Source organism: Salvelinus namaycush, chromosome 21 (genome assembly GCF_016432855.1).
Source record: "Salvelinus namaycush isolate Seneca chromosome 21, SaNama_1.0, whole genome shotgun sequence".
Taxonomy (NCBI): domain Eukaryota; kingdom Metazoa; phylum Chordata; class Actinopteri; order Salmoniformes; family Salmonidae; genus Salvelinus; species Salvelinus namaycush.
In genome coordinates, this window is record NC_052327.1 from 35,502,148 (window position 1) to 35,574,236 (window position 72,089).

At 44.5% G+C, this 72,089-nt stretch overlaps 2 protein-coding genes across 4 annotated transcripts; one reads left to right on the plus strand and one right to left on the minus strand.

The window, feature by feature from the left end:
- The first annotated feature begins 601 nt into the window (after positions 1–601).
- On the plus strand, positions 602–29,614 carry ankrd27 (ankyrin repeat domain 27 (VPS9 domain)). Of its 3 annotated transcripts, none has more exons than XM_039017628.1 (27): positions 602–727; positions 9,102–9,224; positions 10,078–10,188; positions 10,546–10,702; positions 10,837–10,991; positions 11,449–11,508; positions 11,624–11,677; positions 11,859–11,924; positions 12,032–12,108; positions 12,427–12,548; positions 13,295–13,373; positions 13,477–13,615; positions 13,873–13,965; positions 14,180–14,298; positions 14,477–14,559; positions 14,734–14,849; positions 15,061–15,153; positions 15,439–15,636; positions 17,407–17,463; positions 17,865–17,981; positions 18,229–18,393; positions 18,627–18,824; positions 18,939–19,058; positions 26,973–27,146; positions 27,237–27,330; positions 27,523–27,604; positions 27,873–29,614. In XM_039017628.1, exons 2-27 carry the CDS (start codon positions 9,123–9,125, stop codon positions 28,246–28,248), a joined length of 3,207 nt encoding a protein of 1,068 aa, XP_038873556.1. In that variant the 5' UTR covers positions 602–727; positions 9,102–9,122; the 3' UTR covers positions 28,249–29,614. The 3 variants fall into 3 exon arrangements, with proteins under 3 accessions (XP_038873556.1, XP_038873557.1, XP_038873558.1); XM_039017629.1 differs by having other exon boundaries at positions 18,630–18,824; XM_039017630.1 differs by lacking the exon at positions 17,407–17,463.
- A 3,473-nt stretch (positions 29,615–33,087) lies between these two features.
- On the minus strand, positions 33,088–35,151 carry irx5b (iroquois homeobox 5b). The gene is made up of 3 exons (XM_039016846.1): positions 34,912–35,151; positions 34,017–34,422; positions 33,088–33,785 (listed from the first exon to the last, which is right to left on the minus strand). Exons 1-3 carry the CDS (start codon positions 35,149–35,151, stop codon positions 33,088–33,090), a joined length of 1,344 nt encoding a protein of 447 aa, XP_038872774.1.
- Between the last annotated feature and the right edge of the window lie 36,938 nt (positions 35,152–72,089).

Genomic DNA, 72,089 nt, shown 5'->3' on the forward strand with positions numbered 1-72,089 from the left:
GATTTGAGCCAGGCCGCTGAACAATTTGTCCCGGAGTAGCAGGATTGGTTTGCGGTAAATCGGGGAACCTTCACCTGATTTGTTGACAAAACCGAACTCGCGTTTGTTTTCCTCATCAAATGAGGGATTACCGTTCTCCATGCAGCAGGATATGATGCTGGCATCACGATCGCGGATTTTTTTCTCTCAAAATAAGAGTCCCCTTACAAAGACATGCTGAACTTGGGTGTAGTAAAAGGTCAATAACACTTTATTTTTCACTGCCCCATGAAATTACAACAGACTACAGGTCTACAGACCCTACCGAGTATTCCAAACCCCACTTTTACATCAGCACAATATTTTTTTTCCTATAATCCCAATATTGTCAACATACCAGTCTTAACATTTTATTTTTCAGGAGTGGGCTTAATGTTTAAAAAAAATATATATATATATAAATTCCGTCTTGCATTTGCTTACAAACAATACATATCGACGTTGATTAAAATATATATTTTGAATGAGTTAACCATGCAATGGTTTGAAATATGGGCTTTAATTTGGAAGGGTTCCTCATTACGATAGTGACGTCACCTTTATTGCTGTTTGCAGAATAGTAGTAAATTATGGAGACTGGTGTTGGTGTTGACAGCCATCGGTGGATCAGATGGTGACTTCTGTTTACTGCAAGTCTTTTGAAGAAGTGCATTTTGCAATGCGATTCCTCAGGGTTTAGCAAATAGAGGTAAGTTAATGGACATATTGTGTTTGTATGAATGTAACGTTAAATGCAAGCCGACGTCGTTGTTGCTGTGAGCTAGCTAGCTAACTACTGTAGCTAGATAGCTGAAAGATAAGCAGTGTGTTAGCCCTTGATCATGACTCAGTTCCATTACACATAAATCATTGGACGAAGGCGTCTTCTGTACGGGGGAGTTTTGTTAAAAGCCCTGATGCTCGGTCTGAACATGTACACGCATTGCTTGTGGTGCGGTTTTGGAAGCATAAGGACCTTATCTTTCATATCACCAATAAATAATTTTATGAAAACAAAAGGTTAAATTGATACACCTTTTATATGGTTAGTGTTGCCACACGGCCATATCGCAATGTTATGGGTTGTGTTTACGAAAGAGACCACCTGTGCTATCTAGCGTGCTCCTAACACCTGTGTAACGGAAGAAGGCCGCCAGAAACTTGTCACTGAAAAATGTCAGCTGCAACTGTGATAAACCCGTTAAAACAGTGTTTTATTTAGCATTTGTGAAGTTATTTTGATGTGATCTGAAAATATATATATATTTTTTAGAAAAGTATCACAATTGAGAATCTATTCACGTTTAGATGGAGTATACAAGCATGTCGTTACACACGCAATTACATCTACTAAATATGCGTATGTGACCAATAACACTTGATTTGATTTGTCTGTTTGGCTGCCAGTCTACCTTTGTAAATAACATACGTTAAATTAAGGAGTAACGGTAGGCTCTTTTAAGAGTGCATCTTGGGCTAGCTAACGTATTAATGTAGTTAATACAAAAATCTGGCACTGAAACCTCTACCCATGTAGCTTGTGCAGTCCACTTACTAAGTCTCTATTTGCAGGGAATGATAGATGTCCAATTGGCAGAACATTGCTTACATTGCTAGAGTAATTTGTGCTCCTTGATCTGGCCAGCTATTATTGATTTCAATGCTGTCTTGTGAGCATTGTCCCAGGCCATATTTTTGTCCACTCCCAAAGCAAGTATTTCTATGATATTGAACTTTGACTGTCTCTTACAGCCTGAAAATTGCAAACACATTACACCCCTTACCTGCAATATATCAAGTGTAATTTTGCAGTATATATATATATATATATATATATAACCTATTCCTGGAAGTTTTCAACCTGTGCACTATTGTACCCCCGATTGCGTTGTCCGTGGATTAGTTGGCACGGTATGCAAATTGTAGTGGGGTTAGGGTGTCGGGTAAGGTGGAGATGATATGATACTTAACTAGCCTCAAAGCATTTCATGATTACTGCCATGCTTTGTCACATATACCAGATAGGTACAGTGAAATAAAATGTTGTACAGGGTCAGCCATAGTAGTATGGCCACCCTGGAGTAAATTTGGGTTAAGTGCCTTGCTCAAGGGCACATCGACATATTTTTCACCGTGTTGACTCAGGTATTCAAATCTGCGACCTTTCAGTTACTGGCCCAATGCTCTAACCGCTAGGCTACCTGCCACCCTGAATGGAATATTGAATGGAGGTATGATCTGATTTTTCAAAAGGAGGGCAGAGGGACTTTTAGTCATCCCGGAAGGTAGAGTAGCAATGATCCAGAGTCTTTGATTCGCGTGTAGTACAGGAGATGTGTTGATAAAATTTCGATAGCATTTTCCTCATGTTTATTTTATTAAAGTCCCCAGCTACTATAAATGCAGCCTCGGGATATGCGTTTTCCAGTTTGCACAAAGTCCAGTGTAGCTTCTTGAGAGCCGTCGGGGTGTCGGCTTGTTGGGGAATATACATGGCAGTGACGATGACCGAATAAAATTATTTTGGGAGGTAATGCAGTCTGCATTTGATGGTGAGGTATTCCAGATCGGGAGAACCAAAGGACTTGAGTTCCTGTACGTTACCACAATCACAGCATCATGAAACATACCCCTCCACCTTTTCTATTCCGGAGAGTTTCTTCCTGTCTACGTGATGGATGGAGAACGCCGCTGGCTGAACGGAATGGTCAAACAAACCAGAGGTAACTAATTTCCGTTTTTTATAACTACAAGCTGGTAAGCTCTATTCCTGACCATGAGGTCAGTCATGCATCATACCGGCAAGCCTATGCAGTAATTGTCGGTATTGTGGTTCACATTCAAGACACCGTGGTTTTACAGAGCCTTTGATGAGCACATTTAAGACTGTCGTCCGTGAAATCTGATTTGTGGGGACATCAAATTGTATACAGTTTTGGCTTGTTATCCGTGGGATACTAAATTAGTGATAACTCTAAATTAGCCTAGTACATTAAATCAATTGCATTTATTTTTTTCTGTTGGACAAGCACATGATCATACGATGCAGTGTCCATTTCAGTTGACCTTGGGGCTGACACAACGTTTCAAATTTACTCCAGTAATCTATGATAGGCCTATGTTGTCGACGAATGTGCTTTCGCCTGGGTACACTTCTTTCCATGGAAACAACAGGATGGATGTTAGCTGTATTGGGGAATTAAAACCAGAGTCCAACTCTGCAAACATTGCCATGGCTTTGGCAGAGGAAATTATAGGCCTATTCATTTCAAGTGGATTTGAATCAGTAAGTTTTTAAAACCTTCTTGTTTGAATTGCAATCATTGTTACTGCTCATCTTGAAGGAGTCTATTGATCAGTGTGTTACAACATGGGACCTTCTATTGTAACATGTCGCCTGAGGTAGTGGACCAACCTAGTTATGTGCTCCACTTGGTATCATTTCCCTAGTATTTGATTGTTTAGGCTGGCCTATGTTTTGTCTCCAACATTTGTCATTTTTGGTAGCCAGGCATGGGATTGCCTCCAGTCTATTTGTAAAGTGTACTTGACTGTTCTCACAAGTGTCTTTCATTATAGATAAAACAGGTTGAAGGCACTTGTTATCAAGATAAGATCTGGCACGATAAGTCTAATCCAATAGACTACTAACCTAAAACAGGCCTTAAGAGAGGATGTTACTATTTTTTACTTTGTTTATTCTAGAGCTAGTCAAAACAAAGGCAAGAAAGTTAGACAAGTGTTGTCTTTCAGAAAAGTGTTAAGGGTGCCTCTTCAAATTAGGTGATACGCTTGTTCTTTACTGGCTAGAGGTCAGTCTGCTTTTAACAGAGAAGTACTATACGCTGACAACCGTTGAAATGAATGTACACTACATGACCAAGTATGTGGACACATGCTTGTCTAACATCTCATTCCTAAATTATGGGCATTAATATGGAGTTGGTCCCTCTGTTGCTGCTACTGTATAACAGCCTCCACTGCTCTGGGAAGGCTTTCCACTAGATGTTGGAACATTTGCTTTGGGGACTTGATTCCATTCAGCCACGAGCATTAGTGAGGTTGGGCACTTATGTTGGGCTATTAGGCCTGGCTCGCAGTTAGCGTTCCAATTCATCCTTAAGGTGTTTGATGGGGTTGAGGTCAGGGCTCTGTGTGGGCCAGTCAAGTTCTTCCACACCAATCTTGACAAACCATTTTATGTATGGACCTCGCTTTGTGCGCAAGGGAATTGTTATGCTGAAATGGTAAAGGTCCTTCACCAAAATGCCACAAAGTTGGAAGCACAGAATCGTATAGCATGTCAGTGTATGCTGTAGCGTTGACTTCCCTTCACTGGATGTAATGTGCCTAGCCTGAACCATGAAAAACCGCCGCAGACCATTGTTCCTCCTCCACCAAACTTTACAGTGGGCACTGCATTCTGGCAGGTAGCGTTCTCCTGGCATCCGCCAAACCCAGATTCGTCTATCGCACTGCCAGATGGTGAAGCGTGATTCATCACTCCTGAGAACACTTTTCCACTGCTCCAGAGTACAATGGCGGCAAGCTTTACACTACACCAGCTGACGCTTGGCGCTGCACATGGTGATCTGAGGCTTGTGTGCGGATGCTCGGCCATGGAAACCCATTTCATGAAGCTCCCAACGAACAGTTATTGTGCTGACATTGCTTCCAGAGACAGTTTGGAACTCAGTAGTGAGTGTTGGACAAATTATTTTTTTACGCGCTTCAGCACTCAGCGGTACGGTTCTGTGAGCTTGGGTGGCCTACCACTTCGCGGCTGAGCCGCTGTTGCTCCTAGATGTTTCCACTTCACAATAATTGCACTTACAGTTGACTGGGGAAGCTCTAATGGGAAAGATATTTGAGAAACTGACTTGTTGGAAAGGTGGCATCCTATGACAGTTCAGTGAGGCCATTCTACTGTAAATGTTTGTCTATGGAGATTATGGCTGTACTCGATTGTATACACCTGTCAGCAAAAGTGTGGCTGAAATAGCTGAATGCCGTCATTTTGAAGGGTTGTCCACATACTTTTGTATAAACAGTGCATTCGAAAAGTATTCAGATACCTTGACTTTTTCCACATTTTGTTACGTTACAGCCTTATGTTTTTTCCTTCATCAATCTACACACCATGCCCTATAATGATAAAGCAAAAAGTTAAATTTTTTATATTTTTTATATATATATTCTCTGCAGATCCTCTCAATCTCTGTCAGGTTGGATGGGAGAGCGTTGCTGCACAGCTATTTTCAGGTCTGCCCAGAGATGTTCCATTGGGTTCAAGTCTGGGCTCTGGCTGGGCCACTAAAGGACATTCAGAGACTTGTCCCGAAGCCACTCCTGCGTTGTCTTGGCTGTGTGGTTATGGTCGTTGTCCTGTTGGAAGGTGAACCTTCGCCCCAGTCTGAGGTCCTCAATCTTGTTTCTCATGGTCTGAGAGTCTTTTGGAAAACTCCAAGCGGGCTGTCGTGCCTTGTACTGAGTGGCTTCCATCTGGCCACTCTACCATAAAGGCCTGATTGGTGCTGCAGAGATGGTTGTCCTTCTGGGAGGTTCTCCCATCTCCACAGAAGAGCTCTGGAGCTCTGTCAGAGTGACCATCGGGTTCTTGGTCACTTCCCTGACCAAGGCTCTTCTCCCCTGATTGCTCAGTTTGGCCAGGCGGCCAGCTCTAGGAAGAGTCTAGGTGGTTCCAAACTTCTTCCATTTAAGAATGATGGAAGCCATTGTGTTCTTGGGGACCTTCAATGCTGCAGAAATATTTTGGTTCCCTTCCCCAGATCTGTGCCTCGACACAATCCTATCTCGGAGCGCTACGGACAATTTCTTCGACCTCATGGCTTGGTATTTGCTCTGACATGAACTGTCAACTTTGGGACCTTTTTTATATAGACAAGTACAATGCCTTGCAAAGGTATTCACCCCCCTTGGTGTTTTTTCCTATTTTGTTGCATTACAACCTGTAATTTTAAATGGATTTTTATTTGGATTTCATGTAATGGACATGCACAAAATAGTCCAAATTGGTGAAGTGAAATGAATAAAATGACTTGTTTAAAAAAATATAAAAAAGAAAAAATGGAAAAGTGGTATATGCATGTGTATTCACCCCCTTTGCTATGAAGCCCCTAAATAAGATCTGATGCAACCAATTACCTTTGTCACATAATTAGATTGCACACAGGTTGACTTTATTTAAGTGTCACATGATCTGTGTATATATACACCTGTTCTGAAAGTCCCCAGAGTCTGCAATAACACTAAGCAAGGCGCACCACCAAGCAAGCGGCACCATGAAGACCAAGGAGCTCTCCAAACAGGTCAGGGACAAAGTTTTGGAGAAGTACAGATCAGGGTTGGGTTATAAAAAAAAAAAATCAAACTTTGAACATCCCACAGAGCACCAATTTTTAAATCCATTATTAAAAAATGGAAAGAATATGGCACCACAACAAACCTGCCAGGAGAAGGCCGCCCAGAAAAACTCACGGACCAGGCAAGGAGGGCATTCATCAGAGAGGCAACAAAGAGACCAAAGATAACCCTGAATGAGCTGCAAAGCTCCAATCTCCGCTGTGGAGCCTCTGTCCATAGGACCACTTTAAGCCATACATGCCACAGAGCTGGGCTTTATGGAAGAGTGGCCAGAAAAAAGCCATTGCGTAAAGATAAAAAGAAGCAAACACGTTTGGTGTTGGCCAAAAGGCATGTGGGAGACACCCCAAACATATGGAAGAAGGTACTCTTATCAGATGAGACTAAAATTGAGCTTTTTGGCCATCAAGGAAAATGCTATGTCTGGCGCCAACTCAATACCTCATCACCCCGAGAACAACATCCCCACAGTGAAGCATGGTGGTGGTGGCAGCATCATGCTGTGGGGATGTTTTTCATTGGCAGGGACTGGGAAACTGGTCAGAATTGAAGGAATGATGGATGGTGCTAAATACAGGGAAGTTCTTGAGGGAAACCTGTTTCAGTCTTCGAGATATTTGAGACTGGGACGGAGGTTCACCTTCCAGCAGGACAATGACCCTAAGCATACTGCTAAAGCAACACTCGCGTGGTTTAAGGGGAAACATTTACATGTCTTGGAATGGCCTAGTCAAAGCCCAGACCTCAATCCAATTGAGAATCTGTGGTATGACTTAGATTGCTGTACACCAGCGGAACCCATCCAACTTGAAGGAGCTGGAGCAGTTTTGACTTTTTGAATGCACGGTATAGGGTATATAGTAGACAAAAGGACTTCCATCAGAAGATGTTTCAATGTAATGTTGATGTATAGTTTGACCAAACAGCATGAAAGGTCAGATGAAGGAAAATACTTTGTCCATTATCTTGAAGAAAACAGATCTGTCTTTATGCTTACGAGCCGTGCAGTTCACTCCCCACTGGTCACGAGTGTGAAGGAAGTTTTCCCCAAACCAGGGCGCTTCAGACCTTGCAGACAGGTCACACGGCACATTCTTCAGGGTTTCAGGCCATCAGGCAGCGTCTATCTGATAGCCTACCAGGCAGGGAGCACGCAGAGAGATGAGGGTGGAAGTTGATGGTGCTTCTGTCTTCACACTGAGCCTGAGCTACTGCTGATCTACTATGAAGCCTAGTCCGACTCCGAAAGAGGCTGGTTTAGGTTAAGATGAGTCCTCCCAGTCCCACTCTGCTACTGTGGTGTGGGACTGTCCCAGTCCCCCCCCATGGCGTTATCTTTCCTGCGATTCGTAAAGATGACGTTGAGCTCAGCATCTCAAGTCCTCTTTACTCGGCGCAGACAAGAGAATAGATCAGGTTACTCAATCAGACGATGAGACTTTAAATGGATTTCATATTCAGGTGTTCTCCATTTTGGGGATGATGCTCACATGATGTATTTATGATTTTCCAATGGAATGATTGGAGTTTTATATCAGAAGGAGACATAAAAGGGAAGATGTGATGCCACAGCATCATATGACCTGGCTAAATCTCATATTAAAAAAATAAATAGTTTCAACAGGAGATGAGGCTTCTGTCTGAACATTTGAGGCTTCGGGAACATTTTGTAAAGGCTCGGTGCAGTCAAATGTGATTTTGTATTGATTTCTACATTGAGGTTGGAATAATACTGTGAATTTGTGAAGATGCTGATGCCCTTTTAGTGTTAGAGCTGTTTGAAAATAGAGATTTCAGGCCAACGTTTTTGATGGGATGGAGTTTTGCCCTGCCTGGTGACATCACTTTAAATTAGTCAATAGACACAACCTCTCTGCCAATAATGACTTCAGTTTTCCCTCCCCACTCAGACCACTCCAAGACAGTCATAGATAAATTCTTGCTCGAGAAAGTGCTCTTGCTAAGAAGCAATTTATTTATTATAAAGTAAATTACTTAATTTTCACCCAGAAATGATTTGATATTGAGAGAGAGAATGCTGCATTGAGCCTTTAACAACCTGTTGGTTAGATCCTTCCTGCTGTGTGTCTCTGAGAGACTGACTGCTTTAATAAAGGTTGATGTTTCATGAAGTTCTTCTAAACATGTCATATACACATACAGAATCTCTGGCCCTGGAGATGCACTTATGTGGGGAACCAGCTTTTGTAATGTAATTTCTGAGAACGTTAACGAGCTCAGCTGAGAGGCAGCTGGCTAGGGAGAGGGAGGAGGAGAGCAACCCTGGAGACAGGAACAATATTCTTGTTGTTCCTGTTGTGGTTTCAGACGCTTCAGGAAAGAGGACACTCTCTGGACCTAGCTGCTTCTGTCTGTTTGTCCTCTTTGGCAAACCCTTAATCTCGTCCCCAGGCAAATTGCTACCGTAAATAGCCAACATATACTGCATGTTCAACAGAGATTTGGCTGGTGGGCTAAATCCCTAGCTAACCAGCCACTTTGCTCTTACCTAGGCTACTTCATGTCAACAACTCTAACATGTTCTCTGTCCAGCCTCGGCTGAGTCTTCGTCCTTATGGAGCAACATGAAAGCATTTTTTGTTGTTGTAATTGTCAGCCAGACAAAGTCACCTAATATGGAATACTTCCCTCCTACCATATATTTACTGTTAACTGTCCACCTCTTTTCCTCTCCCCAGGAGCCAGAGATCCAGATCCTTATGGCTGTGTATGATGAGAACCTCCTGAAGAACCCTTTTTACCTGGCACTGGAGAAGCAGAGACCCGACCTGTGCAGCAGAGTGGCAGAGCTACATGGCATTGTGAGTGGCTGTGGGGCCGTACTATAGTACTCAGCCCTTTTTTATATTGTGTATGTTACCAAGCTCAGCAGAATAAAACTATTGTGTTCAGGCTTGCATGATCTTATACAGTAAATATTCCAGCTATAATGCACTACTCCCCTCTGTCTGAAAATGCAGGATTTAAGAGAGTGACGTTTCTTCTTTGTGAGCTGTGTGTAGACTTGGACCATAATCACACAATGTAAAGGTTCAACATATTGAGCTAGGCCAGCGCGACTGTCCAGAAAATGCAGGACAATTTGGTACCACACTGGCTGAAGATTCTCTTTATGGCAAGTCAGCTGCAGGGCACGAGGGCATCCATTTATGCAGAGATAAGAAGAACATAAAGGAAAAGAGTCAATTTTTCATAGTTGAGGGAGGCCATGTTATTGCTTTGGAAAATCGTTTGTCTTGCCATTTGTAGAAAATGGCCACTTAGAAGGTTCTCAGCCTACTTGGTGGTTAGCAAAGGAATATATAGAGGATCATATCTGGACCATTACTATGACTCACCACTGTTAGTGTTCTGGGAAGTTCTCAAAGGAGAGCTCTGTCTAGTAACCACCTCCTACAGTGAGAGAAGGAGAGGGGGCGAGAGAACGCTCATGCAGACACTACTGTCATAGGTGTTGAATCGCGTGTGGGTGGTAGGCCGTACCAGAGAAATAAATGCTACTGGCTTAAATGTGAAGTAGCATTTTTACAGTCGGCTCAGGTGCTTTTTATTGTGGGTACTTTACCAATAAAACCTTTTGATGAATCCATTCTCAGTCAGTCACGAGAAGCATTGTTGATTACCCTTGTTGATGATGGTGTGGTTGTGCCCCAGGTTTTGGTGCCATGCTGTGGAAGCCTAACCCTTGGTGCATACACAGCAGCCCAGTTTGAAACCTACGTTCTACGTTTTACTGGAAAAGGGTATCAGACTGTAGATGGAAAGGTAAGATCCATCTGCCAACGCTACAGTTCCTGTTGTATCATTGGTGCAACTACACAAAATATCATGCAGTTTTATTTTCTCTATACCACAGGAGGTTAGTGGCACCTTAATTGGGGAGGACAGGCTTGTGGTAAAGGCTAGAGTGGAATGGTGTCAAATGCATTAAACACATGGTTTCCATGTGTTTCATTCCATTAGCTCTGTTCCAGCCATTACTATGAGCAGTGCTCCTCTCAGCAGCGTTCACTGCTATATACCCATTTAGTTGATTGTAAACAGCTGCTATAAAGCAGAACGTTCTTGGTTAAGACATCTTGGTCAACGATACTACCTGTGTGTTTTTGTCCTGTCTGATAGGAGCTGACCATCCAGGACAGCTTGGTGAGACTGGGCTTAGGGTTCCAGGCCCCAGCCAATGTGCCCATCCTGTTTGAGGAGACCTTCTACAATGAGAAGGAGCAGAGCTACAGTATCCTCTGTATCGCCAGGCCCATCGACACCGACCAAAGCCCAGGTAGTACTGCTTTCCTCCAAAGTGACAAAAGTTGATTAACTTAGTGTATGGTTTAGGCCATATTGAACCAGATACAAACACCTATAGCCACCATCTCACTCTCACCTTTCTTTTCTCCCTATTTTCTCTCACAGTGGAGGTGACGCCCAGCCCAGCCCCGTACTATCTGAAGAATGTGGAGGATGTCAGGGAGTTCCTGGGCTGCCATGTTGAGAAACTGGACAAGTTCATCAGCAGCTTTTGCCACTCATTTAAGGAGCAGGAAAAGAAGGGACTGCGACACCACATCGTAAGTACTTACCCTAAACAACACACCTATCTGGTCCCGTGTGGCTCAGTTGGTAGAGCATGGCGCTTGCAACGCCAGGGTTGTGGGTTCATTCCCCACGGGGGGACCAGGATGAATATGTATGAACTTTCCAATTTGTAAGTCGCTCTGGATAAGAGCGTCTGCTAAATGACTTAAATGTAAATGTAAATGTATCTGACGCTAGACTGCTTTCGACACCATGTAGAGTCTATGCGCCGACGAATTGAGGCTGTTCTGAGGGCAAAAGGGGTACAACTCAATATTAGGAAGGCGTTCATAATGTTTTGTACACTTGGTGTACAGTAACATGACACACTAATGTATAATATTTAATGGCTAAACTATAGTAATGTACACTAATGTATTGTATGCTATAGACGTATAATAAGATGTTATATGACTTCTGCTTTGACATGTAACTGTGCTCTCCCCTCAGGACTCTGTGAATTCTCTTTATACTAAATGTCTTCAGTGCCTGTTGAGAGACTCGCGCCTGGTGAGTAGCATGTTTTGCTACGGAAAGCAAAACCCATTTTCAAATTATTTTCTCCTGTTTCATGCTTATTGGACACTACTGAGAAGTAAAGCTGATTTGTTAAACCTCCTTTCAGAAATTGCTGGTCAAACAGGAGCTCCAGATGACTCTCCTCAAACAGGCGGTTGAGGTAGTTCTATCCTAGTCGCCATCCCTCACACTTACTTTCAAATTTGACATGTCTGCTGCTTCTTTGGGTGCTTTTTGGACTGTTTCTTCATTCTGGTCATCAGTGAAATTCTGTTGTGTGATGCTGTAATGATGAAATATATTTTTATGTAAAGTTGTCAGTAAATATTTTTCTCTTTTAGATGTATATACATCATGGTATCCATGATTTCATCTTTCATTTTGTGGGGACTCTTGAAGCCAGCCAGGTATGTAAATAAATACTATACAGTATTTGAAAATGCTGTCATTTATAGGCCCAGAATTCCCATGCAGTGAAGGTTAATATCTATGTTTATTATCACTGTTCCAACAGGATTCTGCCTTCAACAAAACCACCAGAGGCCTGCAGGACCTGCAGCAGAAAGACTTTGGGGTCAAATCTGAATTTAGGTTTTTTTTTTTCACGTGGTCTCTTTTAATTTCTGCTTTTTATGATTACAACTCAATAACGTGATGCACATCACATTATAAATCTGTGCTGGCCAGAAAACAAGTCTGCATACAACACAAACAAAAATGAACAGACACCATATTGATCTCCATAATGTCAAGCAGGTTTATAGCAGTAGATCCCTATCAGGTCATTTCACCACTATAACCTGTGCTGTTGTGTCTATAGACTATAGGAGTATGTTTGTCTTTCCACTCTTGTACAGTATCAATATTAAGTTATCCTGTTGTACTTCCGTGTTATGTCTCCTCCTACAGTATAAATATCCCTCGGGCCAAGAGGGAGCTGAGCCAGTTGAACCGCTGCACCTCTCCTCTACACAAACTGCTCTGCCTCAGGAAGGTGTCTCTCACAATCATGCAGTCCCCCAGCCACTCCGGTATGTGTCTGTCTGTTTTTTATGTCTGTCTCTGTCCATCCTACCTATGCCATTTCATGTCACATCGGCAGCAGTTTACACAGTGTTACAGACTTGTATGGAACCATCACAAATGGGACGGATTCCATTTTAAAGGCACATTTGCATTCCACTGTCAATGGGCTGATTGTTGTATCATCAAATAAAATGTTTGCTTTCATCCAGAAATACATAAAATGCATAAAAAGCTGATTTACCAATGTTTTATGTAGACATGACATTATTATAAGCAGCCTACAAGTCTTTCAAGGCTGGTCATTGTAACCCAGATCAGGATTTGTTGTCTGTTCTATTCACGCCCTCCCTGGTAATATAATAACTCGGTGTGTACACACAGTCCACAGAACAGAAACTGTAGGGGCCTAATGTGTATGTCCAGTTTGTTTTGCAAATCCAACCTTGTTGGTCACATAACAACCCGGCCCTGTCTCTGCAGAGTGCTGCAATCCGCTCCTAATTTCTGATGGCCAAACAGCCAATTTACCAATTTAAAGCCTAAATGAGGACAGAGGCAGAGTGTCTGAGAGGTTACACTGACTGTGTGGACACTTGCCTGTTTTGTAGGATGAAGCTGTTTTATGTCTTCATTTTGAAGAGCCATTTCTCCCTGCTGTATGCTCTAGTTGTAACATCACACAGTCACTGAAACTTAGATGCAACCACAGTCATTTAATAATTTCTTTCATTTCCCTTTTCTCCATATGCAGTTAGCTTAGAGGCTCTGTGTGCAGACGACCTTCTGTCTGTGATTCTGTACTTACTGGTGAAAACGGAAATCCCCAATTGGTGAGTAAGGCGTTATAACCTAGTAATAACTTGGACCTAGTAATTAAACAGTCATTAATTCATGACTAACATCCATGTTAAACTAACAAGCATGCTCTTACAGGATGGCCAACCTGAGCTACATCAAGAACTTCCATTTCTGTAATTCCACCAAGGAGGAGCTGAGCTACTGCCTGACGTCGTTCGAGGCCGCCGTGGAGTTCATCAGACAGGGAAACTTCGGCCTGAGCCAGGGACGCGTGGTGAGCACAGTGCAGTACACAGGGTGTCTCTTACATTACATTAGTCCTGGCCTGCTTGGCTTGGCTCAATATTGTGAAGAGGGCTTTATACACCACAAGCACATATGTTGTTGTAGCTGATATCCTATCCAAGCACATTGTTGACTTATATACGCCAACTTATCACTGCAATACCAGTGATAGCAGGCCAAAATAATATTGATAAAAACACTCCCCTGTGCAGAGTGAGTGACTATGGCTGTGTGTGAGGTTTGCAGGGCTTAGGTGACCTGAACGACAAAGTGCATTTCACCCAGAAGATAAACCTGCTCTCCCAGAACTCTGCTACCCCCATAGACTGTCTGTTTCAGGTGAGAACCCTGTCCCCTGACCTTTAGAAGGGGAGAAAGCTATACTCTGCATAACGTTATGCTTCATTCGTCAGATGGACACCTAATTTCATTCAGCATTTAATTTTAATATGAAAACATTTGATTAACTTTTTTTTTTTTTTTTTATCAATTGTGTGTGTTGATCCTTTTTATTTATCTTTGCTGATTGTGTGTGGATTGATGGATTCTGCAGCACATAGCCAATGGTAACGAGGTGGAGGTCCAGCGTGTGTTGAGTGAGAACCAGAGTGACGGGGTAAAGGGGTGCCACCCCCTCTGCTCCTGTGACCACTGTGAGCTCCGTCTCTCTGGGTGGGTACCGCTCCCACGCACACAACTCCTCTATCATAAAAAATGATATTCTCAGTAGGAAAAGTTATTTCTTTCACTACATCTTGTTATAATCATTTCCCCTTTCTGCCCATTTTAATGGCTTAAAATCATATAGGAACTGAAAATGTGATTATTCTTCAACTCTGTCTGCTTACAGGAGCCTGAATGACCCCTCCATCATAACTCCCTTCTCTCGAGACGACAGGGGATACACTCCACTTCACATCGCTGCTATCTGCGGTAAGAGATACCAACCTGTTTCAGAGGTACCTAAAGTTGTCCAGAAAACTGCCTCCAGGCCACACAACAGGGGATTCCTGGTCTGCCACATTCTGTACTGTTCATCCCTTTCCATCTGTCTCCCTCATTTCCCACTGTCTAAATCAAATAAAAAGCCTGTCTTTGCCATGGCAGGTCAGTCCCTGTTGATCGACCTGCTAGTGTCTAAGGGAGCTCTGGTGAATGCCACAGACTACCATGCCCTCTCACCCCTACACCTCTCCTGCCAGAAGGGCTACCAGCGAGTCACGGTGAGCCAGGACGCTAGCAGGACGGCTATAGCCGGGTCCCAGATCTGTTTGTGCTGCCTTGCCTACTTCTAAACAGATCTTGAACCAGGCTAGGAGAGCTACAATAAAGATACAAAAAGGATACTTCTATTACAAACTGTATATTGTCTCTGACATATTTATATTTTTCTCACATTCTGTTTGTCTCCATCTGTCTCTCTCTGTACTCCAGCTGCTGCTCTTGCACTATAAGGCTTACTCCGGTGCCCAGGATAACAATGGCAACACTCCTCTGCACCTGGCCTGTATGTACGGACACGAGGATGTACGTCAGTCTGGGGAGTCACTCTCCATTTAAAATCTGGATTTAAGTGCACAGTTTATTCCAACAGCCTTGACTCTGCCACTTTGTGTGGTAACCTGAGTGATAGAGCTGAAGAAATGTAACCAGTCACAGTACATGGGATAGCAGTCACAGTATCTGTATTGATACTGCCTTAAATAAGTATATGGATGATGATGACAGGTGATGACACCCTGCATTGACAGTCTTCTCTATGGTAGTTCAGAGGAGATTGTTCTCAGTCTAACAGTGTTATCCGTGTCTCAGTGTGTTAAAGCCCTGGTGTACTACGACCTGCACATGTGCCGTCTGAACATCCAGAATGACAAAGGCGACACCCCCCTGCACATCGCAGCCCGGTGGGGCTACGAGGGCATCATTGAGGTGCTGCTGCAGAACGAAGCCAGCACCACCATCTACAACAAGGTCAACGACTCTCCACTACAATGTGCCCTCAACTCTAAGGTGAGGAGTAGAGACCCCTGGTCACAGCTGACCCTGCCTCTGCCTGAAACACACTTCTTACATGGGTACTTTAACACTAGGAAAGCAGAGAGTGTCATATTGACCAAAATGTTTTTTTTAATTCTCTGCCATTTTAAAGTCAGGTCCTTTTCCTGAATAAGTCTATATAACACTTATTTGTGTTCTAAGCAATTTCAAGAGGATCTTATTTTTTTTTCCTGGCAGTCATCCAGCACAGCTGATAATGTTCCATCGAAACTACACTACATGACCAAAAGTAAATGGACACCTGCTTATCAAATCTCATTCCTAAATCATGTGCATTAATATGGAGTTGGTTCCCCCTTTGCTGCTATAACAGCCTCCACCCTTCTGTGGAGATTGGAAATTGTTTAAGGTGAAAAGTTTAAGGTGTTCGGATCACAAAGAAGAACATTCGTGACACGCTGTAAAAAATGTAAAGATGCTGGAGGAGTGCTTGACACCATCTGTGAAGCATGGAGGCAATGTGATGGTCTGGGGGTGCTTTGGTGGTGGTAAAGTGGGAGATTTGTGCAGGATAAAAGGGATCTTGAAGAAGGAAGGCTATCACTCCATTTTGTAACGCCATGCCATACCCTGTGGACGGCGCTTAATTGAAGCCAATTTCCTCCTACAACAGGACAATGACCCAAAGCAAAGCTCCAAACTATCCAATAACTATTTAGGGAAGAAGCAGTCAGCTGGTATTCTGTCTGTAATGGAGTGGCCAGCACAGTCACCAGATCTCAACCCTATTGAGCTGTTGTGGGAGCAGCTTGACCGTATGGTACGTAAGAAGTGCCCATCAAGCCAATCCAACTAGTGGGAGGTGCTTCAGAAAGCATGGAGTGAAATATCTTCAGATTAGCTCAACAAATTGACAACTAGAATGCCAAAGGTCTGCAAGGCTGTAATTGCTGCAAATGGAGGATTCTTTGATGAAAGCAAAGTTTGAAGTACACAATTATTATTTCAGTTTAAAATCATTATTTATAACCTTGTCAACATCTTGACTATATTTCCTATTCCTTTTGCAACTAATTTCATGTATATTTTCATGGAAAACAAGGACATTTCTAAGTGACTCCAAACTTTTGGACGGGGTGTATATGACATGTGTTTTTTTTAGAATGTTGACGTCCAAAAAACTCGTCATTGGCTCGAAGGGGGGTCCCCCTCGGCCAGGCTTTTCTACTGTTAAAGATGAGGCTTAGCATACTAAACATTTTAGTTAGATAAATAGATATATTCAGAGAAAGTATTAACAGAAGGGTGGGAATTGTTCTAAGGAAGAAAATATTTCTGGATGGCCTAGCAACAGGATTGGCTTGATATATTTGCCTTGTCATTCAGTATTATTATGATTTTGAACAAGAATGAAATGTGAAAAGGTTGTATTAGAAATAGAGCCTACTTTTATGCTTAAGTCATTATTTATTGCCTACTTTTTAATCTCTTAAGCTGATGTATGAACCTGAAAGAATGTGAAAGTAGTAACCCAGTTAGTGATTATCCTTTTACAAAAGCTTTTGTCCTGTATAGCTTAACGCAGTGTGTATCTAGGCTACATACCAGAATGAGTATCAGAGGTAATTCTGGAACAGCTGTGTACATGCCAGAATTTGTAAACGGAACAGTGCTTGTGTGTCAAGGAGTGTGTTTGTGGACTCGTTATGTGCAAATTAAGAAGTATGTGCACATGCGTAAGAGCGTGTGTAACTGAAGTGTACTTGTCTATGCGTCTTGCAGATTCTGACGCTATTGGAGTTGTCCCACAACGTCTCTCATAGAAGAGAGAACAATGATGTAAGTCAGATTTCATCACTTAGGAAGTGACAGAGAAGAGATGTAACTACAGTATTTCATTAGATACAATGATGGCTCTACTCCAGGCAGCCAGCCTGTTAGAACACCATTAACCAACATACTGTAGTTCTACTCTAGACTCTTCCAAATATATCTCTTCACTTGCTCTGCTAGGAGCAGCCTGTACTACATGGGTGTCAAACTCATTCCATGGTTTTTGGTTAAGACGTAGACAACTAGGTGAGGGGAGTTCCTTATTAATCAGAGACCTTAATTCATAATTTAAGGACAATGGAAGAGCCAAAACCCGCAGACACTCGAGCCTCCGTGGAATTAGTTTTTGAAACGTGCTGTACTGTGTGTGTGTGGTCAGCTGAGTGACGGTGCTCTCTCGCTCTCAGTCCCCAAACCGTTCCCCCCAGGCCTCTGACTGCAGCAGCCGCCGCTCCTCTGTTTCCAGCACTACCTCCCAGAGCGCCGAGGCCAGACCCGACGGAGACCGGGTCCGACACAAAGAGGTTAGAAGCACTGAGGACCCCTGGGCAGGGCTGACCCTGGCAATACCTGAGATGAGTAGCATCATCTTAATTTAAGGGGTATAGGGATGTAGTAGAAATTAGATGCACTATTTTTCTATATTGACGGAAGCTAATATTTGGCGCTTTCACCCAACATTTTTTTGTGGGATGACTCTGTAATTTGTAATCCAGTTTGTAAAGATCTGGCTGGTGTTCTAATATGTAGCCTCACTCTCTCGACTGACAGGTGGAGAAGTTGCTTCGTGCGGTGGCGGATGGAGACATAGAGATGGTGCGGTACCTGTTGGAGTGGTTGGACGAGGAACCAGAGGAGCAGCATGCAGGGCTGCCATCCTGGACAGAACTGTGCCACCCACTGTGCCAGTGTCCACACTGTGGACCAACACAGAAGGTCAGAGAGAAACCCTGGCCTTTCATTCCTACTCCTTGGCCAAGCCCCTTTCTGATATATAGACGATGTCAGTGAGCAAACGGCGAACTTGACACATGGCTGGCAGCACTGAAGCTATGTTGAATGGAAAGTTAGATGTTGAAAGGATATGATTTATGGTGTTCCTGCAGTGCTGCCTAGTTAACTTGATGATGTTATTCTTTGTATTTTCCTCTGTGTGTGTTTGACTCCAGAAGTTGGCGTGCCTGCAGGCCAGTGGTCTGAGTGTGAACAGCAGTAGTGTGGATGGCTTCACTCCCCTCCACGTCGCAGCGCTCCATGGTCACACAGCCCTGGTGTCCCTGTTCAGCCGCCACGAGGCCAATGTTGACGCACGCAACAGCCAGAGCGCCACGCCACTGCACCTGGCCAGCCAGAACAACCACATACAGGTGGGCACGCAGCACTATATTTCAGCTGTGTTCGATTGAGCTTGCATGGCACATCTGAACAAATGGAATAGTCCCAAAAGCTCAAACCCCACCCATCTCATTAATCATGTTCAGGTAGTGACATCACTGCTGGAGTGCAACGCCAAGCTGAATAAGAAGGATCACTATGGCAACACCCCTCTGATCCACGCCTGCCTCAGAGGTCACCTGGACACAGCCAATATCCTGCTACAGGTAAACACACACACACACACACACCGTCCTGCCGCAGGAACACACACACACCGTCCTGCCGCAGGAACACACACACACCGTCCTGCCGCAGGAACACACACACACCGTCCTGCCTCAGGTACGCGCGCGCACACACAAACACACACACACACACACCGTCCTGCCGCAGGTACGCGCGCGCACACACACACACACACACACACCGTCCTGCCGCAGGTACGCGCGCGCACACACATCGTCCTGCCGCAGGTACGCGCGCGCACACACACCGTCCTGCCTCAGGTACGCGCGCACACACACACCGTCCTGCCGCAGGTACACGCGCGCACACACACCGTCCTGCCGCAGGTACACGCGCGCACACACCGTCCTGCCGCAGGTACACGCGCGCACACACACCGTCCTGCCGCAGGTACGCGCGCACACACACCGTCCTGCCGCAGGAACACACACACACACACCGTCCTGCCGCAGGAACACACACACACACAGTCCTGCCGCAGGTACACGCGCGCACACACACACACACCGTCCTGCCGCAGGAACACACACACACACACACACACCGTCCTGCCGCAGGAACACACACACACACACACACACACCGTCCTGCCGCAGGAACACACACACACACACCGTCCTGCCGCAGGAACACACACACACACACACCGTCCTGCCGCAGGTACACGCGCGCACACACACCGTCCTGCTGCAGGAACACACACACACACACACACCGTCCTGCCGCAGGAACACACACACACACACACACACCGTCCTGCCGCAGGAACACACACACACACACACACACCGTCCTGCCGCAGGAACACACACACACACACCGTCCTGCCGCAGGAACACACACACACACACCGTCCTGCCGCAGGAACACACACAAACACACACCGTCCTGCCGCAGGAACACACACACACACACACACCGTCCTGCCGCAGGAACACACACACACCGTCCTGCCGCAGGAACACACACACACACACACACACACCGTTCTGCCACAGGAACACACACACACACACACACACCGTCCTGCCACAGGTGAACACACACACACACACACACCGTCCTGCCACAGGAACACACACACACACACACACACCGTTCTGCCGCAGGAACACACACACACACACACACACCGTCCTGCCACAGGAACACACACACACACACAGTCCTGCCGCAGGTACACGCGCGCACACACACACCCACACACACACCGTCCTGCCGCAGGTACGCGCGCACACACACACACACCGTCCTGCCGCAGGAACACACACACACACACACCGTCCTGCTACAGGTGAACACACACACACACACACACACCATCCTGCCGCAGGTACGCGCACACACCGTCCTGCCGCAGGTACGCACACACACCGTCCTGCCGAAGGTACACACACACACCGTCCTGCCGCAGGTACACACACACACACACACACCGTCCTGCCGCAGGTACACACACACACACCGTCCTGCTGCAGGTACACACACACACACACACACACCGTCCTGCCGCAGTTACACACACACACACACACCGTCCTGCTGCAGGTACACACACACACACACACACACACACCGTCCTGCTGCAGGTACACACACACACACACCGTCCTGCCGCAGGTGAACACACACACCATCCTGCCGCAGGTGAACACACACACACACACACCATCCTGCCGCAGGTGAACACACACCGTCCTGCCGCAGGTGAACACACACACACACACACACACACCGTCCTGCCGCAGGTGAACACACACACACACACTGTCCTGCCGCAGGTGAACACACACACACACACACACACACACTGTCCTGCCGCAGGTGAACACACACACACACAAACCGTCCTGCCGCAGGAACACACACACACACACCGTCCTGCCGCAGGAACACACACACACCGTCCTGCCGCAGGAACACACACACACACACACACCGTCCTGCCGCAGGAACACACACACACACACCGTCCTGCCACAGGTGAACACACACACACACACACACCGTCCTGCCACAGGTGAACACACACACACACACACACACACACACACCGTCCTGCCACAGGTGAACACACACACACACACACACCGTCCTGCCACAGGTGAACACACACACACACACACACCGTCCTGCCACAGGTGAACACACACACACACACACACACAGTCCTGCCGCAGGTACACGCGCGCACACACACACCCACACAAACACCGTCCTGCCGCAGGTACACGCGCACACACACACACACCGTCCTGCCGCAGGAACACACACACACACACCGTCCTGCTACAGGTGAACACACACACACACACACACACACCGTCCTGCCGCAGGTACACACACACACACACACACCGTCCTGCCGCAGGTACACACACACACACCGTCCTGCTGCAGGTACACACACACACACACCGTCCTGCCGCAGTTACACACACACACACACCGTCCTGCTGCAGGTACACACACACACACACACCGTCCTGCCGCAGGTACACACACACACACCGTCCTGCCGCAGGTGAACACACACACACACACCGTCCTGCCGCAGGTGAACACACACACACACACTGTCCTGCCGCAGGTGAACACACACACACAAACCGTCCTGCCGCAGGTACACACACACACACACCGTCCAGCCGCAGGTACACACACACACACACACACACACCGTCCAGCCGCAGGTACACACACACACACCGTCCAGCCGCAGGTACACACACACACCGTCCAGCCGCAGGTACACACACACACACACACACACACCGTCCAGCCGCAGGTACACACACACACACACACCGTCCAGCCGCAGGTACACACACACACACACACCGTCCAGCCGCAGGTACACACACACACACACACCGTCCAGCCGCAGGTACACACACACACACACACCGTCCTGCCGCAGGTACACACACACACACACCGTCCTGCCGCAGGTACACACACACACACACCGTCCTGCCGCAGGTACACACACACACACCGTCCTGCCGCAGGTACACACACACACACACACCGTCCTGCCGCAGGTACACACACACACACACACCGTCCTGCCGCAGGTACACACACACACACCGTCCTGCCGCAGGTACACACACACACCGTCCTGCCGCAGGTACACACACACACACACACACACACCGTCCTGCCGCAGGTACACACCGTCCTGCAGCAGGTACACACACACACACACCGTCCTGCCGCAGGTACACACACACACACACACCGTCCTGCCGCAGGTACACACACATACACACACCGTCCTGCCGCAGGTACACACACACACACACCGTCCTGCCGCAGGTGAACACACACACACACACACACCGTCCTGCCGCAGGTGAACACACACACCGTCCTGCCGCAGGTGAACACACACACACAAACCGTCCTGCCGCAGGCACACACACACACACACCGTCCAGCCGCAGGTACACACACACACACACACACACACACACCGTCCAGCCGCAGGTACACACACACCGTCCTGCCGCAGGTACACACACACACAGTCCTGCCGCAGGTACACACACACACCGTCCTGCCGCAGGTACACACACACACACACACACACCGTCCTGCCGCAGGTACACACCGTCCTGCCGCAGGTACACACCGTCCTGCCGCAGGTGAACACACACACACACCGTCCTGCCGCAGGTGAACACACACACACACACACACACACACACACACACACACACACACACACACACACACACCGTCCTGCCGCAGGTGAACACACACTGTCCTGCCGCAGGTGAACACACACACACACAAACCGTCCTGCCGCAGGTACACACACACACACACACACCGTCCAGCCGCAGGTACACACACACACCGTCCAGCCGCAGGTACACACACACACACCGTCCAGCCGCAGGTACACACACACACACACACCGTCCAGCCGCAGGTACACACACACACACACACCGTCCTGCCGCAGGTACAAACACACACACACCGTCCAGCCGCAGGTACACACACACCGTCCTGCCGCAGGTACACACACACACCCTCCTGCCGCAGGTACACACACACACCGTCCTGCCGCAGGTACACACACACACACACACACCATCCTGCCGCAGGTGAACACACACACCATCCTGCCGCAGGTGAACACACACACACACACACACCGTCCTGCCGCAGGTGAACACACACACACACACACACTGTCCTGCCGCAGGTGAACACACACACACACACACACTGTCCTGCCGCAGGTGAACACACACACACAAACCGTCCTGCCGCAGGTACACACACACACACACCGTCCAGCCGCAGGTACACACACACCGTCCTGCCGCAGGTACACACACACACCGTCCTGCCGCAGGTACACACACACACACACACACCGTCCTGCCGCAGGTACACACCGTCCTGCCGCAGGTACACACCGTCCTGCCGCAGGTACACACACACACACACCGTCCTGCCGCAGGTACACACACACACACACCGTCCTGCCGCAGGTGAACACACACACACACACCGTCCTGCCGCAGGTGAACACACACACACACCGTCCTGCCGCAGGTGAACACACACACACACACACACACACACACACACCGTCCTGCCGCAGGTGAACACACACTGTCCTGCCGCAGGTGAACACACACACACACAAACCGTCCTGCCGCAGGTACACACACACACACACACACCGTCCAGCCGCAGGTACACACACACACACCGTCCAGCCGCAGGTACACACACACACACCGTCCAGCCGCAGGTACACACACACACACACACCGTCCAGCCGCAGGTACACACACACACACACACCGTCCAGCCGCAGGTACACACACACACACACACCGTCCTGCCGCAGGTACACACACACACACACCGTCCAGCCGCAGGTACACACACACCGTCCTGCCGCAGGTACACACACACACCGTCCTGCCGCAGGTACACACACCGTCCTGCCGCAGGTACACACACCGTCCTGCCGCAGGTACACACACACACCATCCTGCCGCAGGTACACGCGCACACACACACACCGTCCTGCCGCAGGTACACACACACACACACACCGTCCTGCCGCAGGTGAACACACACACACACACACACCATCCTGCCGCAGGTGAACACACACACACACACACACACACACACACCGTCCTGCCGCAGGTGAACACACACACACCGTCCTGCCGCAGGTGAACACACACACACACACACCGTCCTGCCGCAGGTGAACACACACACACACACACCGTCCTGCCGCAGGTACACGCACACACCGTCCTGCCGCAGGTACACGCACACACCGTCCTGCCGCAGGTGAGCACACACACCCTCCTGCCGCAGGTACACACACACACCGTCCTGCCGCAGGTGAGCAGACACACACACACACACACACACACACACACACCATCCTGCCGCAGGTACACACACACCATCCTGCCGCAGGTACACACACACTGTAACGGTTTTGACTTGAGGTTATTATTTATAGGGGTGCCAGGTAGGTTGTGCCTACCAGAGAAAACATTGGTTTCTCCTTTTTGTTTGGGAGGGAATGAGTCCCATCTGGTCCGTCAAGTCTACACCAATAGAAAAGACTTGTAAAAGTCAGGATGGAAATACACTTTTCATAAACCCTTAACATTGGAAAGAACTTCAAAAACAACTGTATTCTTTTGCGTGGGTTGTATTACCAACATAAATGATAAATGATCACACACACATAACAATATAACAAATAATGAGCTCTGGTTCCTCCAGAAATGTCTTGTACCTCGGGCCTAAAAAGAGTCCAGCCCGGGAAAGAAGTTCAGGGAACTCAAGTGACCTTAGTCACGCAATGTTTGTCTGTTCATACAAGTGTAGCGTAAACCCAGTATCAAATCATACAATCAAAATAACAATTATTTTACCACACAACCATCAAGCGTTTCAACTCTTAATAAGTCCTCAACTACAACTAACTACATAAATCATCACGGTATAGATCACACCAAAACAAATGAAATACCATATACAAAAAGGTTGTTGGTCGGTCAGTCAGACAATCCAATCCGCCAACAGAACTCCAGCGGAGAAAGGCCACGAAGAACAACGGAGAGGTGTAGTCCACGGACGCAAAGAGTGGATCCGATCCTGGGTAAACTTGCTATTAGGCTACAAAACACACAGAAGAGAGAAGCTTCCGAACTAACACATCCTCATTCATGTCTCCATCACAACCCCACTTGCGCAGCTGATGCTGGCTATTTAATTGGGAATTAAAGGGGAAGCGCCCTAATGGAAGGAGAAGCAATGAGACGGTTCAGAAAGAAATCAGGGCCGTTACAACACACACACACACACACACACACACACACACACACACCATCCTGCCGCAGGTACACACACACACACCATCCTGCCGCAGGTACACACACACACACACACCATCCTGCCGCAGGTACACACACACACACACCATCCTGCCGCAGGTACACACACACACACACCGTCCTGCCGCAGGTACACACATACACCGTCCTGCCGCAGGTACACACATACACCGTACTGCTGCAGGTACACACACACACACACACACACACACCGTCCTGCCGCAGGTACACACACACACACACTGTCCTGCCGCAGGTACACACACACACACCGTCCTGCCGCAGGTACACACACACACACCGTCCTGCCGCAGGTACACACACCGTCCTGCCGCAGGTGAACACACACACACCGTCCTGCCGCAGGTGAACACACACACACACCATCCTGCTACACACACCATCCTGCCGCACACACACACACACACCATCCTGCCGCAGGTGAACACACACACACACACCGTCCTGCCGCAGGTACACACACCGTCCTGCCGCAGGTGAAGACACACACACACCGTCCTGCCGCAGGTGAACACACACACACCGTCCTGCCGCAGGTGAACACACACACACACCGTCCTGCCGCAGGTGAACACACACACACACACACACACCGTCCTGCTGCAGGTGAACACACACACACACACACACACTGTCCTGCCACATGTACACACACACACACCGTCCTGCCGCATGTACACACACACACACACACACAGTCCTGCCACATGTACACACACACACACACACACCGTCCTGCTGCAGGTGAACACACACACACACACACACCGTCCTGCCGCAGGTGAACACACACACACACACACACTGTCCTGCCACATGTACACACACACACACCGTCCTGCCGCATGTACACACACACACACTGTCCTGCCACATGTACACACACACACACACACACCGTCCTGCTGCAGGTGAACACACACACACACACACCGTCCTGCCGCAGGTGAACACACACACACACCGTCCTGCCGCAGGTGAACACACACACACACCGTCCTGCCGCAGGTGAACACACACACACACACTGTCCTGCCGCATGTGAACACACACACCGTCCTGCCGCAGGTGAACACACACACACACACACACTGTCCTGCCGTATGTACACACACACACACACACACACCGTCCTGTCGCAGGTGAACACACACACAAACACACACCGTCCTGCCGCAAGTGTACACACACACACACACACACACACACACACACACACACACACACACCGTCCTGCCTCAGGTGAACACACACACCATCCTGCTACACACACCATCCTGCTACACACACACACACACACACACCATCCTGCTACACACACACACACACACACACACACCATCCTGCTACACACACACACACACACACACACACCATCCTGCTACACACACACACACACACACACCATCCTGCTGCAGGTGAACACACAGGCCAACTGTTACTCTTTACAATGTGTGTTCTATGGGCCTCCAGAGCAATGCGTCAGTGAACCTGTCCAACAACCAGGGGAACACGGCCCTGCATGAGGCTGTGAGGGGAGGTCACCTGGTTCTGGTGGAGCTGTTACTGCAGGCTGGAGCCCTGGTCCACATGAGGAACCGGAGACAGAGGACAGCACTTGACTGTGGCAAGGAGACTGGGGGCAAGGTGAGAATAGAACAGCTACTGCATGGTCTAAATACACACTGTATGTTCAGTAGCAGATCGGAGAGAATCATTGATTAAATGTATCTACAGAACACTGAGATCCTGAGGATGCTTCAGAAGGCTTCTGGACTCTCCCCTGATGCTGAACCAATCAAACTGCTCTCTGTGCCCAAGGGGGCTTTGGGTAAGAGAGCCAGTATTGACACCAGCCACTTTTTCCTTGACCTGCTAGAGGGTGACAGTAGAGATGTGCCACAACCAACACACAGTGACAAGTCTTCGTCACCATCTTCAAACTGTGGCTGCCTTCCTATCCTATACCACAGAATGCATTCCTGTGGCATGCTAGTGTCTAACTCGTTTCTCCCAATCACAGCCCATTCATTTGTCCAGAGGTTCAAGCTCCATCAGCATAATACCAATGGAAGATGTCAGAAGCTGGCCCAGTCAATCAACAGGTTGGTCTCATGGAAAGGATGACTTGTGTCTCCTAGTGGAATATTTGAACTTGAGTTTGCTAAACGTATTAGTTTACCATGTGGAGTTTGTTTGTAGTTGAGTTAGATGTCAAATGTTTTCTAGAAAGTATAGAGAAATGTTTAAGCAGTTAACACAGAGGTCTACAATACAACTTTTGTCATAATAAACTTACATTTTAAGGAACTGCACTGAAACATAGCAGTTCCTTTTAAAATGTAAGTTTATTAAAAGGGATGATGTTTGCAGAGTTGAGCAGATGAAGAAAGGTCTTCCCAGTGTGCCTTCCATCAACTCACCCACTGCCCAGAGGAGGAAGCTGAGGCGGGGGGTGACCCTGGAGAGCAGTGGGCCTTTCAGCTCCAGCCCAGAGGGAAGCCCCCCGCCTGGGTACCACAGGGACAGCGAGAGGGTCCTGAGTCACTGTCACACCGTGGACACAGAGCACCCCCCATTCCCTCAGTGGGCCCGGGACCTGAGACACACAGGAGAGGTTAAGGTGGACACACATGTAGCCGAAGACCGTTCACACACAGACACTCCTGGTGAGCCTGACATGGTTGACGTGTCATGTTCACAGCTGATGACCGTTCAAATACACACACACAGCCAACGACCCCTCTAATACACTACAAACAACCAGCAGCGACCCGTCACACACACCTAGCCAAGTCAATGAAGGAGACAAAGACCGAGAAGGACATGAAAAGATGTCCTCACCAGATACAGATTTACAGTGGAAAAGATACTGTCCAGAAGCTGGGAGCCCACCCAAAGAGCTGGTAGAAGACCTGGTGGAAGAAATGGAGATCCTCTAAGGAATGGATGGTTGAGGCAGACCCCAGACGGGAGAACTTGCACAGAGTGGGTTAACCAGAGATGAGTGGAGCCTAGTTCTAGTTACAGAAAGAGGACTTCTATACTGACTGTTATTGAAAGCACTTTTTCACCTTGCCTTCAGGAAAAAGGGTAACAAATCATGTTAATTCAACTTCATGCGAATGTCATTTCTGTTTTAGTACATTTTTTATTTGGTTGCTCACTCTTCTAAAAGAGAGTAGATGGAACGTTCTAACAGTGACATTATAGCATATCACGATGAAGAAAGTTGGTTTACTTGATAGGATCATCTGCATCTATGCTCCTCTTACATCTGACAGGGTTTTATTTCAACATGTACAATCAGGGCTCTGTTTTTATTCTTAACTATTTTGTTTTTTTATTACACTTCTCAGGTTTGGATATCATTTTTAATTGACTGCGTTAGTTATTCCCTTTTAAGAAAACCATCAATTCTCCTTTCCAGCCCATCTATAACACATGACATCTGAATGACTATGCACAGTAAGGCCACACTTGTATCCCAGTGAATGTCACACACAGTTTTCTTGTTTGTTCTCTCGGTAGAGGGAGCAATGTATACACATCTATATACAGAGAGTAGCTCAATTTGTTGACTCCAGAAATTGTACTGTAGTTGTACTGCATTTGAGAATATAGTAACACAACTGCCATAGTTAATGTCTATCATCTTTACTTTATTCTGATGTCACACATGCCATGGAAATGGGTACATATGTAACCTGTAGAAAACAATATATTGCAAAAAGTGCTTATTTATCATTCAGCAGAAAATTCTGTTTCACCTCAATGGCAGTTGATCCTGCCAAGCAAGGCCATATAGGACCCAACCGATGCTATTGGGAGTTTGCACTTTACTCCTACCATTTTGTTTTCTGTCAACAACACTCTGAAATGTCTGTAGCTCTTTTTGAATTGACATTATTTTAAATGACCGTTATACAGCACATACAGTATATTTAACACAAACGACTAGCATCAATCAGCGTAGGGATGTATTTTTATTTCAAGGTGACCGTTTTGGTATATGCAGTAGTAGTTATCCACTCCAATTTCAATGTTAATTTATGTATAAAGTATTTTATTTTGAATGTTGAGGCAGTGAACAATAAATAAACCCATGATCTATTGTCATTTGTTCTGTTCTTTGCAGGTGTTGGCCAGTTATTAAAAAATATATATATATTGTGCTTTAGGATCTATATGCTTGGTAAGTTTCTAATGTTATGACTTTTATACGGTTAAAATATTTTAAAGGGTCATTCTAGACTTGGTACGTCCATTTTGGAGTGATACATTATATGTACACATTTGATTCTTGAATAAAATGCCTCATGAGCTTCGTTCAATTGTTGTGCCCCATCAGGACCCAAAATATAACCTTGTTTTACTACAATATTTGTAAACGAACACTATACACTACAGTATATAGGGGCGCGGAGGACGCTTTGTTAATGTTTCAACTGCTGATTGTGCTTTAAGGATGCCCATTCTACTCATTTGAATGTTATGGTATCCACCACTAGATAGCGGTGTTTGTCCTTCAATGAGATTGGCCTTCCTCCACATGTGATCCAATAGCGATCCAGTGAGACGAGGGCCCTAGGTGCCACCAGGAGAGCGAGCAAGCAGAGACAACAGCTGAGCCTCTGTCTAATAATGTTGCTTTCTGCTGTGGCACCAGGGAGTCCATACTGCCCTGATAGGTCATGTATGTCACTGTCAACATGGTGTTCATGTCATCCAGGCAGACCCTGGGCGTTCTCTCTGCATGGTCCTCACAGAAGCGTACTCCGTGGCCGTCTGCTTAGGGGACATATGGGAGTCAGGAAGTACACTACTTTGGGGCAGGTGCCATTACGAGCTCCAGCCTCCCAGCTCACATCAGGCGACAGTTACGAGTGCAATGTGTCTTCCACAGAGCGGGAGAATACTCCTGGACTACTACAAAATGTTGCTCGTCTGCTGCTACTTCACCCAGGCCATATTCAGTGAGGAATGCAGTAAGTGGTTTTTGATTGGGTGTCTCCGTGACTGCTGCATCTTTTTACTGGCACTAGAGGGCACTTCAGGCAAAGTTACGGCTACAGTCATTATACCAGGGTTTCCCAAACCATGGGGGACCCAGGACCAAGTTTGGGGAACATATACATATATATACATATATGATATGTCTGTCTCAGTCTACCCTCCTGGAAAGCTACTGGGTGTGCAGGCTTTGGTTCCAACCTTACTCTAACACACTCGATTGGGTTAAACAATGTAAAATGTGAGGATGACTCACGAGGTCATTAAATGTAAAGCACTTTGAAACGTTGTTCTATTGAAATGCAAGCCTTACACATGGATTGTATTTATTTTATTTTTCATATGGAAGGTACTGTATGTGCTTAATGTGGGAGGAGACTTCTTGTTTTGAGGCACAACATTACCTCAGCCCTCAAAGACCAGAGACTGGGCCGTTCAACACAATGTTCTGCGTCTGAAAACCAACACTGTGAGACCAGCTGCTTTTATAGAGGTCCTGGAGCGAGGGAGTAGAGAAGGGGAGAAGAGGGTGAAGGGACTGCATGGCAGGGGGCTAGGTGATATCAGATCCTAACATCTGGTAGTCCTAGGGGTTATCCCATGCAGAGTGGACCTCACACTGGTTGAGAATGCCCCAGCAGCGTCTACACCTGTTGTTTACGACGCATGTGACGAATACAAATTTGATTGATGTCTGGTGGTGTTTAGCCTCAATGCACAACACAGTTGGGAAAGAGAGACATATGGGCCCTAAAGCCAATCAAACAATTACTTCACTGCAAATGTCAATGTTTTAGTTAATCTACTGAATGCAACTTTGGCAAATTCATACAGAGGACTGCTCCTAAATAATAAATGATAAGGTTGTGTCTTTGGTATGATAAAGTTACAGCACAGATATTCTTTAGATTTTATAAAAAAGGGTGTAAAAAAGAAAATGTAAAAAAAAAAGAGGTCACAGGCCAATAGTTTGAATGGGTGATATGGACCAAGTCAGCGGTAATATTATACCGATATAATCCATAAATTACTGCTTGATAATTTGATGATTTTGTTGTTATTTATAGTATTTGAACTCCTTTTTGAGACTGTGGTGGATTGGATTTCCCCCCTTGGCTTCCATTTGTGTATGTAGCTGGGACCTAGAAGTAATTCTATAAAACTAAATGGGTAGATATCCTGCACTATTAAAAAAAGGTCATATTTTGCCATCATGAAAAATGTATCCATAGACTGTCAATTTGAGTTTAAACAAATACCATTTATATTTCTTATGACCTTTGTGTAACCTGAGCTTTTACTGAATCCAAGACAACAGAAACATGAAAATGTCCGAATGTTTTTATAATCTTTTAACGTTTTGAGTAAGATGATGGTGTGTCTCAGACTATAGAACGTCTCAGGAACCGTTTAAACGTCCATAGACACAATGTATTGATGTTTCATACACACTTTCTCTGTTAGTTATCCGTTTTAAAAAGGACTTCAATATCAAGAGACTTTTGAGAAAAATAGCCTATGCAGAAAGCCACGAAAAATCACTGCAACATAGAAAACATGGAATTGCTTTAAATACCTTAGGTATTTTTACATACCCTTTTAAGTCATTGTGCACTAAGTGCGCTGAGTTTAGTACACTGTGATACGCTTTTCTCACTCTTCTCTGCATGTTTTGTTGCTTTTTGGCTCTTCGAATTCCAGGATCAAGAGAAATCCCCTCCTTCAGGATAACATTTTCGAACGTACACACTTAATTCCTTCAAGATGGCCTTGGAAAATGTAAGCTTCTTAACTGTTAATATTTTCAAAACGCAGATAGGCCTGGTTGACGAGGAATATTTTTGTGGTGTGATATTTAAATATTTAATTTCCTCCCTGCTCAACTTCAAAATAAATACAAATAAAACAGATATATGGGGATTACATTTTCCACAGTTGCTTCATGTAATTGCTACTAAAATCTAGCCTGGCTACATGCAGGGGGAATTTCGAGATTGATTTATCCTTATTGAAATACATATATATTACTTATTGGAATGGTTCTGTGATAATGCAGTTAACACAATAATGCATTGTTTTTTTAATCCAATACCTTTGCCGCATTGGCAACTTTCTGTGTGAAGTTGTGTGCATAACATGGCTGCGGTTATTTGACAAGGCACATATGTCAAACATTGCAGCCATGCTATATGAAATGAACTTGATAAAAAATTAAATATTGTTTGCATAATGAACGACCAAAGTTAAATATAAATGACAGAGTAACACGCTTTTCTTCTCAAACAGACTTCAATAAAACTCTTCTTTAATGATTAAATATTCACCACGCGTTTTGACAAAGGAATGCACTTTACTTTCTTCAGATATTATTAAACATTATCCTTCAAAAAATGCAAAATGTAATAATTCAATATTCATATTCCTAAATAATCGTTTGTTGCCTTTTTAGGGACTCACAAGAATACTCATGTTCAATGTTTCCTTTTCCCCACTGAAAATATCCTTTATTTTCCCAGTTCGATAATAAATAAATGTTTATATAGAGCCTATAGCTTACCAAATAACACACAGGCTACTAAACATGTGTCATACCTTTCTTAAGTTCATATCTCAAGTCTTTACAAAGATCTATCTGTGTTTGGCTCCTGGCTTGGCTGTCTCTTGCCAGAGCCTCGGCTCTGTGTAACATAGTTTGATGTAATCCATTTAAATGTGTCGCTGACCCCACGTTGGATCCGGGGCTGTGCAGCTGTCCAAAAGCGCCATGATAGTTTGAGTAACCCTGGAAAAAGGGAGATGTATAATAGACATGTCTTGAAAGGGCTGCGCTGTGAGGGAAATGATTCTGAAGAGCGGCTCGCGGTGGAGATGACACACGGGCCGGAATCTCTGTGCGCAATTGTCGGGGCACGTTCTGGGCACCATCGCTACATCCTTTACATTTGTCGGAAGAAGTTGCAATCTCCGCCAGCGACCACAGTTTAGGTTTTGGGGCTGGAAGGGGCGAGTCAATCACTGACGTGGCATTGCTGGAGTTGCCTGTGTCATTACGCCTCGGTGCAGGTGGACTTGCCGTGTCCGCTGAGTCTGAATCCCTCTCCGCTCCAAGGTGCACGTTTTGAGGAGATGCTGTGGTAGTGGGACCCAGCATCTCGGGCACTCTCCTGTCCCCATGGTCCTTTAAATCCGGATCAGTTAAGACAGGTTCCATATCATTGCTGCTATTGTCCTCTTTCTCACGGGAGATTCCCACTGGATATGGATGATGTCCATCTGCAAGAAGATAGAATAAATTAGACCAAATCGTTCCAAGGATTACCGTAATCACCCTTTCAAGGTCTAACGAAAGCAACAGCATGTTGTAAGCCTATGCAGTGAATTACATGGAAATAGGACAATATTTTTGTTTTTACAACTTTTGAAAACAATTAAATGCCTGAAATAAAATACATTTTAGGCCTATTGCAACTTATAAACGTTATTGAAAAAAATTATTAAACTAACCTGCTTCATTTTTCGACCCAATTTCTGCTGTGGGCTTGAGTGGCTCGTCGTCGTCGTCATTCTTCTCCAGGTCAATGTTGTCATCCTCTTCCTCATCCTCACTTCTATTCCTCGGGTTCCACGTCATTTTGTTCTCTTTCTTCAAACGTCTTCTGGCGTTAGCGAACCAGGTGGACACTTGGGTAAGGGTCATCTTGGTGATGATTGCCAGCATGATCTTCTCGCCCTTGGTGGGGTAAGGGTTTTTGCGATGTTCATTGAGCCACGCTTTGAGAGTGGAAGTCGCATCCCGTGTTGCATTTTTCCTGTATGCAGGGTCGCCATATGGATAGGGGCCCAATGCACCACCAAACGGGTGATATTCTAAAGAGCCAGTGATGCCGGCTGAAGGATCATACGCGGAACCCTAGAAAGTCAATAGACAGACAATGTATAATCATCTATTTCAAGATTTTGACTGCACAAGACTGGCAAGCCTAAAATAAGGTATTCGTAATTTCCAGATCTTACATTTCCAATTCTATTGATTTAGAGATAAAAATTGATGTATATTATAGGCCTTTACATTTAGGCACAGTATATTCACAATTTATGACAGATTAAATATTGGACACGATTTTAACTCAAAATTCTATATTTTCTTTTGCAAAGTTTAGCAAATAATTGTGATAATTATTTAATTGCATAACTTATTATAAATTACTTAAAGCTTTTATTAGGAAGCTTTTATAAATATTTATTAAACATCTATAGTCTACTCCTTGCATCAGAAGGCTACACTTCAGCCTACTCGTTCCAAAAGCTGGATACAAATAGGCCTTTTCAAGGAAACGAACAGCATTTTTGTTTTTACAAAGTGCCTAATTAATTATTAAACTGTACAGTATTCACTCACCACAAACGAGTTCATTGCCGCCCTCTGCTCTCCGCTGTACTGAAGGTAAGAGTTGAAGCCTGGCGATGAGCCATTGAACGCCGGTGATCCCGCGTACGGCGCGAAGGCTGACCCTGAAGACGGCCGGCCCATTTCATCTGTCCTCGGTCTTCCTAAAATCACACTGGAACTGAACGGGGGACAGGAATGGAGAGCCAGAGAAACCGACGGTTGGAAGAGAAAGCCTTGAGGATACGCCATGATGACTGAGTGACCTCCTAAAGTCAGCCACTTAGGGCCACTTCTGAGCTTTCACCTGGTTAGTTGTACACTCACAAGACTAGCGCATGGAAACACATCTGAAAACAGGCCCTTTCCCTCAATGTTCGCATTTGTGAAATACGTATTCCATTCAATAACATTACGAACTGTTGCGTCGGTTGGTTTGTTGTTGTTTGCTGCAGCAAGTTGTCTGGAAAAGTAGTCTGCATGCAGCCTTCCAGCGGAACACTTTGTCGATGCTCACTACCTGCCAGGCTCTGGTAATTGAGTATTCTGAGGCAAGTGCTCCTCCTGCAAGTGGGAGTCAGCAGAGGAAAAAAGGCAACCTCATTCTATAATTGTCAGCTCCACCCCCGTGAATGCGCGCGCGTACACACACTCTCTCTCTCTCACACACACACACACACACACACACACACACACACACACACACACACACACACACACACACACACACACACACACACACACACACTACGCTATTATTCAGATAGCCTATTATCGAATCAATATTATGTATTACCTGTAGCCTAAGACATGAAATGATATTCATCTAGGGTCAACTATCGATGAATGATCTTATTAGAAGCACTCCCGTTAAGGAGGCAAACTGCAGTTCAAACAACAACAAAGCGTTAACCCCACCACTGATTTGGTAAACAGCTGAGGAATGGGGCCAGAGAAATGTAACCACTCTCTTATTCATAGACACCTCTGTGGATTCAATGACTGACCGTCCATGATATCAAAGGTTTTAACCTATACAGTATTTGTTTACATTTACATTGTTTAGAAACATTGGAGTGAATAAGCTTGCAGTAGCCTAAACTGTATTTGGGGTTCTGATGGGGTAGAAATAAAACAGTTGAATAAGCTCATGAGGCATGTATAAGTTATATTCTTCAGGAATCAATGTGCAGGCCTGCAGTATACATCATTCATTTATTCAAAAAAATGGATGCAGCCTACCAATCGCAGATTGCCCCTTTAACTGAGAGGGATCGCTGTTTATACTGTTCTTCAGTTGTAACAATTGCAGATATACAGTCACCTCCAAAATTATTGGCACCCTTGATAAAGATGAGCAAAAAATACAGTTTAAAATCAATAATACAAATACTGAGCTATATTGTATGCAAAAACAAAATAGGAAAAGTTGACTATTTTACGCAAAAACAATTGCTCAGAGAAGTATATTTGGTTTAACAAGTATTAAAACAAATTCTCAGAAAGATTGGTGTCAAAATGACTGTCACCCCTGTTTTCATTGCTGAGGCACCCTCACCTTGCGAGGATAACAGCATTGAGCTTTTTTTCTCAAATGTTGTATGAGATTGGAGAATGCACTGGGAGGAATATACGCCTACACCATTCCTCCATACACAATCTTTCCAAATCATTGATATCCATCCTTTGGTCTGCACTTATGTACTGCCCTCTTCAATTCAAACCACAGATTTTTTATGGTGTTCTGAAGACTGAGTTGGCCGTTGCAAGATTTTGATTTTGTGGTCAAATAGCCATTTATTTGTGGATTTTGATCTTGGGGTGCTTGGGGTCATTGCTGTGCTTGCTGGGAGATCCACTGGCGGGCCAAGTTTCAGCCTCCTTGCATAGGGAACCAGGTTTTTGGCTAAAATGGCCAGGTAGGCCTACTTGGTAGAGTTCATGATTTTTTAAAATCACCGTTTGCCTTATGTTGAAATTCCTGAGCGTTATTTTCCCTCTCCGGCAGCTGAGTTAGGAAGGATGCCTGTATCTTTTTAGTGGCTGGGTGTATTGATACACCATCCAAAGGGTAATTGATAACTTACATTTTTCCCACCCATCTATCAATAGGTGCCCTTCTTCACGAGGCATTGGATACCATCCCTGGTCTTTGTGGTTTAATCTGTATTTGAAATTCACTACTCGACTGAGGGACCTTACAGATAATTGTATGTGTGGGGTACAGAGATGGAGTAGTCATTTAGAAATCATGTTAACCACTATTATTGCATACAGAGTGAATCCGTGCAACTTATTATGTGACTTGATAAGCAACAATTTTACTCCTGAACTTATTTAGGCTTGCCACAACAAGGGGTTGAATACTTATTGACTCAAGATGTTTCAGCTTTTAATTCTATATTAATGTGTAAACATTTTTATAAACAAAATCCCACATTATGGGGTATTGTATGTAGATCAGTAACATAAAATTAAATCTAATCCATTTTATATTCAGGCTGTAACCCAACTAAACGTGGAAAAGGTCAAGGGGTGTGAATACTTTCTGAAGGGACTGTATGGTGTCCAAGGCAACATTGTCTGTGTCAACAACAAGTTATTTTCTCTGTCTCACATAGACCTGTTTGCCTGCCAATGGCAGTGACCAAACGGAGAAGGAGAACTGTCAGGACACAATAGAGGCAATGAGGAAGAGAGAGATAGATGCAACACGGAAGAGAGAAAATGAGGAAAAGAGAGAAGGGGGAGAGGAGGGAGAGCATGAAAAGAGTCAAAGGGTGGCTGGTAGGGAAGAGAGTGAGGATGAGGAAGTGACTGAGAATATTGAGGATGAGGAAGTGACAGAGTATTGAGGATGAGGAAATGACTGAGAGTAGTGAGGATGAGGAAGTGACAGAGTAGTGAGGATGAGGAAGTGACAGAGTGATGAGGATGAGGAAGTGACAGAGAGTAGTGAGGATGAGGAAGTGACAGAGTAGTGAGGATGAGGAAGTGACAGAGTAGTGAGGATGAGGAAGTGACTGAGTAGTGAGGATGAGGAAGTGACAGAGTGGTGAGGATGAGGAAGTGACTGAGCGTAGTGAGGATGCGGAAGTGACTGAGCGTCGCGAGGATGAGGAAGTGACTGAGAGAAAGAAAGAGAAGGGAAGGGAAGTAAAGGAAGTCTGAGTCAAGAATTGAAAGAGAAACGAAAATTTCAAAATAGGTGCTAAAAGCCCTACAAGATGACAAAAAAAGTTGTAAAAGAACCAGAAAATGTTAAGAGGAACACAAAAAGCATGAAAAGCAAGAGAAGGAACAGAACGAGAGGGAACAGAAAAAAATAAAAGAAGAAGAGAAGAGGAGAGAAAAGGATATAATTCAAATCTTAGAGTAAGAGAAGAAAAATACAGAAAAAGAGGGGAAAAGTAATTTGGAGGCAAAAAAAAGATAAACTGAGAGAGATATGGAGAAGGTGCTAGAAAAGCAGAGGAAAGAAAGAGAGAAAAAAGAGAAAAAAGAGGAAAAGGAAGAGATTGGCAGATGAAGATAAAAGCAGCGTAAGAAAGAAAAGAGATTAAAAGAGGAGCAGGAGAAAAGAGAAGAGAAGGAACGTACATAAAACGATTGAAAACAAGAGAAGAAAGAGGGAGAAGAAGAAAGAGAAAAAGAGAAAGTGGGAACAAAAAGAGAGAAATTGGAACTTGCAACGGGGGAAATGGAGGAGGCAAAGATGAAAATAAGAGAGAAGAGCAAGAGTGGAAGAAGAAAGATCAGGAAAAAGAGGAGGCAGAGATGAAAAAGGAGAACAAGAAGCAGAGATGGATGGAGTAAGTCAGAAAACAGATGAAACAAGCCAGAAAATGTGAAATCTTCAAACTTAAAAACACATCACACTTTGTACAACACTTTGTATTCAGGACAAAAAGTTAAATGCTTTGCCATATTTTTTGCAGTATTACTTTAGGGCCATGTTGCAAAAAGGATTCATGTTTTGGATTATTTTTATTCTGTTCAGACTTCCTTCTTTTCACTTTGCCATTTAGGTTAGTATTGTGGAGTAACTACAATGTTGTTGATCTATCCTCAGTTTTCTCCCATCACAGCCATTAACCTCTGTATCTGTTTTAAAGTCACCATTCGCCTCATGGTGAAGTCCCTGAGCAGTTTCCTTCCTCTCCAGCAACTGAGTTCGGAAGGATGCCTGTATCTTTGTAGTGACTGTGTGTATTGATACACCATCCAAAGCGTAATGAATAACTTCACCATGCTCAAAGGGATATTACATGTATTTTTTATTTTTAACCATCTACCAATAGGTGCCGTTTGCAAGGCATTGGAAAACCTCCCTGGTCTTTGTGGTTGAATCTGTGTTCGACATTCACTGCCTGACTGAGGGACCTTACAGATAATTGTATGTGTGTAGTACCGAGATGAGGTAGTCATAAAAAAATCCTGTTAACCACTATTATTGCATACAGAATGAATTCATGCAACATATTATGTGTTTTAAAAAAAGTAACCTTTATTTAAATAGGCAAGTCAGTTAAGAACAAATTCTTATTTACAACAACTGCCTACCGGGGAACAGTGGGTTAACTGCTTTGTTCAGGGGTAGAACAACAGATTTTTATCTTGTCAGCTTGGGGATTTGATCCACCAACCTTTCAGTAACTGTCCCAACACTCTAACCACTAGGCTACCTGCCACCCCAGGACCTTGTGACTTGATAAACAACATTTTTACTCCTGAACTTATTTAGGCTTGCCATAACAAAGGGGTTGAATACTTATTGACTCAAGACATTTCAGCTTTTAATTTTTAATTCATTTGTAAAAAAATAATAATAATGAAAAACATAATTCTACTTTGACATTATGGGGTATTGTGTGTAGGCCAGTTACAAAACACTTGTTAAATACTTATTGACTCAAGATGTTTCAGCTTTTCATTCTTTATTAATGTGTAAACATTTTTATAAACAAAATCCCACTGTGACATTATGGGGTATCGTATGTAGATCAGTTGCATAAAATTAAATCTAATCCATTTTAAATTCAGGCTGTAACACAACAAAATGTGGAAAAACTCAAGGGGTGTGAATATTTTCTGAAAGGCACTGTAGGAGGGGTTTATGACTTTGTGGCTGTGGTCAATGCCGTGTTTCTGCGCATGAGCTTAGCTAGCAAACGGCGCCATGACATTGCCTACAAGGATGAGCGGAAATTTCTATTGGAGAAGGATTTTCTGCCTATCTTCATACTGTACTGTCTTTGATGGAGTTTTGGGATAAACGCCGACAATAAAGTCCAAGGTTAACACAAGCTTAGGAGATCTTATACATTTTGTTCTATCAGATAATATCAGTCAGTTGTTAACATGATCTTTATGAATTTACTCACTTCCGTCATCATGAAGTGCATTGAGAGGCTAGTCAAAGACCAGATCAACTCCTCCCTCCCCACACACTCAACCCGCTCCAATTCGCTTACCGCCCTGACAGCCGCCCCCAGATGGTGAAGGTAGGCAACATTACCTCATCTACACTGATTCTCAACATGGAGGCCCCACAAGGGTGTGTCCTCAGTTCCCTGCTGTACTCCCTGTATACCCACGACTGCGTGGCCTCACACAGTTCCAACTCATTCATCTAGTTGCACACGACACGACAGTAGTAAGCCTGATAAAACAGGTCAGCATTCACAAAGCTGCGGTGCCAGATGGATTACCAGGACGTGTACTCAAAGCATGCGTGGACCAACTGGCAAGTGTCTTCACTGCCATTTTCAACTTCTCCCTGAATGGTCTGTAATACCTACATGTTTCAAGCAGACCACCATAGTCCCTGTGCCCAAGGAAGCGAAGGAAACCTGCCTAAATGATTACAGCCACGTAGCACTCACGTCGCTAGCCATGAAGTGCTTTGAAAGTCTGGTCATGGCTTACATCAACAGCATCCTCCCGGATACCCTAGACCCACTCCAATTTGCATGCCTCCCCAACAGATCCACAGATGAGGCAATCTCAATCGCACTCTACACTGACCTTTCCCACCAGGACAAAAGGAACACCTATGTGAGAATGCTGTTCATTGACTACAGCTCAGTGTTCAACACCATAGTGCCCACAAAGCTCATCACTAACCTAAGGACCCTGGGACTAAACACATCCCTCTGCAACTGGATTCTGGACTTCCTGACGGGCCGCCCCCAGGTGGTAAGGGTAGGCAACAACACGTCTGTTACGCTAATCCTCAACACTGGGGCCCCTCAGTGTGTGCTTAGTTCCCTTCTGTACTCCCTGTTCACCCACGTCGGCATGGCCAAACACGACTCCAACACCATCATTAAGTTTACTGACGACACAACAGTGGTAGGCTTGATCACTGACAACGATGAGACAGCCTATAGGGAGGAGGTCAGAGACCTGTCAGTGTGGTGCCAGGACAACAACCTCTGCCTCAATGTGAGCAAGACAAAGGAGCTGATCGTGGACTACAGTAAAAGGTGGGCCGAACAGGCCCCCGTTAACATCGACGGGCTGTAGTGGAGCGGGTCGAGAGTTTCAAGTTCCTTGGTGTCCACAACTATCATCGTCCAAACACACCAAAACAGTCGTGAAGAGGGCACAACAACACCTTTGCATCACTGTCTGGTATGGTAACTGTTTTCTCTGCTACTACACGGCAAGCGGTACCGGTGCGCCAAGTCTAGGACCAAAAGGCACCTTAACAGCTTCGACCTCCAAGCCATAAGACTGCTAAACAATTCATCAAATGGCCACCGGATTATTTACATTGACACTAATGCCCCCCCCCCCCCCCCCCCCACACTGCTGCTACATACTGTTTATTATCTATGCAAAGTCACTTCACCCCTACCTATGTGTACAAATTACCTCGGCTAACCTGTACCCCCGCACATTGACTCGGTACCAGTACACCCTTTATATAGCCTCGTTATTGTTATTTTATTGTGTTACTTTTTCATACGTTTTTACCTTAGGTTACTTGGTAAATATTTTCTTAACTCTTTCTTGAGCTGCATTGTTGGTTAAGGGCTTGTAAGTAAGCATTTCACGGTAAGGTCTACACATGTTGTATTCAGTGCAAGTGACAAATAAAGTTTGATTTGATTTAATTACCAACAACGACGAGACGGCCCACAGGGAGGAGGTAGGCACTCTGACGGCTTGGTGCCAGGTAAACAACCTGTCCCTCAACATCAGCAAAACAAAATAGCTGATTGTGGACTTCAGGAGAAACCTGGCTGGGCACACCCCCATCCTCATCAACGGGGCGAACACATCTCCGTGGAGCTGAAATGGTCAAACCGCTTTGGACGCAGTGGTGAAGAAGGCACTACAGCGACTCTTCAATCTGAAGAAATTAGGCCTGTCCACGCTGGCCCTCACAGTGTTATACAGGAGCACCATTGAGAGCATAGTGTTGGGCTGCATCACAGCCTGGAACGGCAACTCCACCGCTGCGGACCACAAGGCAATACAGAGAGTGGTACGCTCAGCTGAACGCACCATTGGGTGCACACTGCCTGCCGTTCAGAAAACCTATAGCACCAGGTGTTGCAGGAAGACATGGTCTGTTCTCCCCGCTTCCATCTCTCAGACATGGGCAGTATACTGTATGAGTGTCATGGCAAAAACTGTAAAACTGGCCAATAGCTTCTACCCCCAGACCATCAGGATGCTGAATAGGCAGTTACCTGCCCCCCTCCTCTATTTAAAGTTATATTTGCCTAAAAGCCTTAACGAGTTTAAATTGCGATGGCCCATGGTTATTGTAAGCTTCTACTGTAAACACAACGCTCAACAGCTCTGCTTAGTCAGACCTGTGTGCATGGATAGAGTTCATCTTATTTGTGGTTACTATAACTAGAGTGGATAGCTTAACAGACATCACTTTCACACTGGCCCATGGTGTGTGGTCAGTCTCTGTCATCATCGTTGTCTTAAAAGAAAAATCTACAAACAGTATGGGGTGATCTTGATAAGCTCTGTGTGTCTGGTTTTCTTTAGATGACAGCCACACCACAACCTACCACCCAGGAGAAGTGACTGTGACATGAATACACAGGTAAGCTGTTCCATTGATAGACAAACTGTAATAGCTGGAGCATGAGTGATGATCGCAAACCTAGATGTGTAGAATATAGAAGCCCTTGTTGAACCTGGCTACTGTTTGTCCCTCTAGCCTTCTCTTCTCGGTGTCTCTGTGTCTGAATGGAAATCCTTCTCTTATACAGTGAAGTGTTAAGATACGAATGCTGTGTTGATATTCTGAAATTAGTCTGTTCTCCCATGAATTTAACTGTGCCAGATACTAGGAATTAGTTGTTGACAATGTTTTATATACAGTATTAAAAAACAGCAACAATATGATTTACAGTTAGACTTTTAATACACCTGGGAAAGAGATTGGGATAATATTCCCATTTCAATTACACAATACATTACCAGAACGTGCCTGAAGAAAGAGAGAGAACTTTTCATTTGAAAATAAGTCAGTAACATGGAGACACTAAACAAATACTGATTGAGCATAATGAAGCCTGAGCAATGTGAAAACTCTTCTCCTTAAGGAGTCTCTCTAAGTACATCATAAGCATGACCACACTCCTTATTGCTGCCGGGGGAAATGGTGCTGTTGATGATGTGTATGTGTGTGGTGTCGGTGTGTGGGTGTGTGTCGGTGTGTGTGCAGGGGGAAATGGTGCGGTTGATGGGCATGATCATTTGTGGCTCATATGCAGTTTCTCAGCTTATAAACTACAGATGGGTTGAGTAGATTAGAGATGGTATTTTCACACTTTTAAGCATCCCTTACTAATGCACTGCAATGTACTGTTAGGTTACAGTTGGGGAGGAGTATGATGTAGGCTTGCATCTTATAAGCACTGTTGGTTACAGTGTTGGATGGATGAGAATCATATTAGTTAAAGGCCATAAATGCATGTGGTATGGTGGTGATCCATTTCTAAACAGCAGTTATATAATATGATAGCCTATTATATGCATTTACTCTGGTTTTCTTTATCTAGTAGCTTGACACCAGCTGGTGACCCAACATGTGTTTGTTTGTATGACCATCTTAATTACTACTATGTACTTTTTTATGCCTTAAAGGTACAGGTACTGTAATTGCCAAAATAAAGGAAACACCAACATAAAGCGTCTTAATAGGGCATTGGGCCACCACGAGCCAGAACAGCTTCACTGTGCCTTGGCATAGATTCTACAAGTGTCTGGAACTCTATTGTAGGGATGTGACACCATTCTTCCACAAGAAATTCAATAATTTGGTGTTTTGCTGATGATGGTGGAGAACGCTGTCTCAGACGCCGCTCCAGAATCTCAGCATTTTTTTTTATACATGACCCTTAGCATGATGGGATGTTAATTGCTTAGGAATTGCTCAGGCACCACACATGTGCGGAAGCACCTGCTGTCAATATACTTTGTATCTCTCATTTACTCAAGTGTTTCCTTTATTTCGGCAGTTACCTGTATGTAAACAACTTGTGAGGACAAAGTTGAAGATGCACAGTTGTAATTCATCATCTAATTCCCCCACAGTCTCTGTGGTACTGGTTCTTTTGTGGAGATAATTCTGCAGATGAAAGCAAAATCTCCTCTCTTTTTACCCCATTCTTTATTAATTTGCTTAGCCTGGAGGGCAAATGACAAGAGGTTACTTGTAAGACAGTGTGTTTAATTAATTCGAAAAATACATTCCTTTTAAAAATAGTTGTTAAAGTATAAACTGTAATCCTTGTTAGCTGGACTCAACTGTAATTACTACCCATGGGATTTGTGTATTAAGCATGGGAAATGTCGGGGCATTGTCTGTGTTAATGAAAGGACTTCACTGTAAGGGCTAATGGTTACTATGACAGCACTGCCAGGGAAAGAGAACGGGGATATACTATAGTGTTCTAGACTGGATATCCCATTAACCACAGTATTCAAGAACAAGGCTTTTAGCCTAGAATTCAAAATGTGTGTGAGCACGTGCTTGCATGTGTGTGTGTGTGTTTGCGTGTAATCCGTATATGCACACGTTTGTATCTGTGTATGTTTTAACCTCTGCGTCTTGCTCTCCATTGGGAGGCGACTCCGTGCCCTATGACAGTGTCTTCTTCAGGTCTTCAGGAGTCCCAGCAGGGTTTGGGGGGAGAGTCAAGGCCTCCAGAACATCGCCAACAGCCAATGACAGCAAGACAGTTCCAAGACTGGCGGAATAGTCTAGGTACGAGTTCAGCACCAGACCAGGAAACATTGCAAGGTCTAGACCAGGGTCCAGCACAAATCCAGGAAAACACTGTAGTGTCTTGACAAGGGTTTAGCGCAAGGCCAGGTGAGACTATACAGTCTAGACCAGGGTACAGCTCCAGCACAAGACCAGGACAGTCTGAATCAAAATGACTCACATCAAGTCCAGGATCAAAATGGTTCACTGGGCTCAGAGAAATGCCCTACAGAAGAACAGGATTCTCCAGGAAATGCCCAGGACCAGGATGAGGATCCACTGGGAAACAAGGAGTATCAGTGTAATGTAGCCCTGAAGCAATGCACAGCTCACAGCTCAAACCTAGAAAGGCTCGAGGGAGATCTAGGCAGGCTGAGTAGTGTGGAACAGGATCCATTACCACTCCCTGGACAGGACCACGACAGGCTGCATGAAGTCACCATTCCCAGCCTGCTATCAGATGAGAACCACAAACAGGCACAGGACTCTAACCATGATCTAGCTGGAGATAAGCATGTACCATACTGCACTGATTAATCCCCAAACCCAAACCAGGACCAAGAGCAACTACTGGGATCACACCAAGACCAGCAAAAGGTCGTCCCAAATGGGCCACTCAACCTAGACCTGGACCTGACCACAGATGATGCGTAGGGGGAGCAAGGAGGCTGCATCCCAGCAGTGGTGATCACCCAGGCAGAGGAGGTGAGTAAAGCTACAATACCTGATGGGAAATAATATATCTAACACTCATTGATATTCATGGGTTTCAACTGTAGTTCCACACCACTCTCTAGCTATACTGCTCACACTGCCAAAATGTCTTCTCTTCCTCAAACCCTTTGTTTTCCCAACTCGCAGGTAGCCCTTTCTTCTCCGTAGTTGCCTGCTTTGTTCTTTGTTTAAACTATGTCTCTGATCATGTTCAAAGCCCAGCTTTTCTGACAGCTTTTCTTTCTCTCACCTACTCTCTCTTTATTCTTTCATCAAACCATTTTGATTTTTTCTATTCAATAGAATTTCTGCATTGTTCATATAGTAACTGTTTTTATAGGTTTGGGGGTGGTAATTTGGCATTCATGTCCTGCTTCCACTCATCACAATGTTGATTAGAGATGATCTGAACGTCTTCAATAATATTTGTTCAACTGCAGATGGTTCTCTTATTAAGCCAATGATCCTTCTTTCTGAATCACAAAGCCCCCTTTAGTGAATAGACTGAGTTTATAACAAGGGACATTTAGGTAAGGACATACAATTTGGTTTATTTACTCTTATCCAATCACTAAACTTTCCATATTGGTTCATTTTGAACATAACACTCGGAAAATGCTAATATCGGTCTCATGACTTGAATGGGATTTGTGCAACAAATACACAAACTAAACCAAAGCATGGATTGCTCTCATACCTTGTCCATAGACTGCTTACAAGGTAAAGAAACCAATATAATTTTGTAATTTGGGTGAACTATCCCTTTAAGCCAAGCCGGAGGAATCTGAGGGGGTAAATTTGAGAATTTAACTCTCTTGCAGCCAGCGCTCCTATGATAGAATCCATTACCCGCTCTCATGTGTACATGTTCAGTGATCCAAACCGTCTCCAAATAAGTTTCCCTCACAACCTCTCCCTCACACACGGCAAGCTTAAACCAAATTGACTTTACCGATCTGAATTATGAAGATACCGATATCATGCATAAAGTTATTTACCCCTCTGAAGAATTGGAATAAGTAATTTCCTCAGATGGCGATACGGGGAACTAATATGAATGCAAATAGGATTAGAGACTGCATTAGTGTCTGATAAACAATTTACAGGCCTCAGTGTTCGCTGGGGAATACACAAACTCCTGGCTACACACACACACACACACACACACACACACACACACACACACACACACACACACACACACACACACACACACACACACGCACACACACACACACACACACACACACACACACACACACACACACACACACACACACACACACTCTCTCTCTCACTCTTTCTCTCTCTCTCTCCTGGCTGCACAGGAGGGAATGGGAAGATGCCAATCCGAAAAGAGAGAGGGTCCGTTCTAGCTATTCCTCTCTTTAGACCTCCTTATCTCCATTAACCCCTTGAGCCCCCAGCATCATTAGAACTAGATCAGACCATACTGTTACATTCTAGCATGATAAACAATCTAGCATGAAATATAATTATAGCATGAAATACACTATCTACAAATTGCAATGTCTTTTGGTTGCCCTTTTTTGGCATAGGTACTCTGATATTTCCCATGATATTTTAGTGCTGTTTTTTTGATGTCCGAATAAAGTCATTTTTTCATAAAGCTACTTCCTTCCTTCTGCTTACAATGTTGCAAGTCATCCCCCAAATGTTCAGCTCATTTACTTCTGTAAGGTTTGCTTTAAGCGCTCTTTAAAATGTTGTTTGGAATGCCATGATGTTCAACATTCAGTTGAAGTCGGAAGTTTACATACACTTACGTTGGAGTCATTAAAATTCGTTTTTCAACCACTCCACACATTTCTTATTAACAAACTATAGTTTTGGAAAGTCGGTTAGGACATCTACTTTGTGCATGACACAAGTAATTTTTCCAACAATTGTTTACAGACAGATTATTTCACTTATAATTCACTGTATCACAATTCCAGTGGGTCAGAAGTTTACATACACTAGTTGACTGTGCCTTTTAAAGAGCTTGGAAAATTCCCGAAAATGATGTCATGGCTTTACAAGCTTCTGATAGGCTAATTTACATGATTTGAGTCAATTGGAGGTGTACCTGTGGATGTATTTCAAGGCTAACCTTCAAACTCAGTGCCTCTTTGCTTGACATCAGGAGAAAATCATGAAGAAATCAGCCAAGACCTCCACAAGTCTGGTTCATCCTTGGGAGCAATTTCCAAATGCTTGAAGGTACCACGTTCATCTGTACAAACAATAGTGCGCAAGTATAAACACCATGGGACCATGCAGCCGTCATGCCGCTCAGGAAGGAGACACGTTCTGTCTCCTAGAGATGAGCGTACTTTGGTGCGAAAAGCGCATATCAATCCCAGAACAACAGCAAAGGACCTTGTGAAGATGCTGGAGTAAACAGGGACAAAAGTATCTATATCCACAGTAAAACAAGTTCTATATCGACATAACCTGAAAGGCCGTTCAGCAAGGAAGAAGCCACTGCTCCAAAACCGCCATAAAAAAGCCAGACTACAGTTTGCAACTGCACATGGGGACAAAGATCCTACTTTTTGGAGAAATGTCCTCTGGTCTGATGAAACAAAAATAGAACTGTTTGGGAATAATGACCATCGTCATGTTTGGAGGAAAAAGGGGAGACTTGCAAGCCAAAGACACCATCCCAACCGTGAAGCACGGGGGTGGCAGCATCATGTTGTGGGGGTGCTTTGCTGCAGGAGGGACTGGTGCACTTCACAAAATAGATGGCATCATTAGGCAGGAAAATGATGTGGATATATTGAAGCAACATCTCAAGACATCAGTCAGGAAGTTAATGCTTGGTCGCAAATGGGTCTTCCAAATGGACAATGACCCCAAGCATCCTTCCAAAGTTGTGGCAAAATGGCTTAAGGACAACAAAGTCAAGGTATTGGAGTGGCCATCACAAAGCCCTGACCTCAATCCTATAGAAAATTTGCGAGCAGAACTGAAAAAGTGTGTGCGAGCAAGGAGGCCTACTAACCTGACTCAGTTACACCAGCTCTGTCAGGAGGAATGGGCCAAAATTCACCCAACTTATTGTGGGAAGCTTGTGGAAGGCTACCCGAAACGTTTGACCCAAGTTAAACAGTTTAAAGACAATGCTACCAAATACTAATTGAGTGTATATAAACTTCTGACCCACTGGGAATGTGATGAAAGAAATAAAAGCTGAAATAAATCATTCTCTCTACTATTGTTCATTTCACATTCTTAAAAGAAAGTGGTGATCCTAACTGACCTAAGACAGGGAATTTTCCTGGGATTAAATGTCAGGAATTGTGAAAAACTGAGTTTAAATGTATTTGGCTAAGGTGTATGTTAACTTTCGACTTCAATTGTATGCTTGATGATGTGTGTGATAAGTTTGTAAAGCAACCATTGCAAAAAGTCTCTATTTAACTTTTTAAGACTCAAGATGGAGATGAACAGAGCAACCACATTTGAACAATCGAGAAAATAAATAGTAAAAGTGAAAGCCATACAAAACAGTGTCAACACAAATTTCAACAACAGAGGAGCTTAGCAATAGCCCTGAGATGTACATTTACTTGTCACAGTTATCTTCCCTTTTTGTGCTACCTGGCTGCCAAGGCATTGCAAATCACTGTTCTCCTTCCATTGCCAATGGTTGGGTGACATCCTGTATGTTTTCAACTAGGCTGGCATAATCATCTCCTTCCCCTCCTTCTTCATCCCCATACTACGCTAAGTGCCCTTCACATCTCGGGTATCATACTGCATTCACACTTCATTTGTGTGTCCTTGTTAATGGTCTATGTGATGGTATTTGAGTAATGGTGAAATGTTGATGTACAGCATTTGTCAGTCACTGTTACCAATTAGAGTCCCCCTGTGTCATATATGTAGGAATGTCTTCCATCTTGTTTTCTAGTGGCATTTATCTTCCCAATACAAACCCAGTGGATAATTTACATAATTTCAGTTGTGTATTAAATAGAATTGACGTACATGACTACAACTCATATCTTAACCACAGATTTAAAAATAACATTTCACGAAACTTGCTCTGTAGTTTTCCTGCAGTCAAATGACCAACTCGCCCTCTAGTGGCCTCATGGGTGGAATGTTAGTCATATTTTTCATAACTTTATAATTAATAAACCTTTTCTTCTTTCTACTCCGAAAATCCAGTGTTTCTATGTCAAACGGTTTTGTTATATTTTAGTCTTCTTTGATGCATATAAAGTGTAATATTGGGATGCAAACTCAAAATTGAATACATTTCAACTCTACATTTGACATGATACAGTTGTCTTCTATTTTTTTAAGCCCATAACCTTGTGTGTGAGGTGTATACTTTTTCAAAGTAGATTTGTCTAGGACCACCCAGAATTGCTGTCTAAGGCACTGCATCGCAGTGCTAGAGGTGTCATTACAGACCCGGGTTCGATCCCAGGCTGTGTATCAGCTGGCCTCGACCGGGAGACTTATGAGGCGGCGCACAATTGGCCCAGCATTGTCCGAGTTAGGGAAGGGTTTGGCCGACCAGAATGTCCTTGTCCCATCGTGCTCTAGCAACTCCTGTGGTGGGCCGGGCGCATGCACGCTGACTTCGGTTGCCAGTTTTCTGGTGTTTCCTCCGACACAGTGGTGCGGCTGGCTTCCGGGCTAAGCGAGCAGTGTGTCAAGAAGCAGTGCAGCTTGGCACGGTCATGTTTCGGAGGATGCATGGCTCTGAACCTTCGCCTCTCCCGAGTCCATACGGGAGTTGCAGCGATGGGACAAGACTGTAACTACCAATTGCATATCACAAAATTGTGGAGAAGTATAAAGCACTAAAATAAAATTAAAACACTACTCAGTAACCCTCTGTGTAACCCTGATTTAGCCCACTGCAGTACAATATTTTAGCATTAGGACAAAAACATTCTGTTTGTGTGCCTTGTCATCATTACATGCCATGAAAACTGAATGAGCAAATGGCAAGTACTATAACTCTCTTTCACTCATTCACCAAATGTGGATTTTATATCACTGTATTGTGCTATGTCCCTATTTCTGCCTAGTTCTAACTCTTAAGGGCCAAGCTTTTAAATCAGTCTTTGGTGTATGCTACTCAGATCCCTACCAGCCGCTTGGCAAATACTTGTGTTTTTCATTACTTTAAATCAGATTATTAGATCTGATGAAAAGGCAGACATGGTGTCTCTTTTCAAATGGTGTCATAATTATGGAACACAGTGACACTGGAGCACATAGACATGATTAACTGAAATCAAACTGATTGGAGTGATGATAGCCTCTATGTGTGTTTAGCCTCTAAAAATGTTTAGTGCATTTTTACTCTGTGTTTGAACAATGGTTCTGTGCAAAGTGTAAATGTGTGTGTGTGTGTGTGTGTGTGTGTGTGTGTGTGTGTGTGTGTGTGTGTGTGTGTGTGTGTGTGTGTGTGTGTGTGTGTGTGTGTGTGTGTGTGTGTGTGTGTGTGTGTGTGTGTGTGTGTGTGTGTGTGTGTGTGTGCTACAGCCTCGTCTGGATAATTAGTTCTCGTGGGACAGCAGTCTGAACAGCTAAAGGACAATCATAGCACTATGAGATGTTTAACTGCTGCCCGCTGCCTCTGTCTTTTACTGCAGACTAATTGTTTTCTACAGGCCAGTCAGGCGCTTCATTTTGTACCTTCATAGGAATGACTGACTCTCACACAAGCAGACGGACTGATATTTTGTTGAATTGTAAAAACTCTCTTATATGATGATTCAGTGGCTCACTAAAGCACATTTGAAACACAGGGATCTTATTGGAATTGATAGTGGTAGGTTGTATAATGTTGAGTGCCGAGGGTGGCCCTCTGTATTGTTTAATTTTGGTAATTGAGTTTTGCATTCATTCAAGGCAAACACAATTGTGTGAACTTGTGTGAGAGATGTTTCAGATTTGCGTAGCCTAGCATCGTGAATTGAAGTTCATATGGTATGAACCATATCGCTTTGGATAAAAGAGTTCAAGATATCTGGACAGGATTAGAATTGAAGATCCCATTCCTAGTACTATCCCCAGTCCCAGTCTCAGCGATGGGGAGACCTACTGGCCTGCTGTGATCTGCTGTCCCTGAATAGTGACACTGTGCCGCTGTCCACGGGGAGTGACTTACATCATATACACACATTACAGGGAGGGTGTGAGTTCTCCCATACACACACATCACAGGGAGGGTGAGTGAGTTCTTACACACACACACACACACACACACACACACACACACACACACACACACACACACACACACACACACACACACACACACACACACACACACACACACACACACACACACACACACACACACACACACGGAGGGTGAGGGACTTATCCTACACAACACATTACAGGCCAACGAGGCAGGGATGTGACCTCAATCAGTGTTTCCCCTGGTTTGGTACCATAGGCAAATACCTTGGTAAAATTCTGAATGCTGCACTCACCATTGAGAATTTGAGACTTTTGGTAATGCTTCCTCTGTCATTGATTTCCTTTCTTCTTGACAGCATCCATTTTGTTGATAGCCTATTCCATTTATGGCACCTGGGCCCGGTCTGATGAAGCCACGAGAAGCTGTAAGAGATTGGCCTAGGTGAGGCTTCCACACACCAAGACCTCCATCTAGCCAAGATGTACCTCTCTAAGCAAACAACACAGATATTCCCCTGTTAACAAAACATTAATGTCTCACCTCAGAGCTATCCAATTTCATTATCGCAGAAAGAAGAAGCGCTTTATCCAGAGGTCGGAGGTCAGGCAGGAATATGGAACCATGGCACCTCTCCAATGAGCATCCAGGCCATATCGTTGTTTCAAACATCAGGCAGAGCGCTCGTCTAATCCTAATTCCCCTGACCTTGGTGACTGTCGGAGGCTTTGACAACACGGGGCCATGGTACAGAACAGAAGCTCTCTTTCACGCCCGCCACTGCCGATGCCAAAATGGCTCTTTCATTCCTCAAACAATCATATGCTAGAGCCTCTGAATGTAAGGGCAGATGACATAAGCTATGGGTTGTCTGTTTTGAGATAAGTGCTTTATTCTTAACTCCATAAGTGTGGGGTCTGACCCTAGTGTATGTTCTGACTGAGATGTTATTTTCTTCTTTGCATCTCATTTAAGCCCCATTTGAATATGCTCATCACTGCTGCAGCCCTGTTGTCGAAATCTCAATTAATATCTTCATGTCTCAAAGATCTTTCATTAGTTACCAAAAGAGATATTAGTGTTTTTTCGGGGTGGAATCTTAAACTGGAATCCTCAACAAAGAAGAAATCCTTACTGTTGATACACTTGCTTCATAACATATTTTATGTTGATACATCTTCCATTTATAACTTGGAGGATAGTGTCTTCATAATGCATTTTGTAGTTATACAACACCATAGCCGTGGGAAGTAAGGGTTCTGCAGCACCCCCTGAAAAATCTGAATAATAAAAAAATAATAACAAATAAATAAATATATATATATTTTTCTCACAAAAGTAGTGCCCTGGGCCTTTAATAGTCCTGTATTAGCGGCCCGATATAGCCATCTGCAGCGCTGGCAAAAACATCTCCTCCCTGCCCCTGTCTCCGTTGACATTTTGTTGTGTTACAGCCTGAATTCAAAATGGATTACATATATATTTTTAACCCATCTACACACAAAAGGGAAAAATGGCGCAGGAGAAGAAGGCAGATGTTTTACGTGTCCCCAACCAATTGTGTTTTATGTTCGTATATTTGCATTTTTTGTAACTTAGTTTTTTACTTATTTTGTACATACTGTCTCTTATGACCGAAAATAACTTCTGGACATCAGGACTGCGATTATTCACCACGGACTGGCAGAATACTTTTTTTCCTCTAACCCGGATGCTTATAAGAAATCGACGAACCATCAAACAGGCAAAGCTTCAATACAGGACTAAGATCGAATCGTACTATGCCGGCTCTGACGCTCGTTGGATGTGTCAGGGCTTGCAAACTATTACAGACTACAAAGGGAAGCATAGTCGGGAGCTGCCCACTGAAACGAGACTACCAGACGAGCTAAGAACCTTCTATGCTCGCTTTGAGGCAAATGGCACTGAAACATGCATGAGAGCACCAGCTGTTACGGAAGTCTGTGTGATCACGCTCTCCGCAGCCGATGTGAGCAAGACCTTTAAACAGGTCAACATTCACAAGGCCGCTGGGCCAGACGGATTACCAAGACGTTTACTGCGAGCACGCGCTGACCAACTGGCAAGTGTCTTCACTGACATTTTCAACCTCTGTAATACCAACATGTTTCAAGCAGACCACCATAGTGCCTGTGCCCAAGAACATTAAGGTAACCTGTCTAAATGACTACCCACCCATAGCACTCACGTCTGTAGCTAAGAAGCGCTTTGAAAGGCTTGTCATGGCTCACATCAACACCATTATCCTAGACTCACTCCAATTTGCATACCGCCCCAATAGATCCACAGATGATGCAATATCTATTGCACTCCACGCTGCCCTTTCCCACCTGGACAAGAGGAACACCTATGTGAGAATGTTATTAATTGACTACAGCTCAGCGTTCAACACCATAGTGCCCTCAAAGCTCATCACTAAGCTAAGGACCCTGGGACTAAACACCTCCCTCTGCAACTGGATCCTGGACTTCCTGATGGGCCGCCCCCAGGTGGTAAGGGTAGGTAACAACACATACGCCACGCTGATCCTCAACACAGGGGCCTCTCAGGGGTGCGTGCTCAGTCCCCTCCTGTACACCCTGTTCACTCATGACTGCATCATTAAGTTTGCTGATGACACAACAGTGGTAGGCCTGATCACTGACAACAACGAGACAGCCTAAAGGGAGGAGGTCAGAGACCTGGCAGTGTGGTGCCAGGACAACAACCTCTCCCTCAACGTGATCAAGACAAAGGAGATAATTGTGGACTACAGGAAAAAGAGGACCGAGCACGACCCCATTCTTATCGATGGGGCTGCAATGGAGCAGTTGAGAGCTTCAAGTGCCTTGGTGTCCACATCACCAACAAACAAACATGGTCCAAGCACACCAAGACAGTCGCGAAGATGGCACAACAAAACCTCAGGAGACTGAAAAGATTTGGCATGGGTCCTCAGATCCTCAAAAGGTTCTACAGGTGCACTATCGAGAGCATCCTGATTGGTTGCATCACTGCCTGGTATGGCACCTGCTCGGCCTCAAACCGCAAGGCACTACAGAGGGTAATGCGAACGGCCCAGTACGTCACTGGGGCCAAGCTCCCTGCCATCCAGGACCTCTATACCAGGTGGTGTAAGAGGAAGGCCCTAAAAATTGTCAATGACTCCAGCCACCCTAGTCATAGACTGTTCTCTCTGCTACCGCACGGCAAGCGGTACCGGAGTGCCAAGTCTAGGTCCAAGGAGCTTCTAAACAGCTTCTACCCCCAAGCCATAAGACTCCTGAACACCTAATCAAATGGCTACCCAGACTATTTGCATTGCCCCTCCCCCCTCTCCCCCTCTTTTACGCCGCTGCTACTCTATGTTGTTATCTATGCATAGTCACTTTCATAACTCTACCTACATGTACATATTACCTCAATTAACCGGTGCCCCCGCACTTTGTACCGGTTCCCCCCTGTATATTGTCTCGACATTGTTATTTTACTGCTGCTTTTTAATTACTTGTTACTTTTATTTCTTATTCTTATCCGTAATCTGCATTGTTGGTTAGAGGCTCATAAGTAAGCATTTCACTGTAAGGTCTACACCTGTTGTATTCAGCACATGTGACTAATAACATTTGATTCGATTTATTTGGAATACCCCATAAAGACAAAGTGAAAACATGTTTTTAGACATTTTTGCAAATTTATTGAAAATGAAATAGGTTATTGTCCTGCTGAAAGCTGAATTTGTCACCCTGTGACTGAACAAGGTTTTCCTCTAGGATTTGCCTGCGCTTATAGCCAGTGGTGTAAAGTTCTTAGGTAAAAATAGTTTAAAGTACTACTTAATGGTTGTAATAGGAGAAAACTGTGGATGGATCAACAACATTGTAGTTACTCCACAATACTAACCTAAATGACAAAGTGAAAAGAAGGAAGCTTGTACAGAATACAAATATTCCAAAACATGCAAATCCAACAGAACATATCACTGAGTACCACTCTATTTTCAAGCATGGTGGTGGCTGCATCATGTAATGGGTTTGCTTGTCATCGGCAAGGACTAGGGAGTTGTTTTGGATAAAAAATAAACGGAAAACAGCTATAAGTAGTGGTAGAAAAAGTACCCAATTGTCATACTTGTGTAAAAGTAAAGATACCTTAATAGAAAATGACTCAAGGAAAAGTGAAAGTCACCCAGTAAAATACTACTTGAGTAAAAGTCTAAAAATATTTGGTTTTAAATCTACTTAACCTATGTAACTCTTTTAAAGTCACCATTGGCCTCATGGCGAAATCCCTGAGTGGTTTTCTTCCTCTCCGGCAACTGAGTTAGGAAGGACGTCTGAATCTTTGTTGTGACTGGGTGTATTGATACACCATCCAAAGCCTAATAACTTCACCATGCTCAGAGGGATATTGAGCAACTGCTTTTTTTTTTTACACACATCTGCCAATCGGTGCCCTTCTTTGCGAGGCATTGAAAAAACTCCCTGGTCTTTGTGGTTGAATCTGTGTTTGAAATTCATTACTCAATTGAGGGACCTTAAAGATAATTGTATTTGTGGGGTACAGAGATTGGGTAGTCATAAAAAAAACAATGTTAACCACTATTATTGAACAGGGAATCCATGCAACTTATTATGCGATTTGTTAAGCACATTTTGTACTCCTGAACTTATTTAGGCTTGCCAAAGGGGTTGAATAGTTATTGACTCAAGATTAATGAAAAAATATTCTACAAACAAAATTTGACTTTGACATTATGGGGTATTGTGTGTAGATCAGTGACACAAAATATATATTTAATCCATTTTAATTTCAGGCTGTAACACAACAAAATGTGTAAAAAGTCAAGGGGTGTGAATACTGTAAGCCAGTTCCATCACATTGAACATAATACCAAAGAAACTGTATGTAAATGAATGTTAGAGGCCTATCATTGATATCCTCGTTAGTAGCATTGACGTACTGTAGCTTAGACATGCCTCAGCAAAAACTGACTTCACTAACTACCGTGTGATTAGAGAAGAGGCTATAAGCCCCCACATGTTCCTTTCCATCTCACTAGACTGTTTAGGAACATTTAATTTTCAGACAGAATTATTGAATCATGACTGCAGGGCCAACAGTAGATTTTAATAAGAGTTATTAAAGGGAAGTAGTGTCCTCATGGGTTTCTGTTGTTATAGGTTGCGTCCCAAATGGCACCCTGTTCTCCAATAGGGCTCTGGTCAAAAGTAGTGCACTATGTAGGGAATATGGTGCCATTTGGCACGTAGCCATAGTAAATCATTTAGTGCCTCAGGTGTCCCCTATGTAAATCCCTTATAAATGGAAATTGGCTACAAAGGCTCATAGATTAGAAAGGAATTCTCTCTCTAGTATAACAATCTATTATTTTATTTTATCCCTGAATTATTTGTAATTAATGCTGTTGCTAATAACCTTAATCAAATAAGATGAAAACCCTATGATGGATAAGACAGCTTATCACATTTAATTGAATGATCAAAGGCTTGCTTTTATCGCTCTTGTTACTGCAAAATAATTTACTGCATAAACAAGGAAAGTCTTCATTGTTGGATGCTTTAATGATTGAAAAGTGATGTTGATCTCTCAGGTTCCTTTGGATCAATATTGGTTGGGGTGAATGTGTTTTTGTCTTGGTTGGTGAGGGAACACAGAGCACTGATATATAACACACCTCTTTTACACATGAGGGTCCAGGCTCTTGTTCTGTTAGATTCTGGTTATATAATATGTGCATGGTACTCACCCTGACTCTCTCGCTTTTTCTTGCTATCTCTCTCGCTTTTTAGCTGTATGTCCTTTAACTATCCTTCTTTCTTTTGTATTCTACAAAGTCCCGATGCATCTCTCATAATTGCTCAAGCAGAATGTAATTTCATTGCTTGCCGTCCTTGACGGAATTGAGTGGCCCGTAAACACACGGCTAATTAGCCAGCCGATTGATACACAAAAAAGGGGACTAGCTACTCCTCTACTCCTGAGTGGAAGAGAGGTCGAATGCCCCCCTCTGCCTCTCGAGCTGTCAGTGCATCAGAATGGGGCTCTCATTGTGTTTGAGGGCGGAGAAAGAGGAGAAAAAGAAGGGAAAGTGAACCGCCAGTGTTTTGACAGTGTGAACAGATAGAGGAGTGGAAGTGCAGGGCAGGCTGGGAAATGGCTTTGTTATGCTAAGAGCTGGCCACATTGTTCAGCGGAGGTACCGGAGCCCCATTCATTCATCACTCCTCTTCAACACAGTCAAACGAAAGTTGATTTTATTATGTTATTGGTCCTTATTTAAGGGCTGTGAATGTGAAAGGAGGGAATGGTGATGTTGTATGGAGAAAAGGAGTAGAGGTCATTTCAAGTATTTCTATTTCTACGTTCCTTGGTTTGGCGAATATTTCCCTTTTGTTTGTGGTTGACTAATGATTTCCTGGTCATCTCCATCAACATAAATTAAAGCCAAATTCACACTAAAGAGTTTACATTCATAGAGCATTATATATATTAAATCTTTTCTGCTGCGTGTGTGTCTGCGTTGAGACTTTATAAAATGAATGTATGCAAATTATATTATGTTGCGCCAGTAATGTTCACACTGTACATAGCTATATATGTTCTTCGGTGACTAATGAGGAAAGTGGAGGCATCCTCCTTCCCTCTCTCTCCTGGGATACTGTATACCCCCCCCCCCCCCCCGCCACACAGTTATATACAGTTTAAAATATTACATGACATTACATTTCATAACACTTTACACAATAAATGTAGTGTGTTCCCTCACTGCACTATCACATATGTTATGGAGAGCTACTGAAGAGCTCTTGGTTTTCCCTATCCCCTTTGGGTTTTTCCCCTATGTTTGTTTTTGTTTGTTTGTTTTTTTGATAGATGCTGTTTATAAAACGTGTCATAAACAATGCAAATAAACAAATTGAGGTGGTACATTTCACATCTGAAAAAATATAGATATAGTTGGGAAAGAGGGGTTAGAATTGACAGGATGCTGAATAAGTTAACATCCAGTAGGATAGAGCAGGAGTGGGCATGTTAACGGAATAATACACTCAAAAACTATATTTTTGCATTTTGTTCATTAGTCCTCTGTTAATTCAACCCTCCCCAAAATGTGCATGTCAGGAGTCAAGTTTTCAAGATAGAGCACTTTCAGTAAAGAGCAAAAAAACTTGCCTTGATTATGGCTTTTGTAATATTCCTTTTAGTGTAGTATTCCTTTAATATTGATATCAACCCAACAGAGAAAACAACTCCTTAGGATTTTTCTTCCTTCCCTATGTGCCCACTTAAGCCATAAGAAGTCAAGTGTATTAATACAGTCCTCCATCTTGAAATACAATGATTAAAATCATCATCGGCAGCTTACCCCAACAACGCAAGGTGTGCTCTGGATGGTTTATGTTTCTGAAGGAAATCACACAACATGCATGTTAATTAGAGAGAGAGAGAGAGAGAGAGAGAGAGAGAGAGAGAGAGAGAGAGAGAGAGAGAGACAGAGACAGAGAGAGAGAGAGAGAGAGAGAGAGAGAGAGAGAGACAGAGACAGAGACAGAGACAGAGAGAGAGAGAGAGAGAGAGAGAGAGAGAGAGAGAGAGAGAGAGAGACAGAGAGAGAGACAGAGACAGAGACAGAGACAGAGACAGAGAGAGAGAGAGAGAGAGAGAGAGAGAGAGAGAGAGAGAGAGAGAGAGAGAGACAGAGAGACAGAGAGACAGAGAGACAGAGAGACAGAGAATTTGAAAGCAGAGATTGGGAGATGTTTAGTGGGAATTAAACAATGAAAGGATTTTACTCATCTACTGTAGCTGGTAGAGAAAATGAAAGAATTATACCATAAATCAAGCTTCCTCATTAATCGGTAGCGAGCTGACCTTAGTCTTTGCTCGTCTGACTGTAGACTGTAAATAAGGATGTCAGTTTAAAGATGAAAGCAGTTTCGTCTCTGAAGTCCTCTGAAGTGTGTTTTGGGAAGCCTTTGAGAATTTAGACAATCATTTTAGGATTTTAATTGATTCATTATAAATTCCACCTTTTCTTTTTCCCTAAGGGAGGTTCATACCCAGTCTTCTGTAATTCTTGGTTAGAAAAATTAAAGGACCTTTTTTATCTTTAAATCCAAATATCCTATAATTAACTATATGGAAATAGTACAGATATTTGCTACAAATGTTGCAAAAACAAACACAGAAAAACATCTGATGCTAATGCTACATTTTGATTATTTGTCTGTTGTAGAGTGATGGAGACGGCATCTGATGCTAATGCTACATTTTGATTATTTGTCTGTTGTAGAGTGATGGAGACGGCATCTGATGCTAATGCTACATTTTGATTATTTGTCTGTTGTAGAGTGATGGAGACGGCATCTGATGCTAATGCTACATTTTGATTATTTGTCTGTTGTAGAGTGATGGAGACGGCATCTGATGCTAATGATATGTTTTGATTATTTTTCTGTTGTAGAGTGATGGAGACGGCCAGGAAGAAGATACCAGAAGTGTAGCTGCCTCCTCTGTCACGGTGTGCTCAGCATTCTAAGAGAGGAACTACTGTCTATGCATTACCCCAAAACGGTATTTGTGTTTACAAATTAGAAAGAGAGAGAGAAAGTGTGTGTTTTTGTATGTGCATAAGTTTGTGTGTGTATATGTAAAAGTGTGTGTTAGTACTTGCGTGCGTGTTCCTGTGTGTGTGTTGATAAGACAGCATTCCAACAGTCAGAGTGTGTTAGTAAGGCATGTGGGGGTGTCAGAGCTGCCAGCAGGAAGAAATGGAGACTATTTTCCCCCACACCGTTCCCATGGCGATATCCCATAATCACTCCCGTCCTCCTCCTTGGCGGGACACAGACTCATTTGCTCATTGGCTGTGACAGCCTCCTACCTCTCACTGGCTGAAACCAGCAGGGGCCTGAGTGAAGCCATTGGTAGACATAGCAGTGGAGCTCCTATAACTGAACAACAGGGGAGAGAGAGAGGGAGAGGGGGAGAGAGAGGGAAGGGGAGAGGGAGAGGGGGGAGAGAGAGAGAGAGAGAGAGAGAGAAAGGGAGAGAGGAGAGGGTGGGGGAGAGGGAGATAGCGAGAGTGGGGAGCGTGGGAGAGAGAGAGGGAAGGAGAGAGAGATGCCCACACTATTATTAGGAGTGGAGGTTTAGAGGAGGGGATGAGTGATAGATGTCCCCACAGTGGGGTAATTAGAGAAAGGTAGTCACGAGGAGGGGGTAGGACAGAGATGGGACCCCACAGTGATGTCCATCATAACACTAGGGGTCTGTGTCTATAATTAGAGCTTATTTACCACCAGTATGTGTTCTAGCAGCAGTGCAGCTTATTTCAGTTGAGTACAGGCTTAACTGAATGAACAACAAAGACGGAATGCAACATGACATTTTATTAAATACTTTGGGGAATGGCCTCGTCTCCGAGGGAAGATCCTCTGCGCCAGATGATGTGATGGCAGGTAGCCCTATGCAGGTCAGCCAGCATCAAGGAGTTCCAATAATGTGCCTTAAGGTTATTATACTGTAGCTGGTGGTATTAGGGAGATGGATGGTTGTCAAAAACTGTTGCTGAAAAACAGCAAGTGAGAGAACGAGGGTAAGTTGACAAATAAATACATCCCAAGATTTACACCCATTGGTTGGTCGAGGGGAAGGTGATAATTGCAAAAGTGAGCCCATAGGTTGGACAGCAAGCGTGAGGAACGTGCAATATTATGCAGTGCTTATCGGCTAGAAGAGAAATAGGTGAATGACATTCCACACACGGCTAATAGGAAAGTTTCAAGTTTCATTAGTCGTATGTACGGGATACACATGGTACAGTTGAAGTCGGAAGTTTACATACACCTTAGCCAAATACATTTAAACTAAGTTTTTCACAATTCCTGACATTTAATCCAAGTAAAAATGCCCTGTCTTAGGTCAGTTAGGATCACCACTTAATTTTTAAGAATGTGACATGTCAGAATAATAGTAGAGAGAATGATTTATTTCAGTTTTTATTTCTTTCATCACATTCCCAGTGGTTCAAAAGTTTACATACACTCAATTAGTATTTGGTAGTACCCCCGTGCTTCATGGTTGGGATGGTGTTCTTCGGTTTGCAAGCCCTCCCCCTTTTCCCTCCTAACATGATGATGGTCATTATGGCCAAACAGTTCTATTTTTGTTTCATCAGACCAGAGGACATTTCTCCAAAAAGTAGGATCTTTGTACCCATGTGGAGTTGCAAACCGTAGTCTGGCTTTTTTATGGCGGTTTTGGAGCAGTGGCTTCTTCCTTGCTGAGCGATATAGGACTCGTTTTACTGTGGATATAGATACTTTTGTACCTGTTTCCTCCAGCATCTTCACAAGGTCCTTTGCTGTTGTTCTGGGATTGATTTGCACTTTTCACACCAAAGTATGTTCATCTCTAGGAGACAGAACGTGTCTCCTTCCTGAGCGGTATGGCGGCTGCGTGGTCCCATGGTGTTTATACTTGCACACTATTGTTTGTGCAGATGAACGTGGTACCTTCAGGCATTTGAAAATTGCTCCCAAGGATGAACCAGACTTGTGGATGTCTACAATTTTTTTTCTGAGGTCTTGGCTGATTTCTTTTGATTTTCCTATGATGTCAAGTAAAGAGGAATTGAGTTTGAAGATAGGCCTTGAAATACAGCCACAGGTACACCTCCAATTGACTCAAATGATGTCAATTAATTAATCAAAGTTTATTTGTCACTTGCGCCGAATACAACAGGTGTAGACCTTACAGTGAAATGCTTACTTACAGGCTCTAACCAATAGTGCAAAAAAGGTATAAGGTGAACAATAGGTAGGTAAAGAAATAAAACAACAGTAAAAAGACAGGCTATATACAGAAGCGAGGCTATAAAAGTAGCGACGCTACATACAGACACCGGTTAGTCAGGCTGATTGAGGTAGTATGTACATGTAGATAGGGTTAAAGTGACTATGCATTTATGATGAACAGAGAGTAGCAGTAGCGTAAAAGAGGGGTTGGCGGGTGGTGGGTGGCGGGTGGCGGGACACAATGCAGATAGCCCGGTTAGCCAATGTGCGGGAGCACTGGTTGGTCGGCCCAATTGAGGTAGTATGTACTGTACATGAATGTATAGATAAAGTGACTATGCATATATGATAAACAGAGAGTAGCAGCAGTGTAAAAAGAGGGGTTGGGGGGGCACACAATGCAAATAGTCCGGGTAGCCATTTGATTACCTGTTCAGGAGTCTTATGACTTGGGGGTAAAAACTGTTGAGTAGCCTTTTTGTCCTAGACTTGGCACTCCGGTACCGCTTGCCATGCGGTAGTAGAGAGAACAGTCTATACTGGGGTGGCTGGGGTCTTTTTTAGAATTTTTAGGCCCTTCCTCTGACACCGCCTGGTGTAGAGGTCCTGGATGGCACCCAGTGATGTACTGGGCCGTACACACTACCCTCTGTAGTGCCTTGCGGTCAGAGGCCGAGCAATTGCCGTACCAGGCAGTGATGCAACCAGTCAGGATGCTCTCGATGATGCAGCTGTAGAACCTTTTGAGGATCTGAGGACCCATGCCAAATCTTTTTAGTTTCCTGAAGGGGAATAGGCTTTGTCGTGCCCTCCTTTCGACTGTCTTGGTGTGTTTGGACCATTCTAGTTTGTTGTTGATGTGGACACCAAGGAACTTGAAGCTCTCAACCTGCTCCACTACCGCCCCGTCGATGAGAATGGGGGCGTGCTCGGTCCTCCTTTTCTGTAGTCCACAATCATCTCCTTAGTATTGGTTATGTTGAGGGATAGGTTGTTATTCTGGCACCACCCGGCCAGGTCTCTGACCTCCTCCCTATAGGCTGTCTCGTCATTGTCAGTGATCAGGCCTACCACTGTTGTGTCATTGGCAAACTTAATGATGGTGTTGGAGTCGTGCCTGGTCATGCAGTCGTGGGTGAACAGGGAGTACAGGAGGGGACTGAGCACGCACCCCTGGGGAGCTCCAGTGTTGAGGATCAGCATGGCAGATGTGTTGCTACCTACCCTCACCACCTGGGGGCAGCCCATCAGGAAGTACAGGATCCAGTTGCAGAGGGAGGTGTTTAGTCCCAGGATCCTTAGCTTAGTGATGAGCTTTGAGGGTGCTATGGTGTTGAACGCTGAGCTGTAGTCAATGAATAGCATTCTCACATAAGTGTTCCTTTTGTCCAGGTGGGAAAGGGCAGTGTGGAGTGCAATAGAGATTGCATCATCTGTGGATCTGTTTGGGCGGTATGCAAATTGGAGTGGGTCTATAATGGTATAATGGTGTTTATGTGAGCCATGACCAACCTTTCAAAGCACTTCATGGCTATGGATGTGAGTGCTACGGGTCTGTAGTCATTTAGGCAGGTTGCCTTTGTGTTCTTGGGCACAGGGACTATGGTGGTCTGCTTGAAACATGTTGGTATTACAGACTCAATCAGGGACATGTTGAAAATGTCAGTGAAGACACCTGCCAGTTGGTCAGCACATGCCCGGAGCACACGTCCTGGTAATCCATCTTGCCTCACAGCCTTGTGTATGTTGACCTGTTTAAAGGTCTTACTCACGTCCGCTACGGAGAGCGTGATCACACAGTCGTCCGGAACAGCTGATGCTCTCATGCATTCCTCAGTGTTGCTTGCCTTGAAGCAAGCGTAGAAGTGATTTAGCTCGTCTGGTAGGCTCGTGTCACTGGGCAGCTCGCGGCTGTGCTTCCCTCTGTAGTCTGTAATAGTTTGCAAGCCCTGCCACATAAGACGAGCGTTGGAGCCGGTGTAGTATGATTCAAACTTGGCCCTTTATTGATGCTTTGCCTGTTTGATGGTTCGTCGCAGGGCATAACAGGATTTCTTGTAAGTTTCCGGGTTAGAGTCCTGCACCTTGAAAGCGGCAGCTCTACCCTTTAGCTGAGTGCGAATGTTGCCTGTAATCCATGGTTTCTGGTTGGCGTATGTGCGTACAGTCACTGTGGGGACAACGTCCTCGATGCACTTATTGATAAAGCCAGTTCCTGATGTGGTGTACTCCTCATTGCCATTGGAAGAATCCCAGAGCATGTTCCAGTCTGTGCTAGCAAAACAGTCCTGTAGTTTAGCATCTGCTTCATCTGACCACTTTTTTATAGACCGAGTCACTGGTGCTTCCTGCTTCAATTTTTGCTTGTAAGCAGGAATCAGGAGGATAGAGTTGTGGTCGGCTTTACCAAATGGAGGGCGAGGGAGAGCTTTGTACGCATCTCTGTGTTTGGAGTACAGGTGATCTCGAATTTTTTCTTCTCTGGTTGCACATTTAACATGTTGATAGAAATTTGGTAGAACTGATTTAAGTTTCCCTGCATTAAAGTCTCCGGCCACTAGGTGCGCCATCTCTGGGTGAGTGGTTTCCTGTTTGCTTATTTCCTTATACAGCTGACTGAGTGCGGTCTTAGTGCCAGCATCTGTCTGTGGTGGTAAATAAACAACCACGAAAAGTATAGCTGAAAACTCTCTAGGCAGGTAGTGTGGCCTGCAATTTATCACAATATACTCTACTTCAGGCGAGCAAAATCTAGAGCACCAGCTGTTGTTTACAAATATGCCTATCAGTTAGCCTATCAGAAGCTAGCCTATCAGAAGCTTCTAATATCTTGACATCATTTTCTGGAATTTTGTTTAAGGCACAGTCAACTTAGTGTATGTAAACTTCTGACCCACTGGAATTGTGATACAGTGAATTATAAGTGAAATAATCTGTCTGTAAACAATTGTTGGAAAAATGACTTGTGTCATGCACAAAGTAGATGTCCTAACCGACTTGCCAAAACTATAGTTTGTTAACTAGAAATTTGTGGAGTGGTTGAAAAACAAGTTTTAATGACTCCAACCTAAGTGTATGTAAACTTCCGACTTCAACTGTGTATACAATGCTTACTTTCAGGAGGTTCCTTCTCGACAATGCAACAACAATAAGAAATAATAAAGTAGAAGAATACGAACGTAAAGTAAATGGCTTAGTAGACTAGAACAGGAGGAGAAACAAGACGCTATGCTGATGATGATACCTGTGAGTTCATTCACGCTATGCCTGTAGAATAGGAAACAAAAGTGAATTATGTTATGCTTACTGGATGAAGTTAAACAAGCATTCAGACCAGCCTACCTAATAAAACTTTAGTTATACTACATATGATTGTCTTTTCAGTATATTGGCTTTGGAAAAACTTTGTGGAGATCTCTCCAGTTACACAATCATTATGGAAGCCATAATTTTCTAGAATTTCTTCACTTTGTAAGTGTGGAGTATTTAAGATTCTAACACAACAACACTTTAAAACTGTGCAGGGGGTTCACATACTTTTCTACACTGACTGTATGTTCTCTCACTTTCTCCCTCTCCTTCACTTTTCTCTCCGCTCCCACCACTCCCCCCATGGTGGTGTTGTTGTCAGACTGAGGGCTGAGGGACAGCCTCCCTGAGTGAGAGGTCGAGAGGGTTTTATAATTAACGTGGAGCTGACACCTGAATGGTCGGTGTAAACAGGTGAGCTGAGGAAGAGACCCTTCCTGGCAGGCCACTGATTAAAGCTTGGCTCTGCTGCTCTGTGGTTCTGTCTCATTCAAGCTGTCCAACTCGTCAGTAAACCCCACTAATGGCATCAGACCCCCCGCCCTGCCCACAGGACAGACCTAACAGGGTTGTTGGGATGGGAGGCTGTGGGCTGGTGTCATATAGTAGTTATAGTAGACCGATGTTCAGAGAAGTTTAAATATTATTCTACAGCCCAAAGAAAACACAAATGTTTTTAGATGGTTTGCACATGCGAGTGCACTCAAAGATACGTGTGGCACTGTTTGTTAGATTTTAGCATTACTATTCAGCGTAGCAGTGTTTGACAATTTCTATTTGCCTCAGCCCTAAATGCTGAAAATCACGATTTCCCCTCAAATTAATCAATAGCCTTCATTTGCCAGCTTTGAGTTGCTTCTCTTTTGCCCTGGAGGGAAGACGTGCTGCATCTACCGTAGATTCCCTGCCTGCCTTTTAGATCCTTAACTACTTTGTTAGCTGGCTTTGTTTGTTTATTATCAGGACTAATTTGCCGACTTCCCACTTATAATAGCCTTTCCAGTTTGAAGATTAATGGAATGTCTTCCCTACTCATCACATGGTAAGAAGAGGCTCATGAAAAATTCAGAGACACTGGGACTGCATCTCAAGTGGCACCCTATTCCCCTTTTGGCAAAATCAAATCAAATCAAATTGTATTGGTCACATACACATGGTTAGCAGATGTTAATGCGAGTGTAGCGAAATGCTTGTGCTTCTAGTTCAGCAGTAATATCTAACAAGTAATCTAACAATTTCACAACAACTACCTTTTACACACAAGTGTAAAGGAATGAATAAGAATATGTACATATAAATATATGGATGAGCGATGGCCAAACGGCATAGGCAAGATGCAGTAGATGGTATAGAGTACAGTATATACATATTAGAAGTAATGTAGGGTATGTAAACATTATATAAAGTGGCATTGTTTAAAGTGACTAGTGATACATTTATTACATCCAATTTTTTATTATTAAAGTGACTAGAGATTTGAGTCAGTATGTTGGCAGCAGCCACTCAATGTTAGTGATGGCTGTTTAACAGTCTGATGGCCTTGAGATAGAAGCTGCTTTTCAGTCTCTCGGTCCCAGCTTTGATGCACCTGTACTGACCTCGCCTTCTGGATGATAGCGGGGTGAACAGGCAGTGGCTCGGGTGGTTGTTGTCCTTGATGATCTTTTTGGCCTTCCTGTGACACCGGGTGGTGTAGGTGTCCTGGAGGGCAGGTAGTTTGCCCCTAGTGATGCGTTGTGCGGACCTCACTACCTTCTGGAGAGCCTTACGGTTGTGGGCGGAGCAGTTTCCGTACAAGTCGGTGATACAGCCCGACAGGATGCTCTCGATTGTGCATCTGTAAAAGTTTGTGAGTGTTTTTGGTGACAAGCCAAATTTCTTCAGCCTCCTGAGGTGGGTGGACCATTTCAGTTTGTCCGTGATGTGTACGCCGAGGAACTTAAAACTTTCCACCTTCTCCACTACTGTCCCGTCGATGTGGATAGGGGGGTGCTCCCTCTGCTGTTTCCTGAAGTCCACGATCATCTCTTTTGTTTTGTTGACGTTGAGTGTGAGGTTATTTTCCTGACACCACACTCCGAGGGCCCTCATCTCCTCCCTGTAGGCCGTCTCGTCATTGTTGGTAATCAAGCCTACCTTTGTAGTGTCGTCTGCAAACTTGATGATTGAGGTGGAGGTGATATGATCCTTGACTAGTCTCTCAAAGCACTTCATGATGACGGAAGTCCCGCACCCCCCTGCTACGGGGCGATAGTCATTAAGCTCAGTTACCTTAGCTTTCTTGGGAACAGGAACAATGGTGGCCCTCTTGAAGCATGTGGGAACAGCAGACTGGGTAAGGGATTGATTGAATATGTCCGTAAACACACCAGCCAGCTGGTCTGCGCATGCTCTGAGGACGCGGCTAGGGATGCCGTCTGGGCCGGCAGCCTTGCGAGGATTAACACGTTTAAATGTTTTACTCACGTTGGCTGCTGTGAAGGAGAGTCCGCATGTTTTGGTGGCACTGTATTGTCCTCAAAGCGAGCACGACATTGGGGTCCGCGACGGGGCTAGTTTTCTTTTTGTAGTCCGTGATTGTCTGCAGACCCTGCCACATACCTCTCGTGTCTGAGCTGTTGAATTGCGACTCTACTTTGTCTCTATACCTACACTTAGCTTGTTTGATTGCCTTGCGGAGGAAATAGCTACACTGTTTGTATTTGGTCTTGTTTCCGGTCACACTTGCCCTGATTAAAAGCAGTGGTTCGCGCTTTCAGTTTTGCATGAATGCTGCCATCAATCCACGGTTTCTGGTTGGGGAAGGTTTTAATGGTCGCCGTGGGTACAACATCACCGATGCACTTGCTAATAAACTTGCTCACCAAATCAGCGTATACATCAATGTTGTTGTTCAACGCTATCCGGAAACATATCCCAGTCCACGTGATCGAAGCAATCTTGAAGCGTGGAATCAGATTGGTCGGACCAGCGTTGATCAGACCTGAGCACGGGCGTTTCCTGTTTTTGTTCCTGTCTATAGGCTGGGAGCAACAAAATGGAGTCGTGGTCAGATTTGCCGAAAGGAGGGCGAGGGAGGGCTTTGTATGCGTTGCGGAAGTTAGAATAACAATCGTCCAGAATTTTGCTAGCCCGGGTCGCGCATTCGATGTGCTGATAAAATTTAGGGAGCCTTGTTTTCAGATTAGCCTAAAATCCCCAGCTACAATAAATGCAGCCTCAGGATATGTGGTTTCCAGTTTACATAGAGTCCAATGAAGTTCTTTCAGGGCCATCGAGGTGTCTGCTTGGGGGGGATATACACGACTGTGATTATAATCAAAGAGAATTCTCTTGGTAGATATTGTGGTCGGCATTTGATCGTAAGGAATTCTAGGTCAGGTGAACAAAAGGACTTGAGTTCCTGTATGTTGTTATGATCACACCACGACTCGTTAATCATAAGGCATACACCCCCGCCCTTCTTACCAGAGAGATGTGTGTTTCTGTCGGTGCGACGCGTGAAGAAACCAGGTGGTTGTACCGACTCTGATAACGTATCCCGAGTGAGCCATGTTTCCGTGAAGCAGAGAATGTTGCAATCTCTGATGTCTCTCTGGAAGGCAACCCTTGCTCGGATTTCGTCTACCTTGTTGTCAAGAGACTGGACATTGGCGAGTAGTATGCTCCGGAACGGTGCGAGATGTGCCCGTCTACAGAGCCTGAACAGCAGACCGCTCCGTCTGCCTCTTCTGCGGCGCCGTTGTTTTGGGTCGCCTGCTGGGATCAGATCCATTGTCCTGGGTGGTGGACCAAATAGAGGATCCACTTCGGGAAAGTCGTATTCCTGGTCATAATGTTGGTAAGTTGAAGTAGTGAACTAGTGAACTATATAGGAAATAGGGCACCCGTTGGAACACAACCCAGGAAAGACTTCAAACTGGATGTGTGCTCTGGAAGAAGACTGCTGAAGATTTTAGGGAAAATTACATGAAATAGTTGACACGATTGTGTCCTTACACAGGACCCCCAACCTGGCCATCAAGAAGGTGCTACCTCCCCCTAACCCTCACCCTCTACCTCAGCCTCAGCTCCATCCTCGTCTCCAAGAAGGTACTACCTCCCCCTAACCCTCACCCCCACCCTTTACGTCACCCTCAGATACCAAATATAAGGCTGTGGACTACGGTAACCCTCACCCCCACCCTTTACGTCACCCTCAGATACCAAATATAAGGCTGTGGACTACAGTAAACTTGTTTGATCTGGTCTGTCCAAAGCCATCATTTTGACTGGCACATTATTCAAACCCATCTCCCACTGGGATTGACACGCACGCACGCACGCACGCACGCACGCACGCACGCACGCACGCACGCACGCACGCACGCACGCACGCACGCACGCACGCACGCACGCACGCACGCACGCACGCACGCACGCACGCACGCACGCACGCACGCACGCACGCACGCACGCACGCACGCACGCACGCACGCACGCACGCACGCACGCACGCACGCACGCACGCACGCACGCACGCACGCACGCACGCACGCACGCACACACACACACACACACACACACACACACACACACACACACACACACACACACACACACACACACACACACACACACACACACACACACTGGCCTTCTGTAGGATTCAGCATGATGACACTGGGGAGCTGCTTTTGCTCATCTAGGATCAGATAAGAGGATTCTGTTGATGGGGTTGATGGGCATCTATCTACTGAGGCTACTGAGATTGAAAGACAAAAAACAACACCAGGAAAGGTTAGCTTGAGCCCTTATCAGTCAATCACATCAAGCTTTGTCAGACAGTGTTATGAATTGAACTGGCACATAGTTGCTGTCTTGTTCCCCGACTCACCCCCTCTTGAGACAAAAGCTTTCATGGACCATTTCACCTCCACAAAAGCTGTCAGATCGCAAGGTTGATGTCATTGACCTTGTTTTAAGATGAGAACTTCAGATAAGAACCCTCTGAAAGCAATCTGGTAGGCCTACTTATATTCAAGGAACTGCATATAATACAATTAATGTAGAGTACATATAAAAGTAATGATATATACCATAAATAGTATGGTAATAAATTAGACCCATTTATTTTCTTCAGATGTTTGATGCTTTCACCAGGACTTCATCATTGTAAGTAGCCTACAGTTTGTTGATACCCCTTCTTTCTCTGCCAACATCCTCCCTTCCTCTATTACTTGGCCTGCTATCTCTTATGTTGGTAATGCACATAGAAAAGCCCTTCAGATACAGTAACTTCTGTTGTTTGGTTTAAGTTCTGTAATGTGATATATCAGTACCCATAATTGTATGTGCAATACTGTATATCTGCAACTATTGTTCTGCAGCTTTCAACCTATATCTCCAAGTAACCAATACCATGAGCAGCATCAGTTAAAGGTGCAATATGCAGAAATAGCTCCACCATTTCCCGATTGCAAAAATTCTAATAGTTTGCCTAATTTCAGTTTATGTGACAAAAAAAGCTAAGTATTGTGAATCATTGTACCATCTAAACCGCTGTGAAATATATTTTTTATAACCAAAAAGATCGTATTTTCAGCTGTTTGAAGCTGGTGTACAAAACCGAAAGTAAAAGACGCAAAAACTACATTTAAGAACAGGAAGCATAGAAATGGCGCAAATAGAACTGATCTGCAGCTTCTTAGACTTGCTTTCAATGAGAATGACAGATATATAACTTACATGTCTTTGTGAATTTGGTTGGGTCAACCAAAAAGTTACATATAAGCAGCTTTAAGATGAGCTCCTCCCTACATTTCCTTTGTTACATTTTTTTATTATGTAAACAGTTTAGTTATTTTTGTGCATTGCTGTTTTCTACTCATCTAGAGGAATCGCAGTATACTTTTCTTTTGTGGAAAAGATCTATTTG

Excerpts from the sequence above, each read along its gene's own strand:
- ankrd27 (XM_039017628.1), top strand. The coding sequence starts at position 9,123 with ATGGCTGTGTATGATGAGAACCTCCTGAAGAACCCTTTTTACCTGGCA. Across the intron at positions 14,560-14,733 it reads TCACATCGCTGCTATCTGCG|GTCAGTCCCTGTTGATCGAC; the intron begins GTAAGAGATACC and ends TTGCCATGGCAG. Across the intron at positions 19,059-26,972 it reads CAGCCAATATCCTGCTACAG|AGCAATGCGTCAGTGAACCT; the intron begins GTAAACACACAC and ends ATGGGCCTCCAG.
- irx5b (XM_039016846.1), bottom strand. The coding sequence starts at position 35,151 with ATGGCGTATCCTCAAGGCTTTCTCTTCCAACCGTCGGTTTCTCTGGCT. Across the intron at positions 34,423-34,911 it reads CGGCAATGAACTCGTTTGTG|GGTTCCGCGTATGATCCTTC; the intron begins GTGAGTGAATAC and ends TTGACTTTCTAG. Across the intron at positions 33,786-34,016 it reads TGGGTCGAAAAATGAAGCAG|ATGGACATCATCCATATCCA; the intron begins GTTAGTTTAATA and ends ATCTTCTTGCAG.